At 38.7% G+C, this 66,528-nt stretch overlaps 1 protein-coding gene across 1 annotated transcript; it reads left to right on the forward strand.

Moving 5' to 3' along the window:
* The first annotated feature begins 9,583 nt into the window (after positions 1-9,583).
* On the forward strand, positions 9,584-58,958 carry TAF1B (TATA-box binding protein associated factor, RNA polymerase I subunit B). The gene is made up of 15 exons (XM_059835346.1): positions 9,584-9,601; positions 10,541-10,639; positions 11,135-11,222; positions 13,001-13,098; positions 13,392-13,487; positions 14,100-14,229; positions 17,512-17,668; positions 24,191-24,290; positions 46,072-46,219; positions 48,304-48,481; positions 48,780-48,826; positions 51,631-51,721; positions 52,167-52,237; positions 54,343-54,568; positions 58,418-58,958. The coding sequence occupies exons 1-15, from the start codon at positions 9,584-9,586 to the stop codon at positions 58,638-58,640; spliced, it is 1,770 nt and encodes a 589-aa protein (XP_059691329.1). The 3' UTR covers positions 58,641-58,958.
* The last annotated feature ends 7,570 nt before the right edge of the window (positions 58,959-66,528 follow it).

Genomic DNA, 66,528 nt, shown 5'->3' on the forward strand with positions numbered 1-66,528 from the left:
CCCCAGTTTCTTTGGAGGAGAACTTATGGATTTTGACCCGTCTTTTGATATTTCCAAGACTTTCTTGTGCTTGGGTGTAGATAGGAGAGAACTGTGGTATCCCCCACATTTCTGGAATGTAGTCCCTGATGCAGAATTTCTCATCCTACATCTGTTTCCCCTTTCCATTCCCAGCACATACACCAGCCCTCCTCTGCACACCCATCCATCCCCAGGTGTGCTCCTCTGCCTACTCAGGGAGTCCATGAAACTTCAGACAGAGGGGAAAACACTGCAGACTCCTTTATTCCACCTTCCTGGGCTTGATGTTGCATGGAAAGACAAGAAGGAAGACAGATGAAGGCAACCCAGAATGGGTGGGCCCTTCCTACTGAATTCCTGTACCTGAGAGGTTAACTAAGTTCAGCAAGGACTGAGGGTAAGTGTGGCCTCCAGTATCCAGGCCAGCAGCATCCCAAGGGATGTGTATGTTTTCACAGGGAAGTGGAAAAGATTGAAATGTGTATGAGCTACAGAAAAACATTTTGACAACTTGAAGTGTATGCAATTTTCAACTTTTTAGCCTAGCAGTTATTCCATTGTGGATTTAAAAAAATATTTCACACGAAAGTTTTTCTTAAGGTTTTCCCCAACATTTCCATTTTTCAGCATCAGAAAAAGGGGAAAAACATTCCCCTGCCACCATCCCCCAATTTATTTTTTTCAAACCTTCACACATCTATGTCTGCCTTATCTCTCTTTTCCCCACTTCCCTGCCTCTTGAGACAGAAATGCTGATCAGATGGGTTTTCCCTTCCAGACTGAACTTTGTAGGGCTTCTCCCATCTAGGAGACCAGCTCCAGTCCCAGCAAAATGCTGTAAGTTACAGGGAAAAAAACAACCAACCAGCAAACTTTGGCAAGACCGCAAAATACAGAGTGTGTCTGTAGGAGGAATATATTCTCAGGCTGGGGAAATACTGAATTTTCACAACATTGAAGCAGATAATCTGGAGGAGGATGAAATTTTTTCCCTAGCACTCCCTAGTACAAATAAACACCACTGAGAAAACAAACTTGTTTAGGTGAGAGAGGGTTGAATTAAACAGCGGTATCCATTTGTGGTCACCTAAAGCTGCTTCTATGCAGATCGCTTATCTTTGTTTACTGCTCTAAATTGCCTAAATGGTGTGAGCAATTCTGGGGATGGGTGTATGCTGTTTATGTCTTTGTTTGGGTTTGTTTGCCCTTGTCATATGGACAGGGATAAGATGAAAACAAGATTCCTGGTCTGACTTTCAGATCTCCTTTTTCTTCCTTTCCGATGATTGTGAAGGATATTTAGAGTGCATTAGAATTTTTAAATCAGTAAATTATCCCTTCCCAGTCTTGGGTATACTCTTGAATTAGCGCGTAGTGTCTTATATGCGTGGCTAAAAGGAAGAAATGGAATAAAGATTGTGAAGGCACCAGTAATTTGGGCACGTGGCCTTTTCACCACACATTATATTCATGTGAGAAAGCAAGCATCTATCTGGCTACCATCGAAAAAAATCCCTGCGTAAAACAAAGCCCCAAATCCCTACTGTGTGAGGCCACATGATTTCACACACTACCTTCAGAGTGTGATCAGACCACTAAGCGAAGGTGACTGTATTACACAGGTATGCGGTGGATTTTCCTTGGGGCGAGGGTGGGATTCCCAGAGCGCTCCATCCTTCTATCAGGGATTTGCATCCCACCTTCCCAGTTTCGAAGTCTCTTCTGAGGAGAGCTCATTTGAAGAGGTGCTCTAGGTAGGTGGCACAGGTAGGGAAAGAGAATTACTGTTTTTTTAAACCTCTATAGCCAATGTGAAACATTTTCTGTGTGCAGACTGACCCAAGAAGTGGGGGCTGTAAGAAATTTAATTACTTGTAAGTTCTTCATGCGCCAGGAATAGAAAAGAAGGTATAAATAAATAAATAACAAAGACACAGCAGGGAAAGAAATCCCTGATGCAATAGCAAGCTATCGCTCCGGAATTACGTGCTGCAGGATTATGCGCTGATCTGACTAAGTGAACTCGTGGTGTGCAAATCTGCAGATCCATCTGCAAGTGGTGACAGCGATACTTCTGTTTTCCAAGGGTGAGCTAAGGCTAAATACATTCTTCTGGGATAATTGCTACAGTATGCATACATACACCTAGCCCAAGTCAGTGTTCAAGAGGGCATGATCAAAAACCCACTGAAATGAGTGAAAAATTTTCCACTGTCTTTAATGGGCTTTGGATGGAATCTTGAAGCTTATACTTTAATGAACAACCAAATAACTTTTTGTTTAAAACCAGGAAAACAACTAGTGCAGGAACACAATTAAGTACTTTTAACAGCATTAAAAGGCCACCAGATGGACAATTTTCAATCATAATTAAATCACTATTCTCAAGTACAGACTACGTTGTTTGAAAACTAAAAAGTCTTAAGACAAAACATATCAATAAGCTGAAAAAAGCATGACTCATCCCTAGCTTTCCTCTTCTCATCCTTGTTGCACAAAAAAAGCTCTTAAAAATTGGTTTCAGCGTTTTTCTCCTGATTATAATGCTTGATCCATTTGTCACTGCTAAATGCATCCTCTTGAGCCAAAAATTTGCTACAACTGTACTGATAAAACAGGGCTGCAATTCAATTTGCTATACTCAAACAGGTCCTCATGGAGTCTCAGGTACATCTCAGTTCTGGCCAGAGCCTTTCTACACTTTCGATGTCCCCATTGTATAATTGATACCTGAACCAAAGACGTGTGCGGTCTTCAGCATTGCAGGAGCAAAGGTTTCCTCTGCGACCTTTCTGTGTACCTACAGAAATCAGTTGTTTTAAGGATATTATGTAGGGGTGAGGCAAAAAGGAACCACCATGGCTCTGCCTCCTTGTCATTATGATCTATTTAGTAACACCACCACCACAAATGCCCCAGTGCACAGGTGAGCTCAAAACAGCACTGAACCTTGCTGAGGCACAATATATTCACGCTGGTGTGAAGTTACCTGGGTCCCATAGCGTGCTGTAACTTACAGGCTTAATCAAGCTTTGAATAGGGATGGTGACCTTTTCTTTCTTCAGAAAGAAAGGACAGAAAAATAGATGATGAGAAAAGGAGGGCAAAAGCCATTGGGGAAATGGTTGTAAGTCAAAGCAAACCTATGCCTCTATTTTACTGTATTTTCATTTTTATTATTATAATAGCAATCACAACTACTTTTTATAGCCCCCCGTTTAAAAAATAGTTTGTGAACTGCAGGCGGTCCTAGAACTTTAATTGCAATTTTTTTTAATGTTGTAGTTAGATCAGAAAATATATGTTTCTAAACTCTCCTTTTAAACTCTACAATCCTGCATAAGTATTTACAATAAAAACTATCATAAAAGATGTGTCTTGGGGGTGGGGAATAGAAACTGAGAAAGGGAAATTCTCTCTTTATTTTGAAGGTATATTAAATATTATTCTCAGTTTAATTTTCTTTGCAGAACATTCACTTTGCCAGGACCATGTCTAGTTTAGAACGGCATTTATCAAACATCCTTTGTAACCCTGAACAAGCACATCGGTTTTGAAGAGTACAGCATCCTGGCCAGGGTGATCCTACTGGTTCTTCTGGATTCTCCTGAATGCTGCTGTGTTCTCCTTTTGACAGAGACAACTTGGGAAGTGCAGACTTGAGTCCAAAGCTTGGGAACGTTCTGAAAATAGGGGTCTGCTCATTTCTATTTCTTTTACATTTGGCTCTCCCTCACCTCTATGTATTCTAACGTGGAATCATCTATCATGGTTTTTTTGGAACAATCATTGGAAACCTGCTCCCAGTGCTCTATAGATCCATGCACGCTGGCCTCTTGGAAGCATGATGGAATGAAGTATGATAGGAAAAGGTGCAGGCTTTTTTGAGATTTCCATTTTTCGAAACCAGAATAGAAGTTGTTGGTTCCTTGCCATAGCCTTCTTGTGATTTTTTCTGAATTTTCTCCTACTACCACATGTCATCTTATGTGTGGTTACGTTTAAATTACTGTGGGAAAAATTAAACCAGTCTGAAGCGACCATTAAGGATACCAACAGATATCTCCTCTTTACCAAAACAATGTTTGAACAAAAGGGGAAACTAAACTCTATTAAGCATAAAGGATATGTTGGGCTTGTTTGTTAAGACTTGACCTAAAAAGAATGAGTTGCTTTTTGCTTTGTAGCATATTTTGGGACATTAATGACTATTTGGCTAAAAAGGATTTTGAAAGTGGCATCTTTTTTGAAATTTAATTTAACTGAGATCTCTGCTAGTGTGTTACTAATTAAAAAAGCTTCTGGAGCTGAAACTTGGCTCACTAGAAGATGGGTAAAAGCATGTAGGACTGTTCAGTGTTCAAGTCCTGCTCTGGACTTGGTTATGTCATGATTCAATAACCAGACTGATTACCAGTGGATTACCAGCCATTTACCTCAGCAATGGCTTCTCTAGCACCTAGAGAATGATGCCAGCATCACAGTCCCTTCTTTTTTGTATGAGCTTCTTTAGATATTTAAGGTTTACCACTTAGAGAGACTTTTAAAATTTGTGCTTATATTAAATTACTTTTTTAAGACATCATGTAATGACAATATGTGCTGAAGATAAAGTTGCCGCTGCATTAAGGTACTGAAAAAATCAAACACCTTTCCTCTTGTTTTGCTGAGACCATGTGCTGGTATCCACGTATTGGTACTGACAAGCAGCTCAGAGTTCATAATGAGAAATGATGGGAGAGAAATGGTAACAGAACCATTTTATAGCCCCTATTGCAACCTCAGAACCACGACTGCTCTTTACTTCTATGCAGGAACAATGACTGGTGAATACTTCTGATTATGGATTATGTCCATCAGTGATCCCATCTTTGCTATTTCTCTGGGTATGCAGCATGAGCCAGTATTCGGGCTCTGGCAATCCTAATTCTCGATGTTAATGAATGACTGCAGGAGAAAATAAGCCTGTGACAGGAACCTACACATAATGATTCCAAAACTTAACAGCACTTTTGAGGACTTAAGTTAATTATACAGTGAAAAATGCCCCGTGAACAACACCCCACCCACTCCCCCACCAAGGCCGTGTAGGACATAATGAGTACATTACTTTCCTTCCTTGATTCTGCTGCTTTCTGCATTTTTCCATGAGTCTTACATTCCCGTCTGCCACTGCCCACAAGTATATTTCTTTGCTGCCCGGTTTTGATCAGCAGAGGAGCTGTGTACTGTGCACTCACTGAATATGCGCAGACATGTGCATGTTTACTAGATTAACAACGTCCAGGATCCCGTTGGATCTGAATTCCTAGCAGTAAGTAGCTGTTCCCAGCAGTATTATTTGGAGCCCCTTCATGAATCCCAGCTCCACAAGGTGGCTCTCGATTCCTTTAAAAATACCACTGTGTTTGTGGATTAAGCACATCCGAGAATGATCTTGAGAATGCTCTTCAGGGCTCTACGGACACACAAGGCTATAGTGGAACCCAAGATCCCCTTCAGTATGCTGTGTATTTTTCTTTCAGTAAAGCTGGAAACTAGTCAAAGTCTGACACTATTAAAGTATTACAATTTGAAGGAACGTTTCATGTTAGCTGATCAATAAAATCTGAAAAAGGAGAAAATAAAGGCATTATACAGCCTGGAATGTGAAATGGGACACTCAAACACCCACTGCCTGCTCCGTTCCTTTGTGGCTGCTAAGATCACCTTCTCTCCTAGAAGTGTCCTTCCCCTACTCTGTATCTCCCCTTAGGATCAGGTTAACATAGTCACCAGGTACTGAGGGGTGCAACCTCTATGAGTATGGACAGAGAGCTAGCAGCTTGGTGCCCCTCAGGAAAGTGATCCTGCCTTTGAAGGTGAGGACCCCCAATGAGGCCTTTACTTGTCTCCAGCCAGGACTTCAGCATCCCCAGGCAGATGTCCCAAATCACTTCCTTGCTGACCACACGTTACCATGGCTTCAGATCACATGAGGAGGTTGAACCCAAAGAGTTTTACCTCCTAGAGCAGCTCATCTGAATGTGAGGTCCTCCCCTGTGGTCTGTGTCTCCAAACACCCCTGATTAAATGATTGCAGATGATCACCAGCTCTCTGTGACATGGAGAGTCACATGTGAAACTGGAGTGAGACTGTGGCACCGCGATGTACCTCTGTGAGATGGGCTGGGCTGCAGCATACGTGCAAAGCAGAAGCTGATGGTGCGAACCTCATACTCAGGGCATAAGGCTGGATAAGTCTGCCCTCCCTCCTGGGTGCAGTATTGCTGCTTTTGGTAGTCAAAAATTCAACTTCATGCTGCTCACATCCTAAGAACGGCTTAAGAAAACCTGAGTAAACTTTGGGAAAAAACGTTATCTGCTTTCTGTTGTTTTGGATGTTTGAGGTTTTCCACAGCAGGGCTAGAAATGTATTTGAAAAATAAAATTTGAGAGCTGAAGCTGCATAATAAACACTAACTATCGTAAGGCAATGCTGGGTGTGCCCAAGCTGTAACGTTAAATTCATTCTTCTTGTCGCTTCCTTCAAAGCTCCGCTGATCTCAGCCCCTCCCTAGTTATCCTCCCTGCAGAGCTTGCTACAACCCCTACGCTTCACTGCTGTTCCCACCTTTGTCCCTTCTCCTGCCGACGTCTTGCACAACTGTCTCTCCGCGCCTTTGCCTCCACCACACTCCTCCTTGGCACAGCTTTTCCCCTTGACCCTTTCTATAGTGTGGTCTCTTTTAAAGATCAGTTAGAGTGAAGCCATCTGCTTCTTGTTTCCCTAATTTCTCTTTTGTTTTCTGTCTGTCTTTAAACACGAGTTCTTCCATGGAGAGATGGTGCAAAAATCAAATTGTGGGCACTAATAACTATGTATATTTTCTATAAAGTTGAATCTGGTAGATCTGCCCCGTGTTGATCTGCACAATCTTTAGAGCAGTTGAGGTTCCCTTTCTGCTCTGACTCTTTGTAGTAGGTGTTTGACAACGGGAGAATGTCTGCTACAGAAGTTTGTATCCTGGAGCCAGCACAATTTCATGAGCAATATCCCGAAGGATAGGCCAAGGGACACGTCTTTCAGTCCAATATGTAGTTTTTACGTTTTCACATGTAGAAAGTCTGCAGTCAAGAGCCAGAAATGTCGTATCAGCACTGGAACCCAGTTCATTAAAATTTCAAATCAATGGAAACAACAGGACGTATTATTTATCTAAGCCTTGAATCAATCTGACTACTATGCATAATGATCTTAATTAGAAAAGTGAGCCGAAGCAGGAAGACAGTCTGTCTCCTGGCTTTGAAATTATCATACCCCTATCAGTATGCTTGGGTAACTTGTAATTAGGGACAAAGGTTACCCTTAATTTTATATGCTGAAAAACCGGTTTTATACATGTCATTTCAAAAAATATTTAAGAAATAGATATAAGACTTGCTACCCCTATTATGCTTTGATTTTTTGCTACTAGATTACTAGTCTGCACTAATTAGTTGATGGTCTTAAGAAATACCAATAGAAGCTTTGCATTTATATAGAGTCTGGATACTAGTAAGTAAATACTAATATCACTAGTAGTCTTTGTACAACTTCCCTTCCAAAGTCAGGTAGCTTTTCATATCTCTGTTTCACCTGCGTGGAAAATGCAGCTCAGAAAAGCAGCGTGGCTTGCCTAAAAGCAGAGAGTAAGTGCTTGCTGTTCAAAAACTTTACTGGCACGTTACGCCAGTATGCCCAGAATTACACCAATATAGTTCCCCATGCAGTCACTCATCCTTTTCTTCTTGTCGTGCTTATCTTCAACTGCTGCCATTGAATAGGAAGTGTTCTGGTTTTGACAAACTGGCAGAGTCCTGTGATTACACTTTGTTTAACTTTTTTTTTTTGACCAGCTGTAATTAGAAAACAGAAGTCCTAACTCTGCGGTCCTGCCTCATCAAAGCAGTCACTTCCATGCTTAATTTAAACAAGTTCTTCAATTTCATTAAATCCACTGAGCAGGCCCACTGCCTGCTCACAGCGTCAAGTCACAAACACCACTCTCAAGTAGGAACAATGCCTTATCTTCTGAACTGGAACACAACTCTTCCTGGCTTATCACAGATACAGCTACCCTGATGTTTTTTCAAGGTAGTATTTCATCTTAGAAATTCATTACAAAAAGATCAAACTCTTTCCGTCTCATGAAATGGCCTTACTTTCCCAGAACAGTATTTCCACAAACAAAAAATATGGAAATTAAAATCACGAGTAGGATCTGTTTCATCAAAGTATTAGCTACATTTCTGTGAGGTTGACAATCACCTTTTTAACATGTCAGGAATTATATGTGTAATTCTCTTTAATGGGTGTTACAAATGTTCATCCCACACTGAAAAAAGATCACAGCTGGTATGAGTAATAACTTTTTTTCTTGAACATCAACAGTTCCCCTCTAGCTCTGTACATATCCTCCAACATCAATGTAACCACAGCTGTCAAGGCAGCCTCACCTCTTTCTATGTATATTTTAGCTTTAATTTTTTCCCATGCTTTCACTTAGTGAACTTTTTTTTTTTTTAAGGGGCCTAAACCTGTTCTCCAATTTTGTGGGCAAATTCATTGCAGTAACAGATCTCAGTGTTTAGACGTCTTTAAACATTATTATTAGTGCGCAAGAAATTAGAGACCTACATCAAGATCTGGAGGTTTGGGGTTTTTTTTTAATTGAAAGCGAATTTCAAATCATAGTTCCCCTCATTCAAGGATCTCCAAACACTTTACATAGTTAAATGAGTTCTTGTGGCCTCCTTTTGTACAGGCGGTAGCAGTCCCCCTTCCAACAGCTTCAGCACAGCCTCAGCAGTCACCCACCACGTGTAGCCGGCCAGGGCGAAGGGAAGGTGAGGACGCAGGAGCTCAGCGCAGAGACATGGCGGTGGGCTGGGCCTGCAGGGGCATGTATCCCCTCCAGTCCCCGGGACACCGCTGTGGAGAAGCACCCACGTCCCCTCAGTAAAGCGCTCCATGTCCCCTGAGAGGTGAAGCACCCCTATCCCCTCAGTGAAGTTCACAACGTCCCCTCTGAAGTGAAGCACCCATGCCCCCTCAACAGGTGAAGCACCCACGTTCCCCCAGTTAAGCATCCCACATCCCCTCAGAGGTGAAGCACCCCGTGCCGCCTCAGCGGGGACGCACCCATGTCCCCTCTGAGAGGAAGGGCCCCGTGCCCCCCCGGTGCCTTGCTCTCCCCCCGGGCCCGGCGGGCCCTGTGGCCACCGCGGTGGGCCTGTCGCCACCCCAAGCAGCGCCGGAGCGCAGAGGTCCCTCAGCGCCTTCCAGCCGCACCGCCGAGGGCTCGCCGGCGAGGGGAGATGGGGGGACGGGGCGGGACCCAGGGGCGCCCGGAGCAGCCGGTAGGGCGGGAGATGGCGGTCTCCCAGCCGCGGACAGGCCTGACAAAGGCAGCCAGGCCAGAGGCGCCCGGCGCCGCGGCGGGCGCGGAACGCAAGTGCCAGGGCTGCCGTTTCCAGGCCGGCCCGCAGTGCCGGCGCTCGGCGCGGTTGCCATGGTGTGGGCCCCGGGGCGGCTGCCGGCATGGACGAGGAGGCCACGGTGGGGGCCGGGCGGCTCCGCGGCGCAGGGAACGGTGGGGGCGGCTGGTTTCGCTGGGCCGGAGGGAGCTGGCGGAGCGCGGCGGCTGCGGCCGCGTGGGTGGCGCTTCCCTGCCGGGCGTTCAGCGGCTGCGGGCTGGGGGGTGGGGGGGTCCGGCGGCGCTCGGCGGTCGCCGGCGGGAGAGCGAAGGCGCCGCTGGGCGCTGACTGCCCCGGCCCGGCCCGGGCCTGCCCCGCCCCGCCCGCCGGGCACGGCCGGGGCCTGGATGCGGCGGGCGAAGGCCCTGCCCGGCCCCTGGGCGCGGTGGCCGCGGGGTCGGTGCTTGGCAGCTGGCGGCGGCGGGTGCTTTGTCCCGGCCGGTGCGGGGCCGCGGGTGTGCCGCCAGCCGTCCCCCCCGGCCCGAAGGGAGCTGCCCGCCCTCCGCACGCTCGTGTGGGGCGCTTCTGAAAAACGCTTTATTTTAACCTGAGGGTTTCCCTCTTTTCTCCTTCCTCCTCCGGTTTCTCCGGGAAGTCTCCCTTTCTCCCGGCACGTCTCTTCGCCGGCTTGTGCAGGCTTTCTTCCACTGCACGTGTTTCTTCACTGTCCTAGAAATTTATTTTTACTTTCGTCTCCCACTCTCTACGTTCCGTCTCTGCTTCCGTTTCTGATGGGTGGTTTCTTTCAAGCCATCTCACGTGTGCTAGGTGCGCATTATTATTCCCCTTGTACTAATGTTCTCATACACAAAAGCTGATGCTTGCCAACTAAAATTATTTGTTCACAGTTATCTACGACTGATAGCAAATGCTGTGATTACTTGTTATCAACCAGAGCTAACATAAAGGGCATAAATATTCTCCTCTACGAATAATCTCAAAAGCTGTGCGGTAGCCTAGTAATAGTACCATTTGTTTTACCTGAACACATGTGAAACTTTTTTTTTTTTTCCCCTTTTAGAGAGATTTTAATGAACGCTGTGCCCAATGTTCAGAAGTGAACTGGGGTCTCACTGATGGAGGCAGATTTTATTGCAGATCTTGCCACAATGTTACTGAGGTAAAAAGCTAAGCTGCTGGCCTTGGAAAAGGTTTATTTTTATTGTTTCTTGGTTTTATATTAAGAAAATGTTAGATTTCCTACTTGGCATTAGGAGTTGAAGGCAGTATTGTGATTCTTCCTTTTTCATGCTTTACTTGACACTGTTTAAAACTAATGTTCCTTCAAATCACAAAATTTAAAACTAGTCATTTTAAGACGCTGTGTTGCTGTGGCTGTAGTGTCAGCATGCTGTCTAGATACCTTAGAGGTATTACCTGGGTATTGCTGCACTTTAGTACAGTACCAATGTAGGCAAACTCTGATGCACGTCACCTCTATGCCCAGGATAGTAATCCTCTATTTTTGCAATTTCTGATAGAAAAGTTCAGAATGTTCTGTCTCCCTTTAGTTTAGGAAATTTGAACAAGTTCCTCCATTATGTTTTATGATGGGACAATTTATACAAGTTAGGCCTGGCTTTTTTTCTTGCTAAGATATATTTCTGTTTTGCAGAGAACTAGAGAAGTTGTAAGGACTGATTGTCTTTCTAATACAAGAATCCAGACAATCTCCAAAGGTTTAAGAAAGCAGGAAAAAATTGGTATGTATGAGTTTCCCTCTGTATTTTGCATAGGAGTGGCTGTAAGAACAGGACTGTAAGAACAGGAACAAAATACACCCCCCAAATGCTGTCAGTACCTTAAGCGGTCACCTTTGGTGACTTCCTGAGCCACAGGTGACCTCTGTGAGCCTGGTGGTGGGGTTTTTTTGCATTGAACAGAACTACATATTACTTAACTGCCACTTTGATTTGTGGAAGCTAATACTCACTGAAGATACTGGTGGCATGCATTCAGATGTGGTGATGCCTTTGTTCCTGCCTTGTGATGACTATCACAAAACCAGAAAAGTTGTCTGTCTTCATAAAAGAGATGTGACAGTGGTCCAGCTCTTAGAACGTCAGTCTGGCTTGCATTACAGTTACTACCTATAACCTACACTCAAACCTACATGGAGGAGATTTCATGCAGTTATAATAGCTAAACCAATATTACATATTTCATCCAGAGTCACTGCTATACTTTTAATTTCATGATTCAGAAGAATAGTAGTCATTATGTATGATGATATGTGCCGTAAGGATGTTATGTTGAGGCTGCTGCTGGAGCTGTGTATGTATACTGTGATGGATAGATGTTCTACTGTTGTGGCCACTTTCAAAAAGCAAAAATGTGTTACAATGCTAAATGAAGTGTGGGGTTATATTTGTCTCTGATACACTGACCTATCTTCGCTCTACTGCGGTGGCAGTGGATTACTACATTCCTTTGAAAAGAACAATTGTGGGAAGTGAAGGGAGGAGTGAAAAGGGGAACAACCTTTACACCTCTGCTTGTCTTTATCCTGTATTGCTCCTAGAGTCTGCGCTGTGTATCACTTCATGCTTTTTATTTCTCCTGTTAGGAAGGTCATTAGCAATCCCTCAAGCTTCTTAAGAAAGAAATCCTTGGCTTCATACAATCCCTTCTGTGAGCGCAGTTACGTTACTCTATGGCGACTTATTTTCCTGCATTCATAGGAGTAAGCTGTATCTGTGGTTAACAGTTAAAGCCAACATCATTAAAGCAGGGCAGATGGTGAGATGCAAGATGTGATTGGAAGGAAAAATAATGAAGAACAGGTGTGGAGCAAATGAAAAGGAAGTTGAGAAATGGAGAGAAAATTTCTAAGACCAAAAGGCTGTAGAAAAGGAGTTGTAAATACAGAGTGGTAAGGGCGAAAAGTAAATGTAATGAAATCTGAGGGAATAATGAACAGATTGTAGAAGGCCCATTCTTTATGAAATTCATGTTGTGCTGAGATTTGCTAGAAGCTCTGAATATCTGAGAAAGTTTCTTTCATTTAAATGTGTATGATTCTGTGGGAGAGAATGGTGAAGAACATGGTGACATTGCTTGTTTTTTGCCTGACTCACCACTGTAATGGGTTCCAGTTTTCTGTGCTGGGGATGGGAAAGAAAGGATCGTATTTCATTTTTTAATGACAGGTTCTCAGTTATTTTAAAACTGATCACTTAACAACTCTCCACTAGATTGCCACACTAGAAATTACAGTGAAATGTGTTATTCTTGGGAAATGTGTGGAGAACAGCTCTTGTTCAGTAGCTTGTCTTCTTGATTAAGACTGTGAATAAATGGAAGTTAATGGAGTATTCAGCGTAGGTTGTCTATGCTCTAGGATCTGAAATTATTTAATATAGAGACATGTGTCTGTCCTGATACCAAGATAACAGAACGTGACATGGAAATAAGTGTGCATAAGGTTAAAAAAAACCCAAAACAACACAAACAAAAAAACCACACTTTTTTTTTTACTTAGATGGAGGCTGTGAATGGTATGTTTGTGAAGGCTTTCAGCTTGTGCTCAAGAAACAAGCTGAAGCTTTGGAAGCACTAGGAGTATGTCCACAAATGAAGGTATGTAGATGTCAGTGTGAGTTCTACACGCTGTCAGTGTGTAACAGGGGGTGTTACGTAAAAGGACTGTAATTTTTAAAGTGAATTGAACAACTCCCTGTTTAAAAACATTGAGCATATGAAAATAAACCTTTTTTCTCTGGTAATTTTAAAACATAGTTAACAAATCACAGTTAGTAAAATTAGAGCTGGAACATTAGTCAGACTCCTGAGTTGGAAATCATGCTCTATTCTCTTAGCAATTAATGATCTTGTGAACTTTGCACTAATCAGTGTCCATTTGTATTCATCAGGATGAAATTCTGTGCAATTTTTGGAGGCGTTATCTTCAGAAGAGCAAACAGGCATATTGCAACAGACCAGCTGGGGAAACTGTCAAAGCATTATCAGTAAGTGAAAAGCTCAAATCCCATGAGATGTTGGGTATCTTTTTAAAAAGCAATAACGGAAAACTTTGTTGAAGCTACATATCTAGCTTGTATTAATGTCACTTCAGTATGAAGGATGTCATCTAAACAGGGTTCCATGTGTCCATTTTGTTGTTTGGGTTTTTTCCCATTTTGAGAGACAAATAATTCTCTGAGTATGGAAAACTGCTTGTTTAAAAATATTGCTTTGTCTTGGCATAGATAGTCAGTAGACAGAGCAGAAATTACAATACAAAATGCATCATCAACTACCATCCTTTCCTGCCTGCTCTCTTGAAGTTAATTATTTCATTAAGCTTTGATTCTATGTATTGCCAACTTTCTGGTCATTGTAGCAGATTGAAATGTAATGTAATCACTAAAAGACTTTTTATCTTGAAAAATCCTTTTAAAATACTTCTTTTGCAGGGTTTCTTTACATACTGGTGATTCACAGAGAAAGTAAAAACATGAACAATTTGGGTTTAAACTTCATTTACTGTTGATCTTGCATCTGTCATGCTTTATTTGGTTTCTTCAGATTGAAACAGTAACTAACAGTAGGTAATACAATGACTTATTTACATAAACCAGGTATGCGATAGCAGTACTGATGTGGACAGTGAACCAGAGAGACCTAGCCTTCTTCACTTGTCTCTCTCTGAAAGTGAGGGGGATCTACAAACTGATTGCAGCTTTGCCTCATCAACTAGCAGGGTCTCAGGTAGGAGCAATGAACTGAACTGTCTGGAAACCATTTTTGTATAGTTTTTTTAATATAAATATATATAAAGTGTATTCATGTACAATGAATTGGAGGAGCTGGTTGGAAAGTGTAAAGTTTTTAGTCCTGTTTGCCACTAGACTACTTCATATTCTACGAGAAACAGAAGACTTCCGCCCCCAAACCCCACCCAAAGAGATAAAAGTTGAACAGGACCTGGAAATACAATGGGAAATGCACGTGGAAGTTCTATTTTATAACAAGTTTGCTCCATGCCTCCTGTTTGGAGTGGGAAAAAATTGCTATTATATCTGCAAAGATAGATGCTCACAAACACAGCAGCTTTAAAGGATAAGCACTTGTTTACCTAATTGCAGAGCTGTCAGTTGTGACTTTGATGTTAAAAAACATGAGTTTGTTCTTTTGGGGGGGGAGAGTATTTTTTTTTTTTCCTATCCCATAGATATACTCAGCTTTCTAATTTTTTTCCTTACAGGTTTTTTGGTACTCCTGTATCTTTTGTCTCTGCATTCTTTTTACTACTTTCCCTATAACAACTTCTATCAAAAATCTTCTTTTAGCATTCCATCAGTTTCTTCTTTCTGTTCACAATATCAATTTGAAAATATTTACAGAATGCTAAAGATTTTAATTAAAAAATGTTATAAAAAATTGGAGTGCTTGGTGCTACTGGGCAAGTGTAATGCCAGACAATGCTGCAGTGTCTGATACTGAAAATACATTTTAAGGCACATTTGATAGCTTTTGCTTGCATTTTAAACTTCTTGTTCTTTCATGTTTTTATCTTTATTTTGTAAAGTCCAGAAATGGTAACAGAACGAGAAACTTGATCTGCAGCAATTAAAAAAATTAAGAAATTTTTTAAAATCCAAACAGAATTAGAGAGGGGGAAAAAAAGTGCAAAAATGGTGACACAAATTTTTGTGAATATAATGCAAGTACCTTTCATCCTTGTATACTAAAATGACAATATTTTCAGGTAGAGTCACTGTATGTTTGTACATGTAGCAGATTTTGGGTGTTACACAAATATATATTATATGAAGAGGAAAGAATTGAGTGAAAAATTTCTAGTGAAAATATTACATTCAATTTTCTTCCCCTTTCTGATGTCTAGAGGCACTCCTTTCTTCCTCGGTACTTGTGCCTTTTATAGTTATGTTTCTTAGGGTTTTAGAACAGCTACATAGTCTTAAGATAGGCCATAACTTAACGTGTTCTTGGTCTGTTGTTTCAGAAATTGAATTCAGCTTTAAGTAGCCATATGGATTTCACTAAAAGCACTTGAAATTAATTAAGAGTTCAGTGACACTGAAGGTATATTTTGGTGAAATGAAATCAAACAAACATAGAAATTGTTTTGTATATTGAAATTTAACTCAAGTAATACTAAATGTGTTCTAGTCAATAATAAATTCTTGTGAAGATTCATAGGTTTCCTTTTCTGTGCTGTTTTTACTGAGCTGTTACTGCTATAGACTGGAAACCTCAACACCCTTTTTTTCTTAAAAGGCTTGTCCAACCAGCAAGCATTTTATTTTTTGTTATTTTTGTGTAGGGTTAAGAGCAAATTCCACTGAGCATAGCACTGAGATATTGCTAAAGAAGCCTATTAAACTCTTACATTATTAGATGTGTGTAACTGTGTGTTGTCATGCCTTGCATAAGCTGGAAGAAATAAAAAATCGTGTGCCATTATTAAGGCCACAAATATAATGAGGATTATTTTAAATTGAGTTGAATGTGAAATTAATAATGAAGCTTCAGTCGTGAAGCTGCCTTTAAGCACCAGTATCCATGTAAAAGGTGAACTGTTGACTAAAAGGATTAACTGATGTTCCTGCTTTTGTTCTCTGACGCGCTTTTATGTGATAGACTTTGTGATAGACTTCGTAGGACGCTCTCATCTAGACCTTGCTTTAGTCTGTGCGAGGTGTGTATTTGAGATGGTTCTTTTAACCTGTTGCTGTGTCCGCAGTGCTACTGGCCGCCGTGTTAGGAGCCGGTAGGTGGCATCAAAGACCAGTTCTGGCTCAGGAACACAGTATTTGCAGTGTCTGTCTTCGTATTGTGTGTCAGTGGGCACTGGACCTCTACCGCTGACCGCTGTCACCTTACAGGCTTGGCTATCACCTACCAGCATAAACATGGAGCTGCCAAGCTCTCTGAAGTTTTAAACTGTTTTTTGCAGGCTGCTTGCCGTGGCCCTGCAGCTCCCAGCTGGGGAGCTGTGGATCCAGCCCTCGCTGTTCCTGTCTGAACAGGTGAACAGTCTGTGGGGAAACACAGTGAGAAAATCTCTACAGAATTGATGCTGGTATTTTGTGCAGTGTGTGCTTTAAACACAAAACATGTTCATCCATCCTAGCTGGGTCATGATGTAGGGAAGAGAGGCTTTTCTTTTTCTCTTCCTCCTTCCCTGAACTCCCAGGTTTCACTGCTGAAAAGGTTCTTAACTCATAAATCACTCTGCTAAATTAAATTTCTCATTGCTGCTTCTCTTAGTTTTCAGTGATTCATCTCAGTAAGGAGGTTTGGTTGTATGTTACTGGTTGTTTCCTTCCCCCCACCTTCTTTACCATTTGCTACATTTTTGTTCTAAACATGGGGTTTTTTTCACTGAATGGAGACACGTTTTTTTAAAAGAATACTTGTGTTTCCACAGTTAAAGATTGTATGGCAGATGGATACATACCTTAACCTCAGTAAAATTTCTGCCATATAAATTATGTTCTTGTCGAAGTCCTGACCGTGCTGAAGTTTAAAACTCTGTGTTGTAATCCCCAACTCTGAGGCATTGATTTAAGCACGTGGAATTTTCCCTTGTTTCCCCACTGTTACCTTATTTCTCAAATGGAAAATAGTATTTCCAGCTCATAAGTACTGTTAATTATACATTGTATAGGAGTTAATGTCTTTCTAGAACTCCAGGTTTAAGTGTAGTTCCCAACAAAAGGTCTGTTTTGATGGGTACCAGCTTGAGTTTTGTCTCTTCATATGATTCAGCGTCTTAAAGTGAAGTAGCAGTCTATGAAACAGGTTGTCATCTCATATTGTGGTAGACGAGTAAATTAGAGTTAAGCTGTTTAGCAGAAAAGTACACAAACTACCAAACTACTCAAAGTAATAATTTCAAAATGTTACTAGTTGCTGAACAAGGGTCCTTGTACGTTCCTTTATCTTGTTTTCTGTATACCATGGATCGTGTGTCTGTCATATAAATTACTTTTTTTTCTTTTCTGTTTTTAACATAAACCCAAGAAAGCACCTCTGTGTGCTCTGGATCGGTAGATGGTAGCTTGTATTTAATGAAGAACCAAAAGGAGAAACTGAGGATGACGATGCCAATGACCCTTTCATTTTGTTACATGGCATTACTCTGGTTGAGAGAACCAATGACACTATCTGATCTATTAAGGTATGAATAGTATCTAGTGAAATATTTGTTGCTTTTATAAAGAATACATTTTTTTAAAATTAGATCTGTACTATTGCCCTCTTACTAATTTGCTCAGTAATAGTGAGAATTTCTCTAGAAGTTCTTTATATTTAGTTGTATCTTTGACAACAATTTGTGCTGCTGCTTTTGAAGAACATTCTCCTCTGTTGCTTGCAATGAATCTCAAAGACCTGAAAGGGAGAAGATTTTGGAGCTAATGAAGTTTTTTATCCTTCTCCTTCAAAATTTCTTAAGACTCATTGGAGGTGTGTATGGTCACACTTTTGCTATTATTGCTGTTGTCAGCATGCCAGAATTAAATGAGTAAACATTCTCCAGGACTTACATCAGTGTCATCATACAAACAATACCAGCAGTATATTGTGATCTGAAAGGTAGCTAATGGAGTTGGGCACAGAAATTAATATAGGAAGTCCTTTTTTGTCATCTTACCTTTGTATCTGTAATTTTCAGAGTTCACAATAATACAGCTTTTAATATAGTAGAAATAAAATGTTCCAATAATAGGGTTTGATGCAAAATGGAGACTGTCAAGACTATTGCTGACAATGCAGTTCCAGCTGTGAACACATTTCTTATTTACTTACGGAATGAAAAATAATTCAACTTCTTCTTGTTAGCAATAAATATTTTAAATCAGGCCCAATAGTTTAAATTCAGAAATTCTTAGATTTTCCTTAGAAGACCTTTTGTATACCGATACTCCTTTTTAACAAGTGTTGAAATACTGGGTATTTCTAAAAAGATGAGGAAAAAAATGTTACTTTGCCAAAATTTAAGGAATCGAAAGACTAATGTAACTGTACGTTGGCAATTCAAATTGCAAACTTGGACAAAATAAAGGAAGAACTGATTAAAAATTCAGTTGATACAGTAGATTTCAGTTCTTTAATTTTTATTTCTCAAATATATAACCTGTGAGGTAAAAGACAAGGCCATGAGTACATCATCCCCCACCTGTGGTGCATATAACTTATTGTTGCTGCTGAAAGTGTGATGAATGCAAGGGAAGCTTAATCCAGAGCCTGATCTTCCATCATGGCCTCTCCCCCCCTGGAGTGCCAATCTTCCACCTGCAGTTTTCTAGCTTTGTACAAGCTTTCCCAGAAGGATGGGTATTGAAGAACGCTCTTTTGCAAGTACTTTTTAAAAAGGGGAGGTTTGTATGTCTAGAAGTACAGTAATTAATACTAGCTGATTTATTTCTATGCAAAACAATGTTTAACCCTTTGATTTAACTTTAGGGGGCACCTGTTGCCTTCATTGATCAGAATTGTGCAAAGCATTGCATATTTGTGTAACTGTGTGTATGCTGTTGTTGCATAAAAGATGCTTGTAAAATGTTCAGCAAAATGCCACAGTATTCAGAATTCAATACAGAAATATTTATTGAGTGGATACAAAATTCTGTAGGAATCAGAACTACTGTAGTGTACTCTGTATTTTTGTCGATGATTAGAAAATAAATCTATAAATTCTGTCTGATAATGTTTGTATATGGCAAAAATCCAAGTAATAAATTACAATTACTGGGATGGAGCAAATGGTTCACAGTGAAGAATTCTTGCTTAGCCCATCCTGTTTGGAGAGAAAAATTAATAATTAAATATCTATTCTTGGGTTACTGTATCTTGGAAACTGTTTCTGGAAAGCATGTGGGGTCATACGAGGCAAACACATCCTCACAAGTTCCTGTCTTAGTATGATGGTGTGGTTTATAAAAACCCAAACTGTCAAAGTCAACCATTAAGAGGAAAGGTAGATTGTGTTGTTTGCATATTAATGGTATATTGTTGTATTGGGTACTTTAAAAATTGGTGACTACAGAAAAGATCCATGAAAATGATTCAGAACTTGGAGAATATCCTTTGTACCGAGATCCTTAAGAGCTGAGCATATTTGCTTGAAAGGATTTAGAGGAAACATGAAAACAGCAAAAAAAGCTGGGAAAGGAGAGGAAAAAAAAATCAAGTACCAAATATAGCATAGAAAGGCATAATCAGAAACTAATAATTGGAAATTGAAATAAGGTGGTTTGAATGAGAAGATATCATTTAATTAGATACAATTTATGGATTTAATACTTTTAACAGTGGGTAAGTCAAAATGATTCCATGACTGAACATATGAACTGAATTAAATGCAGAAAGTGATGTTTAAAAGAATGTAATTTGTGTTGCAAAGTTTTACAATGATACGATAGTTATGTAAGACCATAATTACATTATCATGCTTCCCTCCCTACCCTTAAGGTCTTTGCCTTTCACAAGGTTGATGAAGAAGGGGAAAGAATTTTAAATTGCATGGACTATCATAAAACTCTTGTTTTCTAACTTCTGAATATTTAAGTTTAAAAAAAATCAGACAATGTTAATATTTTTGCATGCGTTAAGATACACACAGATCAAAATAGTGACAGACCAGAGATGAAAACTATGCAGAGGAAACATTAAATATCCAGTATTACCCTTTAAATCTTCATAGGCAAATTGTTTTATTTAAACCACCTGAATTTCAGTTGTGCTTAAAGTTCTGCCTTGTTTTTTCCTCAGTTTGGTTTTCTCCCTGCTCTGAAGTCAGCTGACTATCGCTCCTCCCTTGTGATACATGCTTAGGCACCATGGTAGGGCAATCTGCCAGCTTTTAAAGGATTTGCAACACCAAAAATACACTCCTCCTTTCTACTTGACACACTTAGCAGAAAAACACAATTACCTCCTCTCAGAGGGACATTTTGGTTTAAAAATAACATTTTTATGAACCTTCTACTCAAGTCTATGCAGCACATTAAATCCTTTTTCATTGTGAATAGTCTCACAATACTCCATATGCTGTATATTATTTATCTAAATAATAAAATTATTGGCTTGTGGAAAAAGCATCTTGTTTCAAGATGCTAGACTTGAAGATTCGGAGAACTAATGCCTTTCAAATTAGGTTATACCTAGTTGTGCTGGCAAGACTAAACTTGTCATCAGTTTGTGGCATTACTGTGTGGCTTTAACAGATGCATCATTTCCTTGTAGCCTGCAGAGTACCTAGGATTTTTTTCATATTTAGACCTTACTAATGTATGCTGCTGCTGTAATTAAAAGAATGTGGACTGTGTACGGTATCTGCCAGTCAAGTTTTCAAGCACTTCACTGATACAACATAGTCTTACAAGTGTTTTGATCATCTGCCTGTTAAACTAAAGGTTTGGAAAAGCAGTGGAAGAAACTGTTCTGACGTGCTATTCCAAATTTGGGCTTTTGGAGTAAGTGTTAAAACCCTGAATCATCAGCACATTGTATTCATAACAGGGTATTTATGCTGTTTCATGTATTTTTAGAACTTAAAAACAACTCTTAACCTGAGAGAGGAGAGCATTCTTTTGTATGGAGACAGTAATTTCCAGATAGGGAAGATGTCATTATTTTTTAAACAGTTGCAGTGCTTTGACTTGGTACAGCCAAGTTAGTGAAAACTTCTTTTTTTAAAAAAAAAAAAACTATTTTGATAGACATTGCTGTCTCTTGCAGCATGAGGATGTGGTTCTAGCATAAGTTTAAGCTGATCTGAGTTTCTGTTGCTGTGGTCCTGCGTAAATATTCCTGCTCTTTCTCTTGCCCTGCGTACTAGCATTCATTCAGTTTATGATATATATTAGTTGAAAGAAGTAGATCTGCAGAAAACTAATTTTGCAAAAGAAAGTTTCACTGGACTTTTTAGTGCAGGTTAATTTGCTTCACTGTAGTCCCTTTCTGCCTTGGTCTGGCAGTAATGTTCCTGCAGTCAGCTGAGTCTGGAAATCTGTCTGGTTGAAATCAAACCCTGGAAAACAGAACACTACTTCTCAATGTAATCCTCTGTCTGAGAAGTCACCCAAGTGCTTTTGTCAGCAGGGAGGAGTGTGTGGCAGAGGTCTGAAGGGAGGGTGGGATTTCCCATTTCAGAGGCAGCAAGCTGTTAGGGTGGTTTGGCTGCAATCACCACTACACCACACCCCAAGGAAGGTCTTGATTGTTTGTCCTCTTCCAGCTGTTGTTGTGCTGGCTCAGGAGGTTGCTGCTCTTGCTGTCTTGGTACCAGCTCTTCAGATCTGACAGCTAATGGTGTGATTGCACCTTAACGTGTGTCAGCCAAAGCTTATCATCAGCTGAGACAGTAATGGGTCGCTGTTGCTGAAAGAGGAAGGTCTTGCTTCCCTTTTCTTCTCTCCTCCTGCCTGTGTGATGCATCCCCTTCCCTCTGCCAACTCTTGCACTTGCTGGAGCCATCTGTGAGCCTCCTCAGTTTGTTAGATGATGGGAAAGAAACCTTTCTTTCTGGCAACAGGGTAATGGGTAGTCTTTTGCTGCTGTTTTGAGTTACATTTGTGGACGAGGATGATAAGCAACAGGAGCACACAGCCAGACTAGGAGGAGGGAATTATGACTAGTTATGTTGAGCTTTTACGTTGGCTCAATGCATTTTGTGAAACCATCCCTCAAGTTTAAGTTCTTCAATCTGGTGCAGCTGACCTTGACTAAAATGAACTAAGGAGCTGTTGTACAAGCTGCTCAGCAGATCAGGCGGGATGGCAAGGACAAGCAGCTGGTGCTGGTTTTGGATGATAACCTCACTGAGTATGTGGACCAGTGCGCATCTCCACTCGGGCTGGGGAAATGCTATTTACACGGGTTGAGGAAAGCTACTGAAATTTTGTTAGCAAAATGTACATCACAATTTGATTAGAAAGGATTGTGCACTGACTTTTACCTCTTTGTTTAAGAGACTAATACGCAGAGCTTCAGAATAAAAAGTATTGGGCAATGTGATTTTTCAGATTGCTGTTATTTTTCAGAAATCATTATAAATGATGGGTTAATTCTAACTGAGAGAGAGTTTTGATTAAGAAATGCACTTTTCATTCTAATCCTGGTTTGAATTCAGTTTTTAATTAAACTGAAAATTCAGTTAATGTTTTTTAAAAAATTAGGATGTAACTGTAAACTTTTCAGTAACTAGCCTTTAAACAGAATTTTAGTCAACTACAATAGGTATACACTACATAACATGCAACAAGTGGTGATTAGAGCATTGGACTCGGAGAGGGAAGGTGAGTTTGTGAATTGCCGTAGGCTCGGGAGGGAGGCAAATCCTCCCCAACAGTGGCTGCTGTGTCTGTGAAGATGTTGTTCTGCCTTATTTTTTTTGTTCTTTTTCTTTTTTTTCCCCCTCCAGATGCATTTTGAATTCAAGTGGCAGATTGCTGTGCTTTATCAGGAACTCGGTGTTTCAGCTTGGGGGATTGGATCCAGCTAGCGATTGAAGTGTTTAGATACTGCCCCATATTGGGAGCAGATGCAGAGCCCAGCCTTACAACCACTGTAGGAACCCCGGAGGGACCTGCAGAGTTCGTAGACCAAGAAGTTACTAATCTACGTAGCAAGATCAGAGAGATACGGTGGAAATGACACAGCTGGCAGGAGAGAAAATTGTTTTCAAATCTCTAACATTAAAAGAACAGGGTCTTCTCTGTTTGAAATGTTAACTTATTCCAGTTTAATGTACTCTTTTAACAAAGTTGTTTTGGAGAAGAAGAGATGGGAAGGCAGTTCTAGCTTAGTGCTGTGGGAGACCACTAATATGCTTTAATCTGGAATGAGAGTAATGTCGGTTCCCTTATGAGGATCCATGTTTGTTCAGTGCTTGCTTTGCCTGGTGTGAATGTCAGCTAAGATGTTAGATAAGAGCAGGCGTTTGGTGTGGTGATGGCTTTTTATTGGTAGCTGTTTCTAAGTCCCATCTTTTTTTTATATATATATATATATGTGTGAATGAAAAAGTCAAGAAAAATCCCAAATTAATACTGCCAACACTTACCAAAGCCAGTTTTTAACAAAAAATGCATTATTTGGGTGCAAATAAAAAAATAAATTATTTTGTGTTTATTAGTATACAAAATCATTTCTATTCATACCCAAATAACACTTTTTTAAAAAAAAATCAGAATACAGATGTAATTAATGGAGTTTCAGTTCTGTGTATCTGCTCATCATTCTGTGACTTTCCTCCCTACCTCATTACCTGACTCAAACTCCTCCAGCAGAAAGTGTGTGTTTCAAAAGTAAAATTTACCTAAAGCTTTAGAATTTTTGAAAAAAAAAAAAAAAAACCATACCATTCAAAGAAGTCTTAAAGCAGTTTCAGAAATGCAGCAGCTGAAGAATGCAGAACAAACTCTATATCAGCGTTTTGATTGTAAGCTTACTGCCATAACATTATCATTTGTTAATCGTATCTGAGCTCGAACTTAAAGGCCTGTTAAATGATTGAACTAGTTGTTGTCCTATGGAGCATTTAGGGGTGTGTAACTTCAGACAGAATTGCTTAGGCAGTATAATATTGATGTTATTTCAAATCAGAAGTTGATTCGTATATTGATTTTAGAATAAACTTATGCCATTTGTCATACAAAATACTATTTTGATTTGGTCTTCATTTTTTTTTATGCAGGTTTGTTGTTGAAGGTCATATTCCGTATTTGAATGTTTTTCAGCATTTTCCGGAGAAGATGAAGTTATGTGGCCTTGATCTTAAGATCTTTTGTGTAGAGGTAATTTTTTTCTTAAAGGGAAAGATTAAAAAAAAGACCAAAACCTAGTTATCTTGTAGCATTTTAATTTTTTTGGTCACTGTACCAATAAATTGATTAAATCTGTTCTTACATTGTAGAGTTCATGTTTCGCATTATTGGAGCCTGTGCAGAAACCAGTGCACTCTGTGACTCGGAGTGCTTTAATCTTTAACCAGTCTTATTAAGCTGATTACTTAAGTTAAAAGAAAATCAGTAAGTACTTGTGGAGAAAAAGGTATTCAGAACTGCTTTTGGAACACTCAGAAATAGGATTTGGCTTCACGTCTAAGGGCAATATATTATCCTTTTTGGTGCTTATTTAAAATATCTCTTATTTGTAGTACTGTATTATTTTCATAAAATATGGTTTAGATGCTATCTCTTGTTCTGTTTCTTGCTGTACTGGTTGAAATACATCAAACCTAAAATCTACATAAGGGGTTACAGCCCTTCTAGTAGCTGAATAGTGGTGGACAGTCTTGAGTAAAATATAAATGTCCCTTATTTAAGGTTATTATGTATTGTGGTAATGTTGCCCACAGGTGTTTGTGTTGCAAAAAAAAAAATTTATTACGGATTTTCGAAGTGTGCAAATAAAATCTTAGCTTTCAAGAGCAGAAAGCAGCAATTCTGCTAACAGGAAAATGTAGGTTTTGGTCTGCTGTAAGGTGTTTGTGGCCCAAGCCCTCAGTGATGATGTTGCGAGTAATGTTACCATTCTGCAATATGTAGCTTGTATTCAGCAGGTCGTGAGTTGTTCAGAAGCTAATCTGCAGCATTTTTTTTTTCTTTTTTAATACCACTGCTACCCTGTCTGGATAAATAATAATTATGACCTCAACTTTTAAAAATCAGGAGATAAATTTAATATGAAACCTCTTGATTTCTTTTTCTGTCTTAGATCTTTCCTTAATAGAAAAGATACACCGACATTTCAACCTGATGTAAACTTTTTAAAAAAAAAAAAAACCCAAACCTCTTTTAATTCTCAGTCTCTCTGTCGTTCTTTGCCTCCATCCTTTGGAGACGTTTTTGTCTCTCAAAAGTGGTTACATAGAACTTGTATGCTGGCCTGATGCAGTAAAATACACTACACCACACACACACACCCCCCATCCTACAAATCACACAGATAAAATTTTCGTATGAATTGCAGCTGTAAAACTTATACTATGCCTCAAAGTGGGAGATCTGGTTTGCAGAGAGATGACAATTGTCCTTGGAGGATCCTACTGCTTTCTTTTGGGACAGAGCTGTTTATGGCATGCAGGATGATCTGATGCCAATCACTATTAGCTTGCTTTCTCCCAGAGCTGTTGGTTTGGATTATTCTACTGTCCCTCCATAAGCACACTTCCACTATGGATTTTAGTATGTCCTGATGTGGGAGCGGGACTTCACAACTTGAGAGCCACAAGCTGGTTAATTTAATCTTATTCTACCTTTTATATAAAAGAGGAAGTCTAGCCACTTCACCCTCTGTCTTAAACACTTACATAGCATATATATATTTTACAAACTGGGAAAAAAAACCCCAAATCTGATTTTTTTTTTTTTTTTTTTTTTTTCTGTCTTAATATTGCTTATGATGAGTCTGTATCTGCTGTGGTCTGCTATTTAGCTTACAGGAAAAAGCTGAATTTGTGTAACTTTTTACTTCCATCTTGTTTGTCTATGACACTGACACCTGCACCCCTCACTTCCAAAGTGTAAGTAGGTATACATACTAATCGAGTCATCTCTTAACTTTTTCATTGAGATACATAGGTAAAGTTCTGTAAACTTACTGTACAGCTTGTTTTCCAGCCACTCCAGTATAATTGAAGCTTTCTCTTTCTAGGAATATCTGCTCCCTACTTCACCTACAGTGTTCCTTTAGTAATGCATCTTCAGGTTTTTTTAATTTTAACATTTTTGACTATGTCATTGGGCTGATAATTGCAAAAACCTTACTAGCTGTTTCCTACATGTTATGTTTCAGAACTGATCCTGCTGCTCGTTGCAGCACTGAGATTACCAATAGCTTACTGTATCTAGTTTTGACATCTGAGTTTTGAGAAATTCAAGATGAGGTTATTGTCCTGGAGCAGGAAGTCAGATTGTGTAATACTCCATCCTGAAAATACAGCCTGCATTCTTTTCTCCTTGGTGTTCTGTATATAATATTCTATAGACAATTATCTTCAAAACCTTTATGGGATTATGACTGTTAATAACTAGGCAGGTAAGATGCTCTAATGCCATTATTTGTTGTGCTTTGGTGAATGTAAGCTGCAAACATGTTCAAAAATCTTGATAACTGACAGGACTATTCAATATGTCTCCTTTTTATTTTGAACAGATTTTTAGTGCATTTAATTGTGTCCTGTGCTAATTCCTTGCAGCCCAAATTTGAATCAAGTAGTAGTTATGTCGTAGTAGCTTGAAGGATTTGAAGTCATACTAAGTAACATTTTATCAGTTAAGTACAGATGAAACCTAACTTGTTAAGGCTCATCTTGTATAAAAACATGCTCAGTGGCTTAAAGTTTTTTTCAGTAACAGTTTTCCAGATACCCAAAATATACTGAATTTGTACAAGGCTGAAGGTGTTATAGCTTTAAAAAAATAAATGCAACAATTATTATAAGGTGAGTCACATTTGCTTTCTATCTTTCTAGGTAGTGAAGTGTGTATGTGTACATGCACGTTTTTTTTTTTATGCCGTGTCATTTAGTAGTAGTATTTCATATGCGAGGAGTGTGATTAGTCTCAGGCTTTCCAGCTGATGAACTTCTGTGCTGTGTAATACAGGAATTAAGTCCATATCACTGACTATTTTTCCCTGGCCTGCATACAATTTAGCAATTAGAGGTGATTGCAGCATCTGTCATACAAGGAGAGGCTGAAAGAGCTGGGATTTTTATCTGTGAGAAGAGAAGTCTGGGGGGGAGCATTTCAGTAATGTGTATAAACACCTGACAGGAAGGAGTGGGGATGGAATCAGACTCTCTTCTTGGTGGTGCAGAGTGGAAGGACAGGAGGCAATTGGCACAAACTGAAATACAGTAAATTCCATTTAAACATAAAACTCTTTTACTATAAGCACGATTGAACGCTGGAGCAGGCTACCCTGAACCACTGTGGAGTCTGCATCTTTGGAGATGCACAAAACTTGACTGGACACAATCCTGAGCAGCTTGCTGTAGTTGACCCTGCTTTGAGCAGAGGTGTTGGACTCGACTATCTCCAGAGGTCCCTTCCAAACTCAAGTATGTTATGATTCAAATGGTATAGTATGCCTTGTATTCTATTTCACATTTTCAGTGTAGGTGGCAGATAAGCCCTTCATATTTTAGTAATGGAACAGCTAATAAGAAGAGCATAATTTTTTCATTCTGCCCAAACTGAACTTTAAATACCTGCCCCAAAGGTTATTGTATCTGGACACCTCTGTCTAAAAGTCTGGGAGCTCTGGGCGTAACTGCCTCATGAATAAAGAGAAGAGGAGCCTCCACCTCTTCGTATCATCTTTATCATGATGCATAACTGTAAGACACGTGTCAGGTCCTAGCTGGAGATAACTACTACCTCACAAGTATTTTATGAAGGATAAAAGTACTTTATAAAGAAGATATTTGTGTGAAATGAGTTGTTTATCTTCCATATGTGTTTATCTTTCCATTGCTTGAAGTCTCTTTTCTAAGCGTTCACTTGACTAGTCATCCTATTTATCCCTTCCTCTAATTAAAATCATGTGTATGTTGAAGTTAGCCTTTGGTAAATAGGTTTCACCTAAATGCACAATCAGAGGGTTCATAGGGCAAATGGCAGCAGTAGCAGGATGCTCCTGCTTAGTTCTTACTGCAGAAGTTCTAAGTTCCCAATACGACAGAAGAAAAGCCGGTTCTCATGTTCCTCTGCAAAATTTCATTTTCTAAAACAAGTATTCTTACTCCATTTGATTAAAACCTTTTTTTATGCATCAATAAAGAATATGATACTTAAGTTTTGGGTTTTGTTCTATGGAGGAGATCAAGGTTTTTTTCTTGCTATTTGCAATTTGTTTAACTACAGTAAATCCCTGCTGATATTGAGGCTTGTGCCAGTAGCCAACACATCTTTGAGCGCGGTCATCTTTTTTAGGTGGAAGTCATCTTTGTTTCCTTTTTAATGCAGAGGATATCTGTTTCTTTAAAAGCCTGCTAGTGTAGGAGTTAAAACGAATTTGTAAATTAGTAGTACTATGTATAAAGTTCCATGGATAATTTGCTTTCAGCTTATTTCTATTGACAGTATCTGTCCTCCAGTGGAGCTACACACAACTCCCCTCTTCCGTTTCTGCTTGAAGTAGGGATACATCCTTAAGATACACATCCTCTATTTTGCTTTTAAGGATTTATCTTTATCCACATTCAAAACCGATTAAAGCATCCCTTTACTCTTGATCTAGCAACAACTTTTCCTTGCCATAGATCTGTTTTTCCTTACATTTTTGACTCAGGACTGTATACCTGATTATCTTTTATTTAATTATTTTGTTTGTGCTTTAAAGTTGGTTCTGCTTTGCTGTCTCAAGTTTACCTTTAGCTTTCATTACTTTTTATAAAACTCATCACTTTTTGGCGTATGTTACCATTAATGCATTGTAGATTGATTTTTTTTTTTTAATGTCCAAAAAAAATTTTGGTGTTTGATTGTCACGTTCTTAACGCACACGCGCGCGCGCGTCCGCAGACTTAAACGTACATGTATATATATAGGTAAGCAGGTCACTCCCATGGCTGTTGGGCAACATGATTTGCTAAAGTACTGAAGGTAACAAACACGTCACTTTGGATATGTGCTGTGTGGAACAGGATAGGTGCAGTCTCATAAATACCTTTTGGATCCTGTTGTTCTGAAGCGCTTCGGGGATGGTCGTCTTTTTAGATGCACAAGTAGCTGGCTTTGGCAAGGAGCCCAATGTGTGACCTCAGTGAAGTTCCCTTCTTTCAGTCTCTCCTCCAACTTTAAAATCACTCCTTTTTTCGTAAACTTACTAAGAATCAGGTTTTTTTCTAAGGGCTGGGGAGGCTAGGAGAAGGTTGAGCTTGGTGAGTGTGAGATGAATTCTGTTTAGAAATTGTCCACCAACCTGCCCTTGAAGACAAAAGGAACGGGTATTTACCTGATTATCCTTGCTACTACTTCTGCCCTGGAGTGGGGTCATGGAATGGCTTGAGCCTTTCTCTTTTTTCTTTTTTAATCTTAGATGGAAATAGCTGCACAATTCTAAGTCTGCCTGAAACCTTCTGTCTTCTTAGAGGGCCACTGAATGCTTCAGTGTTGACAGAGTGTTGTTGATATACCTTGCTGTCTAGGAACCTGTATCTTAAAAATGCTTTCTTTTTTGTTTTAATCCCATTCCTCTTTTTCTTCCTCTGTGTGTTTTTTGGTGTGGTGGGTTGTTTTTTTTTTTGATAACCCATTGAGTATTGCTGCCTATAACAAGAAATGTACTTATTTAGACAGCTTTGACCTTGCAACATGAGAAAATGAATACCCAGATTGCTTTTTGGTTGTCTTAGTATACATTATTATTATTTTTTTGTTTATGTATCCTACTTCCAACTTACCCAAATTAACAGAAGCACTGGTTAGTTTGAATTCTGCTCTGTATAATTCACCTATTTTCATCCCCAGATGTCTTGATTCTTAAATAACTCCTAGTGTTACTCTTCAGGTTTTTCCGTGATACAGAAATGCTTTCTAAACTTCCAGCTGAGAGGGATGTTAGCATCTTCCTTACCTTTGCCTGTGGAAAATTCTTGAATGTGTCTTGGTAAAGTGGCAACAATATAGTGAGCTTGTCAGAAATTAGTGTTGTGAACAAGAGGAGAAGAATTGTGAAACTCAGAAGGACATGTCAGGATTTTCTCCCCTTTCTCCCACCTAACTGAAAGACTTCTTATTTCTTTTTTCTCCCTGATATATTTTTTTCTTTCAGGCTTATCTTTCTGCATAAAATTGATACCTGCTTTTGTCTGTCAGATTAGGCCAGTAGTTATGGGCAGCTCTCCATTGTGTTCAGTTTAATAAGAATTTTAATTCATGCTCCATTATGAACTGATGTTGGTTTTGATGGAAGAGGAAGAGTTTGGAAACAAATATTCACTGCCCTGCCCTAATAAAAGGTCTAATTCATCCACGGTCTTTCTTTTCTTTAAAGTAACCCATCATAGGTGTTGAAGTAGATACCATAATGTATTTATAAAGTAGACTGGAAAACTTTAGCTCTTTTGAGAATGTGCCACTTCAGTGCAGAGTGTTTTATTCTGTATGATGCTTTGGATTTATTTTATTTGAGTTGGAGGAGTATATGCCTTGTACGCATGCGTGCACACACAAACCCTCCCAGCTTGGATTATTAAATTTCTTTACTCTTTTATTTGAGAATGAAAGGCTTGCTTTAAACATTGAGAGATAATCGTTCTTCTCTACGCTGTCTGGAAACATTCCAATTCTTTGGTTTCTTCTCTTACAGTATCCTATAGCTTATATTTTCTTTTTGTTCTTCTTTTCTGTTTCTTTCTTTACTTTTTTTTTTTTAATTTTGCCTGATTTTATTCTTGGCAGGACTTTTGTATCTGTATTGCTCTGCTACTAATCCTTCTGCCACACAACTTTCTGTGTCAGCTTCAATCAAATCTCACTTCTGCTGAGGATTTGTGAGATCCGATTTCTGAGACGAATTTGCCAAGATTTTCCTCTGGTATCAAGGATGCTTCTGTTTTGCTCCTTTGTTCTGCACACTTTGCTTTCCGGCAGAGCAGCTCTTGAGTTTTGAGTACAGTTATGAGTTACAGTCTTCCAGTGAGATTTTTTTTTTAATTTGGGTCCCCTTTAGCTATGCCATAAAGAAGGAAAAAGGTTTTTCAGAGCAGCAATGCCAGTAGATTTTGCTGTCTTCTTTGTGGGAGCTGGAGCTTCAGTTGTCTCTCTCCTCTCCTGACCTTATGAAGGTTGCTTGACTGACAGGATATTTTTAGCTTCCATTTTTCCCATTGCCTTTGTATTATTTTGTTCAGGATCCGTGCCAGGCTAATCATTCTGGAGTTCCTGAATCTCCCCTTTTACTTTTTTTTTTAAATACTGCATATTAATGTGGAGAGTCCTTTGATGTTTAGAATTTCTTAAGTTTATTTAAAAACCAACATTTGTGTTTCAGAGAGCTCCTCAGTTATTTCCTTGAAGCTTCTTGTGTGTAAATTTTCTGGGCCTCTCCTTTGTAACATACTCAGTTTTATCAGATACTGGTTTGCTTTTTTGCAGACATAATTTTTCTCTTCCTTACATATGATTTTAATGAGATGGAGTCATATTCTTTTTCCAGTTACAGAACAGTCTTGCTTTTTCTTCATGTTTGTTTCATGACTTACCCATTTACCTGCGGCATTGAAATTCAAGGTTTTGGGGTGGTTTTTTTCTTTTTTTAGTTTCCCTGCTGCTTATGGCTTTGTCGCCTTTACTTCTTGTTTCATTGCAGAATATCTACAGTGCTGTTTCTTGCCTTTTTTTATTAAGGAGATTGTCCCTGAGCACTATGCAGTCAAATTCCCCCTCTGCTTCAAAATTTATTATTTGTGGTTTTCCCTTTATCCTACTATCCCACAATAAAAAGAGGGATATGACAGACCTGTCTGGGAGTGTAGTGACCTTCCAGGACTGTATTTGGAGAGGTCTAAAGCATGTGCTTTCATATATAGGAGCTACACATTTTTGTATCATTTACTATGTTACTTGAGAACAAGGTTTAAATTTGGGACTTGTATCCTTGTGCGGTACTACCCAGTGCGGGACTTGTCTTCTAGGTTCAAAATGATGATGTAATGTTAATCATTTATGTTACAATATGGTTTAATGTTGCTGAGTGTTACTATGGCAAGAAGGTTAAAGATACCAAACCTCAGATTTAGCCCTTCTTTCTGATTCTCTTCGTTCCATGCAACATTACAATTTGAATACAGTTATTAATACTTGCGCTGTATAAACATTTTGTGCCTTGTGACCATCTAACAAGTCAGTTGCTCGCTGAAAACTGGTTTGAATTAAATGGGGATGTGCCACAAAAATGTATTTGAATCAATTCAGCATTGTTCAAGCATAGCAAAAGCCGTTTTGTTTTGTAAATTTAGCTGACAAGTTTAAGTAGTTTAAGACGCCTCCTGATTTTGATTTCCCTGTGAATGTTGGGGGCAGAAGAACTGTCAGGTAGCCTGGAGGAAAACATAAAATTGGAGGGTTTCTCATGGATTAAGAAAAGAAGATTGCTCAGTATTTTGTCAATTACCTGCTGTATACAACCAAAACTAGGACTTGGTTGTAGTCTTCAGCTTTTGAGGCTAATGGGTCGATTTTAGAAATAATTTGGCATTGATTCCTCATTAATTTCTAATCACCTCTGCCAGCTTGTTATAAAGTGTGAGGGGGTTCATGTAATTTATGCTGCTAGGATTGGTTGAATAATTTGGCTTTGTTCTGACCGGAAATAGCATCAGTATTACAGGTTTCTTGAAAACTAGTTCTTTGAATATACAGTACTGAATAACATGTGAAAACTGGCTAGCACTTCTCTAAGTGTATTGCTTGGCTTATTCACAATTGGAAACACCTGTTTGCATTTTCTTGTTAGATACTTCGAGCTGCTTCTGTTTTGTTTTGTTTCCTGCAGTCAGAAGCATATCACAAATTGATAAAATATTTTACTGTGTTTGAAGTGCCTAAACTTAGACAGATAGGATCTTCTTGGGAGGCTTTGAAAAGTAGCTACCTCTCTCACTTACTGAGAGCATTTTCATTAGATAACTTAAATGTAAATACAGAAGAAGGATAGATATTAGCAGAGGGACTGTTGTTAGAGTATTGATGCTTCTCTCTTCTTGCCTACACTGAGCTCTTTTCCTGGAGGGCTGGGGAAGCTCATAGAGTTTGCATGCTGCTTTCACTTATGGTGGTAATTCTTCCCACCTTGCACCAAGAACAAAGTCCAAGTACTGTTTCTTCATTCTTTTGAATACAGAAAAAATTAGTACCTTCTCACATAATAAAATAGATGAGTGGTGAGCTTTACACACACACTCCTGTGCTCATCACACAGTATAATGAGGTCTGTACTCAAACCATGAGGTGCTCAGGGAAGAGCATGATGTCTGTGAGGACACTGTTACTTGGGGATGGCTGTAGAGCGCACTGCTCATATTTGCCCTTCTGCGTACGTAGAGCCAGGGGCTAGATATTCTGGGTAAACTCTAGCGGTGGCATAAGCTTATATGAAATTGTAATACTGACCACTGAAGAGCCTTAGAAATCTCATGATGACAGGTATTTGCCCTGCTCTTCAGGCTAATGTCGTCTTCAGGTTTGCTGGTATCGTTCCTTGGTTTGTACCCTAAATTGGATGCAGTGTGGCTGAGTGCTTTTACACAGCAAATGGTATTTCATTCTTTGTGATTGTTTTATATCAAAGATGCTATTTATGGTACTATAATTTCATCAACTTTAAAAGCAGAAGGATTAGCATTTGCTTCATTACAGTGTTTGGGTATGTGAATAGAAGTTTATAAACTTGACAGTATTTCTTAAGTGCTCATGTTCCTTTAGTTGTGGGTGTGGGTTTAGTCTCCTAATTATAGTACTCTTCTAGGAGGGGCAGATGAAGTGAATCACTGTTCTAGGGCTTTACGGTTTTTGTCCCACTGTCTAAGGAGGGGTGAAATTCCTCTGTATACTTTTGTATTCTGAACATTGCGTGAGGTCACTGTACTGAAATTCTTACTGTGGAAATGATTTATACCATTTGGTGACTGCTTTGGTGTTACTAATTTGATAAGTGACAACAGTGCATTCTCTAAACTGGCATTACTGTTTTGAATACTGATATGTTAAATAATTTTCTAGTCTGAAGCTGTTTTTTAAAAATAAAATGGTCTGCTCACCATTTTTGATGAGTAAATCTCATAGGAAAAAGTACAATGCGTATCACTGATGCAAGTAAAGACTATCTACATTTGCAGAAGTAATTTTTAAAGAAGAATAATAATTTTAAACAAAAAATCCCGGTGTAAACAAAAATATAACTACAAGTTGCTTAGTCTTCATCATTCTATTCAGTCTTGTTTTTTCACTTTTGTTCTCTTCTTTCATGGTAAAACTCTTAGTCCTATGTTATGAGCAGCTTGCAACAAGTCTTGAAAAAATGCTACCCTCTTGATCAGATTTATTGGGGAAAAAAAAAGGAACAAAAAAAAGGCAAACCTGCCCATTCTGCATCTACTGAAATATGTGATCTCTGAGCTTCACAGATGCTTCTTATAAGAATACAGATGGAGCAAATATAGTTTGAAATTTCTCAAATTTTCTTCCTGTCCAACAGTTGACTTAAAATAAATCCTGAGTCTGTTTGGAGAAAATAGCAGTAAGTAACAAAAAATTGAGTGGGAAGGAGACCTTAAAAGGCAGATACAATGCAAGTCTTGGGTTTTTTTGTATGGCATCATTACAGCGGGTAAGCATTACATGTTAGGTTTTGTTTTTCTTTAAAAAAGATTGTAATTCATTGACCCACAAGCTGCTATTAAAACACACAGATATACTTTTTTTCCACCAATGTCTGTTTTGTGTCCAAGCACACCCATGAAGTACATGTCGATCAACAGATTTGTCCGTGCTATTATGTTTGTTAAATAGGAAGAGATTTTATTTTTTTAAAGAATAACATTTGTAGCGTTCTCTGAAAGCTGGTGTTATCAATGCTAATGTTAATGTACCAACATTAATTTAAATTATCTGTGTGATATTAGTGATACATGTTTCTGTAATCCCTTCATGATGCTGTTTTTAAAAATGCCTTTGTTGTAGCCCAGCTACACTGGAATTATTTTCTAATAACTCCTGACTTCTAGTAAAGAAATGGAGATCAACTTTATGTTAATGTATAAATCTGTCATGCATCCGTATTTTAAATACTCAGTGGAATTCTGGTTGGGTTTTTTTGCTTTTCTTACCCTCCCTCTTCTCAAAGTTATAGAACTAAGAGGTCACAACAAGGATCATCAAATGTAGGGACAATTTTCCTACAAGAAGCAATTAACTTTATCTGTTTACCTCTCAACCTAAAGAAGAGGTGACTAAGAGGAAGATGGGGCGATAGTTTGTAGAACGTGTTTAGGAGGCAACTGTTCAATGTCTCTTCCAATACAAGGACTGGGATGTGTCAGAAAAGGTTGCTGCTCTGCAGGTTCAGAATCAAACAGCAGGAAATGCTACTTCATACATTTTGTGGGTAACTGGTAAAACTCCTCGTGGTAGGATGTTCTGGATGTTAAAAGGGCCTGATAATGACTGGACAAATGCCACGAAAGAAAAGGTGTCTGGAACTAAAAAAATGCAGAGATCTCACTGCTGACTCAGCCACAAATAGTGTGAAGCTGGACAGATACTTGGTAAAGTGTCATTGTGGCTTGCTTAGTTCCTGAATTCCTTGCTATTCATCTCTCTTGCTCACTGCTGGATGCAAGGCTAAATAGATCTTTTTGGATTGATGTGGTACAGCCAGGTTTTTTTTGTTGTTGTTCTGGGATTTCAGTTAAGGTTTCACTCACTTTGTGGTTTTTATGTTCTGGGGAGACTTTTTTAAGATCGTAAAACTTCATTTTTCATTAACTAGTTATCTCACAACAACTCTTTTTTTAAGTCATAGTTCAAGCCTTTAAGTTAGGTGAACTAAATGCCATCCTTTTAAAGTTTCAGATTTAGAGATCTGAGGATGTTTCTTATTCAACTTGAAAAACGTTGAGGAATGATTAAATGGTAAAAATATGCAAAATCATTGCTTAAAAGGGGTATCTCTAGCCTATGGCAAAGAATCCTAAGAAATGAAAGCTACAGTTTTCTTAAGCAAAAACTTCGCTCTTTGAGAAAAGATTTTGCGTGCTTGTATTTTTCTAGTGATCATCTGGTTTGTTTTGGTGGAGGAACTAAAGGAATTGCTTGTTTAAAAATTCACAGTGTAAAGAGTAGTAGTGATGATCCCAACACCAGGAGGAAGAAAGAACGCTTGCAAGTCTGGCCTAGAAATGTGGCAAGAGGAGAAACGTGAAAAGCCATGTAAGAGTAAATAAATTCTAAATCATGTGGGAGCCACCCTGGAATGGCAGAGATGGCAGCTTAAGGATTTTGTACTTTACCCGTAATATTTCTAAACAGCCTTCAGTTCTGTGCAATTTTTTCTTGGCCCTAAAAGTAAGCACAGGTCTTGGATTTGTGAATAGATTAAGCTAATACTATCTTCTTTTCACGTCTTTGAATAGCGATTAAGGTTTTAAAGTTAAGCATACGGAATTTAGGAATTACTGGAATGAATTTGCTTTTAGCTGAGACTGATGTATAAGTGTGCTAGGGTGTAGTCGTTAATCATTTCATCTCGTATTGTTTCTAAACCAAGATAGTGTCTTAGTTTAGCATGCGGAAAATAATGAGCTGCTCCGTATATCTTTTCCTTTTCTTCGTTTAATGTGAGAGTTTAAGCCTGCTTTAGTGCACGCTGTGTGAAGCCAGTACAGTTGCAGAATATTTGGTTCTTTCTCTTCTTTTAATGCTGGTCATTCCCCCTCATCACGCGACGGTGCCTTCAGCTGCCCCGTGGCTGTTCCTCCAGGGCTGGGCTCTCAGGGGTGGTGGTGTGCTGCTCTATCACAAGGTGGAAAACTGGGACAAAGAGACCTGCCTGAGGCAACAGGGTGGGTTTGTGGCACCATGGTGAGGAAATCTGAAGATTTCCTAAATCCTGTAAAGTTGTCTCCGTATTTAATTTTTTTTTCCACACTTTTTCAAAAGGATTTCATGTCACTTAATAATCTGCTACTGGCTAACACCCATGTCTTCAAGTCATCATGTAGCTCATAGGAAACTGCTGCCATTTGGATTGTCTCACACTCCAGGTTTTGGTGGATTGCATATTTATATTTTAGTTTGGATCTGATTCAAACTAAGTAATTCCTGACTAAATCTATTAATAAACTTATGAATGCAGGTCAAAATGTTTGCTCTGTTTTCTCCGAGTGTTCAGACTGGAATGACAATGGCTTTCTGCTTCCCTGGAAAGTGAATCCATCAAACCAGCTTTTAGACATGTTCCTTGGTTTGCTGTTTCTAAAAACATTCAAGATCTGATGTGTAAGAGCCTCTTCTCCTGACTAAAATTTGGATGAGCTTAATTGCCATATGATTATTTTTTTTCTTTTAGTGGTAACTATTTAAAGAATTCAAATTAAGACAGAAGCCAGTCATTCTTGTTTATTTTAAAAAAATCTTCTAAGAGGTATAAAATGCTAGCCATACAAATTCTGCTAATCAGCTATGCTGCTTTTACTTTACAAAGCAAGCAGTGATTCCTGCTTTGGTCTGCTGGTATTTTGAGATGCCTTGTAATCTTAGTTTTGTTGGGGGTGGGCATCTTTCTGTCCACAGGATTTTTTTTTTTCTGTCTAGCTTTGTATTTTTTTGTTCATTTTAACAGGTGCATACAGTACTTGCTCAGGATAGAAAGTAGTGCAGAATGAATAGAAGCAAGGGTGAGGCTTTTATTTGAAAGAAAAAAAAAAAAGCTGAGGAGGAAGTTCATTGCTGAAAGGGTTATTGTAATCAAGTTTATCATGGGAGCTTGCTGTTGTGTAACAGAAACTCTAGCTTGTCCATACCTGTCTTAAAGCATTACTTAATGAAGAAAGAAAACAAACCTACAAAAATATTTATGAAATTCAATAAAATTTATTCCCAAACTCTTAAATTTCAACACATTATGACAGTTCAGCTCCTTATTGGATTACTCTCTCCATTTGTAGAAAGACCACATTTTTCAGAAAAGTGATATATGTCAGAGTTAGCTTGTGAGCATGATAAGGCTAACGCTCAAGCACGTGTCTCTGTTGGTTTAATAATATTGAAACTCATTTATTCAAAAACCACTTTAGCCAGGAATCATGTAATGAACAAGATGTCTTCCTCTGAAAGTAACATATTAAGAGGTCTGCTATGCATCCAATGAAACTCTCTTCTCTTTTTTTTTTTTTTTCCTAGTAAAAAGGTGCGTGTTTGTATGGGAGGTAGCCAGATTGGTAGTACTGTGAGAGTACACACAAAACAAAGATGCTTCTCGCTTCCTGTGCAACAATGATCAGGAGTAATTTGGGATTTTAAGATGTAGATGTTTCAGCTGAGACAGTTATCAAAGGAGACAGCAAGAGAGGCTGCCAGTGTAACTTCTATGACTTTTTTTTTCCCTCTGCCCATTTGTTGCCAGGCAGATAATTTGGGCAACGTGTTTGCCTGGGTTCAAGGTGGACAAATTGTTTTCATTATTTTGAGTTAACCTTTCAGTTATCCTTTCTGCTTGATGAGAGGCTTGTAAAGCAGCAACTTCATGTTTTTTTCTAGTGGAAGAAGTCTCATAAGATGCATATTTCTTAGCAGTTATCTAAATGGAATTGTAGCAGTTTCACCCATCTTTGTTCGTCTTGTCATTTGGTTCCCTTTTAATAATTCGTGGCACACCCTCTCGCTGTTACATGAGTATCTGTATGTGATTCATGGATATCAGGGTTTGAAGAAATGCGTCCGCTCATTTAGTCCACATAAAAATGGCTGCACCGAGTCAGACTCAAGGCTCATTGAATTTGGTCTCCTGTTTCTGATAGTGACCTAGGAAAGGATGTAGGAGCAGAGTGCAGTGGCTCTCCCCAGTATACTTTCACACTCGCCAGCAATTCACAAAGTCTGGAACATTTCTACACAGCAGTGGTAACACTGCTTACAGTGCCCAGCCTTTACATCACGTGTATCTTTTCTGTATACCTTGTGCTCTGGCAAAGAAGGCATTCGTGAAAAATTTAGCTTGAGACTACAGAGAATCTAACTGTACAATAGAGTTGACTACATTAATTTTGCTATATAACCCAGCTGGGAAAAAAGTATTTTTGAGTGCTGCTTTTTTTTTTTTAAAGTTTCTATTCATAATAAAACACAGTGTTAAAGCACATTTAATTTGTGTGGGATGGCTGTTTTGCTGCTGTTCCAGGTGGGATGGTGATGGTCCCTGAGAGGTGGGCAGAGGTTAGGCAAGGGGGGAAAACATGTCATTTAAAAAATTCGTTGATGCGTGTTTGTATGGGAGGTAGCCAGATTGGTAGTACTGTGAGAGTACACACAAAACATGAAAAAAAAATCTTCAGTAATCTAGGAGTTTGAGCTGGCCAACGACATTAAGGATGTAGTACATAACGATTGGTTCACAAGGTCATTTCATTCAGTTTTAAATACTAATTTGGGTGTAAATTTCACAGCTGATACAGTTATTGTCTATTCTTTTATGTAACCTGCCTGTACTGTGGCTGGTGTCATCCCACATGAGGCTTATGCTGCAGATGACCAGATGTATCTGAACCAGTTGAGCAGCAGAAGCAAAATAAGGTGAATCAGGCTCCATAGAGCACTTGGCTGCTGTGCTTGTCATTGGTACCTAATTTTACCTTGTGTAATTTTAAAGCTAGTTTGGGTTCTTGGCAATGTGTGTTTCAATGCAGGCTATATTCAAAGATGTTTACACATTAGGGTATCCACTTGATTTATTACTTTTACAATAACTTTTTGTTTTATGAACACGTCTTGCTTTATGCAAGGATTGAACCAAAATTCTGGATTGTGTTGTAAAAACCCCTTCACTGAACCTCCTAACTTGATGTTTTCCAAATCTTCAAGTTAAATTGCTTTCTTAGTCCATTTCCTGAGAAGCTTGGTACACTCCTTTTCAAACTTGGTCTAGGTTGACTTGGTCATCTTAATAATGATGAAGCCTTGCTGTTTTTTAGATAATTCCAAGCATATCCAAACTCTAAATGTCAAAGATTCCCAGAGACCTACAAAAAGCCAATAATGAAAAAGTGAGGTTGGACTTCATTAAAAGAACCACTTAGGAAAGATGTCCACCACTGAACTTGAGCAGTATAGGTGAAGGTAGGGCCTTGGAGAATGTGCAGGCATGGGAAGAAAGGGTTCTTGGCATGGAAGTTCACAGGTAGAAGGATGATGAGGAAGGGAACTGTGCTGCGGAAAAAGTACTGAACAGGAGAGGAGGATGGAAGGGGAAAAATATAAAAGGGAGAATTTAAAACAGCTCTATAATTAATTCTTTTCAGAAAGGATAGAACATTATCACAGTAAAATAAACTGCACTGTGAATATGTAAGTAATGGCTGCTGGGATATTGTCCTGATACAGGAGCAGGAAACAGCCTATACAGTCATCTAAGAAGAGAGTCAGTCAGACCACATTTAAAACAAGAAGCTATGGAGCCTGCAAATGAATCTAGAAAGCCAGCCAATGTATACTGTTTCCTCCTTCTTGATCAGCAACATTCTGATATTGTCCAAACAAGCAGGAGAAGCTGCAATCTTGGCTTACCCAAAACAATTACCTGTTACTGTGATCTGATTATCATGCTAATAGTTTGGCTCATCCACTTCTGAAAACCAGCTTGTTCTTTTCTAATACAGGTGAAAAATTCCATGTAACTTTGAAAGATAAAGGCAACGGATTTAAGTAGGCTAATGAATTTTTATCATCATGAAAAATCTTGTTCTAGACACTTCTTCACCAACTCAATAGTGTATATTTTGTCCTCCTATGCTCAGTTGAAGATGGGGGGGGGGGAGAAAAGAAAAAAATATTCTCAAGTAGTACTTCTCTTTCCTGCTGCTTTCTGGAGAGGACCTGAAGTTACTGTATTTGTCACATGTGGGAATAAGATACAAAGACTTTAAAGATAAAACAGTTAAGAAAAGTTCTCGCTAACCTCTGTACCCAATCTAGACAAGTTATAGACTGTCAGCATTGTTGATCAGTCTTGAAGAAATCCCAGCTTGCGAAACACCTGAAAAGGCTAGCAGGTGGCATAACTTTAGAAGAGTTTTCTGACAGTCTTCCTGAAATTATTAAGTGCCCTCAAGGGTTTGTAACTGAGTTCTATATGTGGAGTGTTTCCCAGGGTCTCAAAACAAGGTGAGAGCTCAGTAACTCCACGTGCTGATGGACAGGGGAGTTATCCTAATATTTAGCACAGACATACAACTTGAAAATACATAACACAAATTTTTTTAATTTATGTTTGGATAAGTGAAAGTTATACTTGGAGAGCGTGTGGTGTATGATCTAATGCTGTCCCCTCTTATCCAAGTACTCCTCCCTTGGGGTTTAATCACAGGTGCTGGAGGCAGAGTTTTTTCACCTGAAGGAGGGAGGCCCCTGCTCTAGATCTTGCTTTCTTAGTTGATTTGCTGGTTGACTTTCAGTGCAACTTGTTTTATCAGGTTCTTTTCTTCTGGCAGAGATACATAGCTAGGTAGAAGGTGATAACTTTTATTAATTTTGAGGCTGCTTGTTTGCTGTATCTTGCTTTTTCTTAATATTGTCCTAACATTTGCTATGTTGGTTGCGTGGAATTTGGGTGTTCTGTCTGTTTTAACCCTCCCAGTATGTATGAAATTTTGCAGAATAAGAGATTTGCTGTATGAACTTAAGGCTTTTTCAGAATTAAACTGAGTATGAACAGGGTATGTAGTGACTGGTGAAAATTATCAGTGCTTGGTTACTGAAACACTCTACAGTCTCTGCAGTCCTCAACCTTTTAGCCTTCAGCCCTTTGCTATGATGTGTCCTACTGAGATGTGATCTTGTGTTGGATTCAGCTTACGCTTGCAGTTTACAGCTCAAGAGATTACTGCGTACTCCTGGAAGCGTGGTGTTTGGTTCAACTTGCATCGTCATGACTCAGCGCTGTGTTGTAGAAACATGAGTACTACAGTGAATGTTTTTGAGCTTAGGGGGTCAAGCCCTGGAAAGTAGCAATTGATTTGGTTGATCTTTATGGTGGATTAGTAGGCCTTTCCTAGATCTGCATGTCCAGTTGTGAATACATGTCTTTATGAATGCACATAAACTAAAAACAGTTTTTGTGTGTTAACATCTTTTCTAAAATAAGCCAAATGATAGCTCTTGGTATTAATTTTTATTTGTAGTCTTTATACCATTTGTTTGCTCTTCAAGAAAAAAAAAAGCATCAGTTGTCGTGGCAAAGCAAAAAGTGTTTTCTAACCATTTTGAAAAAGAACCAGTTGGCTTCTCTAAATTGCAAACAAAAGCTTTGAAACAAAAGTTGGTGTTGGGCTTGAGGAGGAAGGGATGATTCACTAGTACCTAGGGTGGGAAAGCTGTCTCCTTAGCCTGATGCAGTGAGAGAAGCTCAGATATAAGGTGATATAGGTGCCTACCTAGAGCCCTCCAATTAAGAGCTATATTCCTTAAAGTACCTCTGTGATAAATTTAGACTGTTCAGATAACTTCACAGGTGATTGTTTGAGAATGAAAATGCTTCAAATGATTGAATTCCTATGTCTTAATTTATTATTCTCTGTGATATATTATTAAGAAGCTACTACTTTAACTGCTTTTCATTAAAGGGAAAATGTGTTTTCTTTATATCTAATTAAGAATAGTATTTAAGTGATGCTTTTATTTGAATTATGTGGGACTTTAATTTTTCTCCAAATACACTCAAGAGAAGTTACATACGATTCAGGTTTTGTTCCATATTGTTTTAGTATTCAATTTAGCATTGCTTTTTAAGAGGAATGGAAAGTGCTGTGAGCCTGGTCTTCTGTAGAAGTCTGGTAATGCGTGTTTTTCTCGCTTCTCAGGATAGTGCTTTAATGGTCTAAGCCAATTTTTAACACTGTTTAGAAAACATAATGAACATGATATGACTTCCTAACTGTTACAAAAAGTTGCATGTGTAATAGTAAGTGACAGCAGAATTATTCATTTGCTTGAGCATGTGTTCACGCAGTTAAGCAAGTCTGAACTGCAGTCTGAGGGAAGATCATTTAAAAAAAGAAAAGGAGATGTTGGCAATCATTCAAAACAGTAAAATTTGAGCATTGGCTACACAGCTTATATTAAAATAGATGAAACCAAATGATAGAATAAAAATGCATTATTTCGTTCTTACTGGTGGTGTAAACATGATTGCTCTGTTTTTAATCTGGTTTAGAAAAAACAGAAGCCTGAATTCACTCTTGTTCAGGGAAGTTTTGAATCTGTCCACAAAGTGTAAACCCCTGCTAAATTCCTATTAAAAGAAAGTATCTTATGCACAAATTGACTTGATAAATATCAATACATGACAAAGTGCTCTGCTGAATTAGAACCGCCAACACAAGCAGAAAAAGCATTGCTTTTTATATGTTTAAAATGGTAAAGTAGCCTGAACAACTGAAAATTATCACTTTAAGAGGTAAATGCAAGCAATCATTTAAAATGTAAAGAATGAGGAGTATTTAATCCAACAGTTAAAGTATTAAGAAATGAGGGTCAAGTCTTACAGTCCGTACTTACGCAAACTTCAGGTCCTGCTGAGTTCATTGTGAATAAGCATGTCAAAATCTGTCCGTAAGTTACATTTTTCTCTAGCAGGAAAACCTTAGCAGAAATTGGAAGAACTTTCCTCATGCAGTCAAGAGTTTTGAAAAGAGAGTTTCAGATTTATTTTCATGAATAAATATGCCAATATGGAATTAGATATTTTTTTTTAATGAAATTATATTAAAGATTCTGTGAAAAGGTTCTAGAGAATGTAGGCCTGCTGCTGAATGGGAATGGGGACGTGGTCACAAAGACCAAGGAGAAGACTAAGATGATGAATGCTTTTTTTGCCTCAGTGTTTGCTGATAAGACTGGCCTTCAGCAGTCCCAGGTCCTTGAAACCAGTGGGAAAGTCTAGTGGAAGGTAGACTTACCCTTGGTGGAGTATGAGCAGATTACGGAATATTTAAACAAACTGGACGTACGAAGGTTCATGGGCCATGATGGGATGCAGACGCAAGTGCTGAGGTAGCTGGCTGGTGTCATTGCAAGGACATTGTCAATGATTTTTGAAAAGTCATGGTGGCTGGGGGAGTTTCTTGAGGATTGGAAGAAAGCAAACATCACCCCTGTCTTCAAGAAGGGCAGGAAGGAGGATCTGGGGAACTAAAGGCCTGTCAGCCTCATCTTGATCATATTCATATTGATAAATATTATAAATAAATACATAAATATGATAAATATGCAAGGTGATGGAGCAAATAAATGTGGAAACCATTTCCAAATATAGAAGGCAAAGACGGTAACGACGAGTACTCAGCACGGATTTATGAAGGGGAAATCATCTGACCAACCTGATAACCTTCTATGATGAGTAGAAGGCTTGGTGGGTGTTGTTTGTCTTGACTTAAGTAGGGCTTTTGACACTGTCTTCCACAACATCCTCATTAACAAACTGATGAAGTTAAGAACTAGTTAAGTGGACTGCAAGATGGATTGAAAACTAAGAAAGTTCACAATGTGAAACTGGGAGGAGAGGCTGATAGACCAGATGGATATACTGCCATTTAGAAGGACCTTGACAGGCTGGAGAAATAAGCCAACAGGAACCTCATGAGGTTCAACAAAGGGAAATGTCAAGTCCTCCACCTGGGGAGGAATAAATGCAGACACCTGCACATGCTGAGGGCTGACTGGCTAGAAAGCAGCTTTTCAGAGAAGGTCCTGGGAGTCTTGGTGGACAAGATGCTGTGAAGATGAATGTGAGCCAGCAATGTGCCTGTGTGACAAAGACGAACATCATCCTGGGCTGCATTAGGCAGTGCGTTGTCAGCAAGTCAAGGGAGGTGACCCTTCCTCTCTACTCAGCACTGGTGAGACGCATCTGGACTGCTGGGTCCAGTTCTGGGCTCCCCAGTACAAGAAGACATGGACATACTGGAGTGAGTCCAGTGAGGCCATGAAGATGATGAAGGGAGTGGAGCATCTGACAAACGAGTTGATGCTGAGAGAGCTGGGACTCTTCAGTCTGGAGATGGAGAAGAGAAGATGTGGGGGGGTATGATGTGTGTATGAATACCTGAGAGGAGGGTGTAAAGAAGAAGAACCAGATCCTCCTTAGTGGTATCCAGTGACAGGATGAGCGGAAATGGACACAAACTGAAATACAAGAAATTCCATTTAAGCATAAGGGAAAAAAAAAACCAACCCAAACCTTTTTTCTTTTGTACAGTGAGGGTGGTGAAACACTGGAGCAGATTTCCCACAGAGCTTGTGGAGTTGCCATCTATGGACATACTCAAAATCTGACTGGACATGGTCCTGGGCAACCTGCTCTAGCTGACCTGAGGAAGGGGTTTGGACCTGATGATCTCAAGCAGTGCCTGCCAACCTCCACCCATCTGTGGTTCTGTGATCTCTTAGCTCTTTCGAGAGTTCACCCTCAATTGCACCCGTTTGGGTTTTTTTGTTTGGTTTGTTGTTTTGGTTGTTTTTTTCAATGCTCTTTCAATTTTGGAGTGTCTGGAGACATACTGATCACTTCACAAAAAAGGTAGTCGGTTGATTGCACGTCTGAAGCAACTTTTGTGGTTTTTTCATATATTTCATGGGCTTTAAAACTAGCACATTTCACTTTTTTTCTGCAGTCTGGTTCCATTCTTGCATGTGCGTTTAGTCATACAGAGTGCTAAAAGAGTCTGTATAAATAGTTCTGTATTAAATAATACAGAATTTAAAATGGATAACTAATTTAAAATCCATAACAAATATGGTAATAGAGCAGATGTATAATACCCTCTAACCCTCACCCTCTAAACCTGTCTTTCAGTCATGGCCTGTATATGAAGAAGTATACAGCAAAATGCTTGAGCTCGCAGCATTTTTAGACCTACCTCGTTTTCCAGATATAACAGACAGCTGCTTTCTTCACCCAGACATTCTGTGCATGAAGTACTTGATGGAAGCTAATTTACCTGGTAAATATTTTCCCAAACCCGAACTGATAAAATTTTTCTTTGGTTTATTAAACTCTAGCAAAAAAACTTGAATTACTACTTTAAAAGTGCCTACTCTTTTCTTTCTAATTTATACCCATGTAAGCTTGAACTGAAAGATAACTTCTATAGAAAGTACCCTCATCAAACATTTAGAGGATGTATTATAGGCCCAGATTGCAAGGGCACTCTGGTGTTGGCTCTCTAAGGCTGTGGAGTGGATACTTCATTTCAAATCTTTCAGTATCCATGTGAACTAAGAGGCACTAGTTGAATTCACGTGATTTATTAACTTCAGCTAAACAATTCGCGAAGTTGGGACCTGATTGCTTAGCACTGGATTGTCATATATAATAATGAAAATATATTCTATAATATTGCATATTAGCATTAATTTTATTATTATTATTATTAACAAGCAATGCTGTGTGACAAATCAGCTGCTGTCTCACTTGATTTCTGATTTAGTTTTGATATCATATATTGCATAAATATTGAATATTTTTGTTTATCTAAAATTAAGTCTTGAATACTGAATTGCCAAAGAAGGACCAGTAACTCCTGGTATGTGAACTGTCTGTTGGGCTACCATGCTTCCTATCAAATACCACTGTCACTGAAGATGAGTTATACAGACAAATAGCCTGTAAATTAATATTTTTTTTTCCTCAAAGCATTCCAACAATTAATAGTTTGTGGGGTTTTATTGTCTTATTTTGCAATTAGTTACGTTGAATAAAGCTACTTGGCTTTTCTGTGTACTCACAGTTGAACGAAGAGAAGACAAACAACAGATTTAGGGCTAAAATTCCAGAACAGAAATTCTGATTTTGTAGTTTTAAACCAGTGTTGTGCCAGAGCCTATAGAGGAACACATTATATTTCAGATTTTGAAGTATCAATTGAATCAGAGAAGCAGCTAGAAATTTGGCATTTTCAGGTTTATTATGGAGAAATACAAAGCTAAGTACTCTTTGAAAATTACTATAAAAGAAGACTATATTGTCCTTTACTTTTTCTTTGCAACTAAACTTTTTATTACGTAGAATAATTTTTTTACAATTTGAAAAAGGACTACTGTTGTTTAACAACTCCTAAAAAAAATTAAGCAATGAATCGGCAGTGCCTCTTAAGACGTTAAATAATAATGAAAAGGCCATTTTAAGTATCTGAAATAAAAGAACATATACTGACAGTATTTATAAGAAAATTTGGTTTCCAGATTTTGTTTAACTATTGTTAAACAAAGTCTTTGTAAGCAGCAAGAGAGTATAAAGTATAGCTGGATTAAGGTTGTACTTAGTCATACATTGCTAACCTTTGTGGAATCTGATGGTGATGTAATCAACTCCTGTATTTCTGGCTGAACAGGAAAGGTGAGAAATTTGGGGGATTTGTATCTGTGAAAAATAAGCATAGAGTAATAAGACACTGTATAGATGTCATACTGCTGCTTTTGGAGCTGTAGCTGTATCTTTTTGACATAACCCAGCTTTACAGTGTAATGCCTGTTTTCACCTAGGCTGGGATTGTCTGTAGCTCAGCCAGGTTTTGTCAGGGTAGCAGCAAGCATTGCCCTGCCATGCTGGGCTGCAGTTCATACCCAACTAACTTCTTTAAAACTAGCCCCTGTTCCTCTTTGCAGTACTGAATCCATCCTTGCATGGGTGTTTAGGCAACATGCAAGAAAAAAGTTTGTGACAAGTTTTTGGCTTTTTGGGGTTTTTTGAAACTATATTTGTGTAGATAGGCTTTCCCACAACAATGTTCAGGATGATCTTACAACATCATTCGAATAACATCAAAACACTATTAAAAAAAACGTGATTTTTTCCCCCATGTGAATATACAGTAAGTCACAACTGTTTTCCATGTAAGCACAGTGAAGGTTGCCTAGTATTTTTAAAAATACCCCAAAATACTTTTCAGCCTGAAAAAAATTGTTATGTAATGGTCCTAAAAGACATAAGCACTGTTTTCCTCAAATGACCAACATATTTGCACTGTAAAAGTACTTCTAGCTTGTCTCAACATACTCATTTTATATTTTTATTTGCATTAATCAGATGAATTGCATAATTGGACTTGTCGAGTGGTGAAAAAGATCTGTATTGGAGAAGCGGATTTCCTGACTCTTGTGCCTGGAAATATGTCAACAAGAAACGTGAAATACGATATTATTGCTGCAGCAGTTATTGTAGTTGTGCTCAAATTATTGTTTCTATTAGATGATCACTATGAATGGTAAGTGTACAGGCAAATCTCTAGCAAAGCCCAAATTTCAAATAGTGCAAATGACTGCCTTGGATCATTCTTTCTTTGGTAATATTAGATTTATAGTATTGGAATTTTGATTAAGTTCAGTAGCATAAAACATACGCTGAAGGCATTTTAGACATTAAATATTACTTCTTTTTAAAAATCATCAGTTTGAATCTGAAACTTGGAATAAAATTAGGGTGTAATTTTTGTCAGTTGTATTTGAACTTCACGTGAAAAGCGCAGTATTTGGATCTACAAAATAGCCTATTTTTTTTTTCAGGTTACTTTCAGATTTTGCTGCAGAAAGAAATAAAAATAACAAAGAAGGTACATAAATATTCTAGTAAAAGCAGTCTTACGATTTTGTAAATGAAATAACTTTGTATTCAGGCTTAAAAAGACTTGTCTTGTTGATCATTAAAATGTGTTTTTTGTCATTTGTTCTTTTAGGGCAAACCTTTATTCAAAGAAAACAGTAGATCTTGTTCACGTAAAATTGTTTCAGTTTACCTGCGTAATTCTTATTATACTGGATAGGGGAATTTGGTGCACATTTTGCTAGGTATCTTTCTGCTTCTCCTTGTGCATGTTTGCCTCTTGTTTTAGAATTTTATGCATGATAGGTGAAGATGAATGGATACACAGTAAAGAGGGAATGCACTTTGATCGTAAATAGCAGATACTTATTAGGGGCATCAAACCACGTTTATGATAAAATCCAAACTTGTTTAGTCTTGTTAAATAAAAAGTCTTAGTGTGTAACATATTTCAGATGTAATCTGTTTTCTTAGTCCAAATAATCCTGAGAGAGTGTGGAAAAAGCTAACAGCAATTAAGATAGAGAAGATAAAGGTGTGAACATGGTTCTTTGAGGGCAGAAAGACCAAATCAAAGATTAGAAATCTTCAGGAAGATGTTCCATGGCCTGATCCAGATCACAGTTGAAGATAAGATGAAAGATGTGTTACAGTGGTTTATCTTTTAAGCCTTCCATCCGGTTTTGGGTCCATTATGACCCTTCTGTTACTTTTTTTAAAATTTAAGTCAATCATGAAATTGGTGTTAACCATGTGTGAGCGCAATTACTGCTGTATCTAGAGATAGTCATCACTGTTAACTAAAACCGGTAATTCTCATTTTCAAGTGGATACACAAACTTATTTTGGATCTTATTTTTTTTCCTTTTAATTTCCCTTGAAAAGTTGAAGTACATAATAGTGACAAGAGTAGAAGTTGTGCAACTGCTTACAAGCTGAGGCTCAAAGCCATTAATGTCTTAATGGGGTTTCTCCCTTATTAACAAGTCTCATTGCCCTTGGGAATTAACAGCTCATTCTTTGCCCACTTTTTTACTTTAAAATCTGCTGGTGCAAAATGATGTATGTGGTGTTATGTTGTCCCTGTCCTTAAAATGTTGGGGTGACAGTGAGCAGCTGCGCAGAGGAGTTGCTGTGAGAATTTCTGTTAGAGCACTGATTAGTGCCAAAGCTCAAAACTGCCTCTGGCATTTTCCCAAAGTTACTGTGCTGAAATGAATAATGGTTAATACTGAGTTTTAAAGATCCAATTTATGTTGACTCCATTTTCAATTTAACTATCCTTTCTCCAGTCCTTTTTTTTTTTTTTAATTAAAAAACATAGTATTTCAGCTTCCACAGTTTTTCAAGACAGACTGGAAACTGTACAGTAGATAGTTGTAGTTACCTAGTGTGTTTGTGTGTGTATGTTCTATGAACTGCACACATACACAATACTGTTTGTGTTCAAATAAAACATGATTGAGATGTATATATGTATATGTGTATCACAGACCTGTGTATTTTCCAGTCAGCTCAGCTATATGAACATCAGACTAGGGGTACTGCCCAGCTAAATGGTTATTATAATGTAGCATTGTGTCTCTGACAGTGATTTTGCTTGTGACAGATGCTTAATAATTCATAGGAAGTTTAATAAAAATTTCTGTCCCCTGCCCCGACTGTCCTCACAGCACTTTAAGAGTATTTACTTAAACCTCTGGGTTTAAGGAGTTCATTAAAGAAGTCATATCCACACCTTTGAATTTTAAGAACTACTGAAGGGTCTTTCTTCCCTTCATTTGTCTGTTGCTTTTTGAGTCCATCCATATTTCTAGCATCTGAGGCATCCTGTGGCAGGATAACTTGAATAGCAAAAATGCAGATAGTACAAAATTTATATAAGCTTGATTATAAGAACAGTATATTAACCTCCAAAACAGTTTAAACAGCTAGCTGGCAAAGCTAAGCATGATGCAAGATTGCATGCAGTGCAGCTGGCGTGATGGGGAAATGCAAAGCCTGGTTAATTCACAATGCAGATAATCTGCCCTTGGGTATTAAGAGTTGATCATATTTTAAATATATAAATCTAAACCAAAGTTCTGTTTGGAATTCTTATACTTACTGTATGTACCCAGTTGTTCTACTTCAGTCCTGTGCCTCTTTGGAGCATTGATAATAAATGTGCTGCTAGAATGCCACATGCCTTAATGTTTTTGCACATGCTGATAAATTTCTGTTCACCTATCAGCGAGTGAAGTTCTTGTGCCTAAAAACATGGGAGGCTGATACATAGTGAATACAATTGTCTAGTTTATCTTTCCAGCCCTGTCAGGTTTAATGGGTAGTAGGCTAGACAGTGGGGAGTTGATGAAACTATTTGAAATTTTACATCTGAGCTTGTGTAGATTTTATGTGTTTAAGCCTAAGCTGGATGTATAGTTTCATTAATCCCTTGAAGTCAACTTTCAAACAGGTGAAGGCCGCTTTGCCCTGTGGAGATCTAGTTCATTTGGTAGAGAGAAGGGAAACTTTCAGACTTAACTTTCAGAAAGGAGGGGAAAGGTTTGAATTGTGCTAAATCTATGAAATCTGTTCTAAGCTAAGGGGCTTCTTCACACTTCTTACAACATGCTGTTCTTTCACTGCATTTCTGCATTCCTCTTTCTTACAGAATTGTTAGATCAAGTATGTTTTCTTTAAGCACACAGAATTCAGGATAGGTTTGGATACAGGTGGAAGACGCAGGGTCTAACTGCGTGGAGACCACCTTCTGTGTACTATATGTTTCTTTCACTTCTTCTCAACCTAAAATGTGTATGTTTTATTCAGGTGGTCCGTATTTTGAGTTCAAAAAGTGGTACAAGGTTATAAAATGTTGCTTGGATGTGGAGCAAAAGAAATTGGATGAAGAAAGAGCCAAGTAAGGGTTTTTTAAGTATTTTTCTTTTTTAAGGTAAACAGTTTTATGTGAAATCCTGACCCCCACAGAAATTAAAAAGTTGAGGAATTTGATCCACATTTCCATCCAGCAAGCTTGGGTGAATAGAGCGATTAAATCCCTATCTTAATTTTCTATTTACACTCATAATGTTTATCCAGCATATCAATTAATGCTCACTTTCTGTGACAAGTAGCTTATACAGCTGAACAATTAACTGATTACAGTAAATCTAGGCTTACATGCCTCAGTTTGTCTACTCTGAAAAAAGACTTCCTAGATTTGTTGGGGGGGCAGTGGCTTTTAACAGCACTAATCATTACATTATTTTAATACCTCTAGCAGTATTTGTAAGAAATTACTATTCTTTTACTTGTTTGCTCCAGCTTTTTTTTTCCCTAACAATTCTTATGTCTCTCACTGGTAGGTATCTGTGGAGATGTGAAAAGCCACTGTTTTATTCAGCCGAGAAGAAATCTAAAGTTCTTAAGAGAAGACGTGAGTAAACTTTGCCTCTTCCCAGCAAGGCAGAAATCTGCTTCAACTTTTCCCATCATAGAAAATCTGTAGCCCTGACTGTGATAACATTTACATCTTAAAATACTTTCTCTTCTCTCTTTCATCTTTGGGTACAATTAATGTAGTACTATTTTACAACCTGTGGCTGGAATTCTTCAAACAGGCATTCTCCTCATGCTTAACTGAAACTGCCTTTGCCAGTCTTCCTAATGACCTACTGAACCTCATCTCAGAATGAGTACTCTGTTCTCCTCTTCACTGGTTTGTCAGCTGCCTTTACATAACTGTGATCTTTATGAATTGTTGGTGGTCTTCCATAGCTTTCCTGTCCCTTTTCTCCTTTACTTCCTTATATCCTTTGGTATGGATATCCCAGTATGTCCTTTGGTAGACCTTGCATGTCCCTCTTCTCTCCCACTCCTTCTTGCAGTCTTCTATAGAAAGTGAGGAAGGCTTGTCTGAACGTGACTTTACTTGAATAGCTAGCTGTATGTGGTCAGAATGCAGGTACATCTACTTTATTTTAGTAGCTCTAGAAGTACTTACAAGAAATTACTGGGTTTTACGTTGACATAAAAGCAAACAAACAAAACAACAAAACACCCACTTATATGTGGAAATACAAAAAACCAGAATTTTATTCAACCAAATTATATCTGAAGGTCTTCATTCTACATTTAATAGTATCTAGTAAGCAGCAGATATTTGAAGAGACAAGTGTGGCAAGTGATATTTTTCCCTTTATATATTCTTCCAGTTTCTGGGACTTCTAAACAAGTTGTATAATCCTATTTAGTTTGTATAGCTCATGTTGGATTTATCTTTCAAGAATGCAGTTGGGGTTTTTTGCATTTTCTTACTTTTCAAGATTTGTTAGGGGTGATCCTGCAGTCAAGTCACGTTCTGTGGAAAAACATATTTAGGTTTATTTATTTCAAGCTGATGATTTGCTCAGATGCCCTTTACTTCCTGTGTTTATAAGAAAAAGTGAATAATGATTCATTGTTCATCATTTCTGTGGCACTCTAGATTCCACTTCTGGCTCTGCTTCTCTTCAAGCTAGAAGAAGACCGCTCGATTATGGAGCTTTACCCCTGGCTGTTGCAAGCAGGAATATCACATAATGCCATTGTAACTGGGCAAGATTAATCTTAAAACAAATTTAAAATAGTAGAGACAAATAGTGATCTAGAACACTTACGTGCCAGATACAGGTTTTGAGAAACTTTCCTCAGCCTTTATTTTTGATGGTAGATTTTAGTGTCCACTTGAATGATAAGCTTCTCAGTCCTTGGACTACTTTAGGATGTCTCTTCTGCTTTTTTTCCTGTTTATGAATGAGTTTATTCAGATACGGGTCATATAAAGAAGTTGAAGCTCCAACAACAGTATTTTTTAACCTGCTTTTTATCCTAGGGAAACAAGGCTTAGGCGGTCATAGTGTGTGTGCTGATCTATCATCATACCTTCTTTCCCTTCTCAGCCTCAGCAACTTAGGAAAGTTTGTCATTCTTTCACTAGCAGTGGGGAAAGTTGGAGTGGAGTTTGTTTTGTTTTGTCTTCCAAGCTGAAATTTGCACTATGAAAAGCCCAACCTTAAATCCATAGGTGTATGAAACCAGGCTTCCTTAATTGATACACAGGAAACTACTCAAAAAATCTTAGCCAGTCTGAGTGGTAGCATATGACCAGGTAAATACAGCAAAAGGCATCCTGGCATGTGTTTTCTATCAGAACAAAAATACCCGCATTATCAAATGGATTTCACAAGTTTTACTTGGGGAATGATTTTGGAGTACCCCGGTATTAGTATCATTAGGTGTGAAAGACATGGAATTTCAAATTGTCTTTCAAAGTCTTTCCCTAAAACATGTCACAGAGTTTAATTTTAAATGGAATGGGGGAGAGAACATACAGGCTTTCAAGGTTTCTCAGTATTCCACACAGAGGTTTAAAGAAAAAAGAAATAAAAAGAAAAAAACAAAGGCACAAATACCCTATTTTTTTCCTGTATTAATCACATCTACACAGTATTCTAATACTTAATACTTTTGCCTTGGTTTTTTTTGTTTCTATTTGTACAGAAATGGTTGTGAACTTACAAAATCAGTTTGGCAAGCTGTCTGGATCAGTGCGACCTGCTGAAAAGCCAAATCCTTCAAGTTTTCAGTTAAGTTGGTCTGAAGAAAACACAGATGGGAGTTGTTTTCACGGGCATAGCCTGAAGGGAATTTTGCAAGAAAAATGTGGTTTACTTACAGCCCTGAACCCTGACTATTGGCTGTGCACAGTTAAACTATGTAATGAGAAGTAAGTATTCAAATTTTTGTTAAATACATTTTGGAAAGTTCTCCTGAAAGTAAAGTGCCATATATATATTTTTACAAACGACAACTATGGGGTGTGTACACAGCTATGTATTCGCATATAGTTAAAATCACTTGTAGAAAGGGGTGTGTGCGGAATGCTTACTCTTGGATTGGGAGTAGACAAATTGTAATACGAAGAGTGATCAAAGTGAGCTTTTGAGAAGAGAGGAGATGAGACAAAATCAACAGCTAGAGTCACATGGCAAGAATAGCAGCTAGATACAAATACTCACTTCACTTCCTTCTTCATAGTATTTTAGAAAAAACTTGCTCCGCAGCTCTCCAGAGAATGGGAAAACGGTTCCATTCCTCTCTCCCCTGGACCCCAAAAAAGCAGAGGAAATTAATTTTTTTAATTACTGTCCTTTTTTTGGTGGCCTTGATCAAAATTAAAGTTAAAATTAGCCGTTGGAGTTCAAATAAGCAGGCAATTAATGTGTCCAGAACATATTTTTAAAAGAATAATTACAAGTGAGAAGGACTTTATCACTATTTCACCTAAGTATATAGGCAATCAACATCTGTAATTTTTGCAAGCAGAAAAGTAAAAGAATAAATTGCTTTACTAGAAAAGTAAAAGAAGAAACATGGGAAAAGAAAACATTTTGTGCTATTAAGGAAGTTTAGTGTCTGACTTTACTAGAGAACTGTTCCCAAATCCTGACTTCGCAAGTGAAAGGGAATTTTTTTTTCAATTCAGGGTATATCAAAACAGTCATGCTATTTGTTAGTAAAATTATTTTCTTTAAAGGACCTAAGTAGCAAGGAGAATGATAGCCCAGCTAATCCAGCGTTGTACAAAGTTCTAGAGATATTTCAGTATCTGCCTGGTTTGTGTCAAACTTCTCACTCTTCCTTTAATATCTTCTCCTCTTGCGTCAAATTCTGCAAAAATTGGTGAGTTTTCTATTTGGTGGGTGCTGGCAGAGAACCATGGCCAGAGACAGAAGGCAAAACCCTTGCTGAGGGAATGTAGGAGTTCAGCAGCATTTACTCTAAGGAATTGAAAATACCTAAAAGACCATTTCTTTCAAACTCCCTTGGATCATACACCAGATTTTGGTTCTGCCATTGGTTGTACCATGAAATCCTAATCCAGAAAATTAATGTAATGGTGGGTATCAGTGAAAAGATGAACTTTGCAGATGGATTGGATTTTCCTGAATTTCTCATGTGTGCAATTGGAGGGTGGTTTTTGGAAAAGAGGTCAGGGTATGTTAATGTGAAATGAGATTTCATTAGTGCATTGAATAACATCTTAAATCTTTATCTGGTATATACTTCTAAATGTCATGCTTAAGAGAGCAACAGCCCCTACAAAATCTTAGTGATACATTCCTGATTTTTAAAACATTAAATATTCCCCTTGAAAATAACTGGCTTTTACATGTATGCAGTCTTTTCTGTCTTTCAATGATTTATTTGCTTATCTTTATTTTCCTTTTCACATTACCTTTCACATATCCACCATGACAGAAATGGGTTGGAATAATGTAAACACAGTGTTATATTACAAGAGCTTTGGTTGTATGGATTCATTCTTTTGTATGAATACAAAGCTTTTTTTTTTTTTTGAAGGGAGGGAGGTAATAATCCTTTTACCACAAATTTGCGTAAATCTTATGTACACACTGAATGAGTGGATATTTCGGTGTATGTTTGTGTAAATAATCTTTCATGCAAAGTCTGTTTTTAAGCCTACATTTTCATATGTAATATATTAAAATGTTAATGGCAAACTGTCATAGCCTTCATGAAACAAGATTTGAATTTAAATTCTTACCGGTTAAATTTCCCATTATATCATTTGCAATGCAAGTAGTTAATTATACATCTGACACTTACTTAACTTTGGAAAACATCATCTACTCCCTCAGATACGAGGTTTTATCCTATGCAAGTGTGTGTAAGTATAATAGAACTAAAAACAAACTTACAAATTCTCATTCTCTAAAAATCAGCACGTTCTAACTGGGACTACTGAAATGCTTCAATCCTAGGACTAAGGTATGATTTCAGTGTGGGCAAAGCTGAGATTGGTCAGATGGTTGGTAAAATGCTTTTACATTTTATTTTAAAACTTTCAATTTAAACTGAATTTAGAAAATGCATTTGGTATAGAAGTCTTTAGGTGATATATGATGAGGTATTAGAACATGTGAAAAATGTTGAGAAAAATGGATTTATCTTACTACATCTAAATTTAAAATCACTTGGGAATTTTTTTAGCTCTTCAGAGATGCTCTCAGGGTAAATAGCACAAAATGAAGCAGAAATGTCTGTGTGTTTAGATACTCTTGTGAAAAGTGTAACTCCAATTAATCGAAGAGGTGCTTTACAGTATTGATGTAATACGCATTTGCCTCAGAATATACAATATCACTCCCCTGCCCCACCAATGAAAACTGAGATTTGACACCTAAGTTGCCATAAGAGCTGTAATTGCTGCATCTCAGGGTTAAGACTAGGATGTAACAAAATGTCCTAATTCATATTATCCCAAAAATGCAGATTTGGTTCAACCAACACTTCTCAATGAAGCTCGAATTTAGCAAACGCGTTGGGTTGTGGGGTCAGCTAATTTGTTATGATGCTACTGAAATGTCTGGCAAGTTTTGGGGAATGTGAGGTAGGGCAGAGGATGGGACCTGCAGTGCAAGAGACCTCATTTCAGATTTCCAACCTGCCAGACTGTGGGAGGCTTTAAACAAAGATTGCTCCCCAAAGTGCGCCTTGCGTGGCACTCCGGGACGGGTCCGTCTGTTCCTCCAGTTCGAGGTAAAATGTAAATGTTTGTTGGGCCAGAGGGAGCGAGCAAATGACTCTATAGTCTAGTAATTAGCACACTTGCCCGTAAATTGGGACAGACAGGTTCCTGTCCTTGTTCTGGTGAATATTTAAGACCGCTGCTCTGAATCAGACAGAGGGGAAATTTTAAACTTTGCTACTCTACATCCCAGGGCAATACCTAGTAAGCTAGAAGATGCATAGGGCTTATATGGTGAAGAGCACCTAAATCCCTATATGAAAGCAAAAGATATTTTTAAAAATTGAGACAGATGGATTTTATACTATTTTAAACTTAGCACTTTTCATAAAAACAAATTTGGGGCTAAGCCAGAACAGGGTATTTTTCCAAACTAAATTGCTGAGCTTACTGTTTACAGAGCTATTTCTGCAGTCTGTTTCCTATCTTACTCCACTGGCTTGAACTTAGCTTTTCTGTCTTGTTTCTAGACAGGTAGTTTATATTTAGCCCACAAAGGCAATGGACAAGAAATGGATGGGTTATAATCACATGGCCTAGGGTCAGGAAGCAGAGAGAGGACCCTACGGAGAGTGTGGGCAAAGAATAGAGAAAAGAGCCTGGGGTGTCCGCATTGGATAGACTTAGAAATTTTAAAAATAGGGTAAGGTAGCCATTTTCATGCTTTGCTTCATTTGCTGAAAGCTGACAAAATGAACACTGCTTCAGTTTAGTCCTGAAAGGCAAAGAATGTATTCTTTGCCTGGCTGAGTATGATCCTGATTCATAGTGCAAGAAGCTATACAGGCTTTTCCTTCTTACCATGTCTGCACCATCTCTGAATGTGTCTTGGTTCAGTCCTCTACTTCAAGGTTTTGCAGGAGTGCATGCCTTCACAGAATCGACATTGTAGACCAGAACTGTGATTTATGCTGTTGGTAAAATGTAGAGTTTTCCTCTAATTACAATTAAATATATAAATGCTAGCTAAATACTAAGTAAATACACTGATAATTTAGGGATTTTTTTTCCCTTTCTTTTCAGATTGTGTGGTCGTCTGGCTCATTACAGAGAAGTGGACTTTCCCCAGAGTTACCATTTTGTACTAAGGTTATTCTCCTTTCTTCTGAGGATACAGCCCTCTTATATCCATGAAGAGGTGTGTGTGATAGAACACAAACTGTTTAATAAAAAACTCTGTAAAAAGTCAAGATACAGGCCTAAGGAAGTAAAAAGGCCTAAAAATAACAGTTTTAAAACTGTGTAAATTAGTTGGTTGGATCCCAAACCATGGTATTACATCTAAACTTAGACTGATCTTTTGCCTGCATGGAAATTTTCTGTTAAGATAGTAGTGCTGAGATCTACTACTGTACTTCAGTTGTAGTGTCATTTTCTCTATAATTTAAGTCATTGGTTTCCAGCTGGGAAAGTTACCAGGGAAACTGTTTATCCCAATTTATTTCCTCACTTTGCATCACAGCCAACAGGAAGCTATGAAATTACCATCTTTTTGGCATAATTGTACCATACTTTGAGTGTACTGGTCTAATTACATTGGGCGATTTTTCAATTAAAAATATTATCTATTTTTTACCTACTGTTGTATGACAGCAAATATATTTCTAGAAAGTAATGTTTACTTTGTTTTGAAATAGTGTGTTAACAAATAAAAGGAGCAGCTGGTTGATGTTTTCACTGGAGTGAGTTTTTTAGTCATTGTTTCTAACCAGGCTGTTCTGAGCAACGCTGGCACTGTTTTCTACATTTCCTTGCATCCTGTGTATCTCCCAGTCTCCTGTTATGCCTGAGCCTCATTCAAGTTAACATCTTTCAGGTCCACGTTCCACTCCAGATTTTGCAGCTATTTTCATACCTGGAACTGCCCATCCTATTTCTTGTGCAATGGTAACTGCCAGGTCCTCCTGTCATTCTTCTTTTGCAAGGCTACTGTCGTTTGAATTCTTCTGACTGTTTTATAATCCAGCATCTTCAGCAGCTTGCGCCTCAGCCATTCTACCAGTTTCTCATGCTCAATCTTATTTATGCACTGTGTTTTTAAACTGTCCCAGACAACGTGTAAATGAAGTTGGGTGCTGCCACTACATTAAAGACACCATAACATATACATATGTTGAACAGAGATTTGAGTAGATACCCAGATGAATAATGCTGCTTTCAGTTGAATGAAATAAAATTCAGCAATTTGACCGTCAGTAGAGAGTACAGAAGTTGCCAAATCTATTTGACCAAAACCAAAATCAGCAGCTGTTTCTAAGCATTATTATAGTCAAGAAAAATGGTGTCTGCAGACTTTAAAAAGAGTATAGCTTCCTTCCTGAGCAAGGGCTTCAGTGAGATGTAATCTGGGAAGGTAATCAGTTCAGCGAGTAGACTCTTGAGTATTATGGAAGGGTTTAAAATCTGTTGCAGTTCAATCTGTGAAGCCGTTGTCTAAAAATTGAGAACAGGCGAATGATAGGAGAGGAAATGTGCTGCCCTACCTGTCTGGAGCAAAGCGATAAAGCAGTATTTCAAGCACAGGTAGAGCAGACAGGACTATTAAAGGTAAGTTGCAATAGTTACGTGGAAATAGTGGCAAACCAGGAGGCTTCACTGGCTCAGTAGAAGCAGGAGGTAATTAAGCATGGTGTCCTGATTTAAGGTGACAGAAAAGACACAGTTTGGGTGAAAGTTTTTACTTTTTCAGATATTTTAAGTAGTTACTGTAGAACAGGGATTTAGAGCAATGGTCCTATCAAGTGATTGTAACATGCAGATAAGAAGGCATAGTTTTAGGCATACAGAGCTAAATTGTGCTTGATGGAGGAAGAGGAAAGAGCAAACTGAGTTGTTACTTGTTGAATGTGTTAGAGATTTCCTAAGTGGGTACAGTTTAGTATGTCTAAATCTATGGCCACGTTGTGCAAGATACCTCAGACTTCTGACAAAACTGATGTTTACATTAATGGACTCAGAATATACCAATTTGAATCTCATCTTGTGGATGGAATTTGTGTTTTAAAATTAGCCAGTATCCATTATGTTTGACTCCTCCTGAGTGAATTACTAAAGTTTGTAAATATTTGGTAAAATTACTCATTGTTCTTATTCTAGATGAGTATTTGTATCAGTTAAAAATCTACAGAAGTGTAATAGACATTGTCACTGTTTAAGCTGCTTGAGAAAGCACTGCTGAAAGTGTGTCATTCTTTTTACTATAATATCTGTTCAAGTTTTGAATTAACTATCTAAAAGACTTTATTATACATGAAGGATTCATTTAATTCAGAAGTCTATTTGAAAGACTTACGCATTTAATTATAGGTACACCTTTCTTTTAAAACTACTGTAGTAGTAAAATCTGAGCTTCATAAATTAAAAATACTCTGCTCATTGTTACATTGTTACAAATGTAACAAAGCTCCCTTACATGTTAGAATAAATTAAAACTGTACTTTAATAAACTGGAATGAAGCTTGCAGTTAATCATCAAGAGCCATGTGCCTTCTGGACACATAGGTTAAGAGTCAGATTTAAAAGTAAAGGGTGTGCCCCTAAAATACTTAATGTTAGTTCTAGCCAGTTTAATCAATCAACACTTATGTTGGAGTAATGATGTTTAAGAAGCTGATGAGCCACAAGAGTGCCTTATCTTCAGTGAAGTATAGTTGAGCTCTCTTGGGACAACTACTTTGAGTCCAGTTAGTATGACCCTGAGGTGAAGTCGTGCTGGTTGAACAGAGAGCTACCAGGGGATAGCTGAAGGGTAGGGTGTCTGCCACAACCTAGCAGTTCCAACCACCTCTTCTATCTACTTTAAAGTTACAGCTCCTTTCTGTAACTATTTGCTGAAAATGTCTGGGGAAAGCTCAACTTTCTGATAGCTACTTTTTTGTACTTCTTCCCGTGGAAATTTTAAGTAAAGAGACTCGGTTTGTTTTGTTTCTTACTCTAGAAGTTGAATGAGAGTTCTTAAGTATATAGATAAAGGCAAGTGGTTTTTTTAGATTAAACTTTAAAAAGATAATATATTGAGAAGACTTAGAATAGTTAAATAATTATTAACTTAGACAATAGCAAATCAGTTATTCTGAGACCTTGATGTGCCTTCTAAAGTGAATTTAGGCTTTCTTGTAGTTTGTGTGTTATCTTTTAACACACTGGGGTTTTCTATCTTTAAAAGTGCAAAAGCAAGCTTGCTTTATGAATTCTCTTAAATAACACCACCTTTCTGTTGTTTCAGTGGGGAAATATGACAGATGTCTCATTTTCTTTTGAAAGGTACATCCTTCAGCAGAATTGGAATTTTACCTTACTAGTTTTTCACTACTTCAGTGTGTCTGCATTCTCAATATCAACTTAGTCTCAGTCAAATACATTTTTCTTTTCAAAGTTTTTTCCGTTTTCCAGACATGAAGGAGAGGTGTTTGACTTTCTCCTTAACCTCTTATGCAGAGTGAGGGCCCTAAACATGATTTAATCAGAGAACGAGAATTAGCAAAGCCCAATGCCTGCAAGCAATGCTAGTCTAATTTTTTGGCCATAGTGTGTTGTATGGGCTTCACTGTAATTACATCTTTCCTAACCCATTTTTAGCATGTACCCTGAAACAATCGCGTTTGGAAGATTTGAGAAAGCTTCGTGCAATGTTGCAGGCAACGCAATGAATAACTTGCTTTCTCATAACTTCTTGGAAAGCTCAAAAGTCCTTTCCTCAAAATTACTTTCCTCCCTTTATGGACAAACAAGACTTTTGCTGATGGTCCTGAAAAATTACTTCAGGGTATTTATGATAAGTTGTCAAGAGGATGCTTTTGCAGGGCTGGGAGCAAAAGAGCCAGGACCCACAAGGCTTTTGGGAGAGGTAAAGTCTGAAATTGTAAGTTCCTGAATAAGGTGTCTGCTCCCTGGTCTTCGTCTGTCCTTTCCCCATGTCAGGTTGAGTAAGCTTTATGCTGCTTCATGGGCAGAGAAGAGTCAGGATAACGCTGTTTAATGAATCTCCTATTTTGATCCAAAATAAAATGAGCTTCCCAGCATGTACGGTCATATGTGTTTCCTGGCTGAGCATGTTAGTATGTGGTTTGGTTAAAGCAGTGTCTCTCGTTGCATTTGCCCTTTGCACTAAATGCAGAATTCTTGCTTTTCAATATCTCCCCTGCAGTTAATGGTCTTGTTGCTCCTCACATGTGAAGCTCCTTTGTTCCTGGCCAGATTAGATGAGGGAGAGCACAAAGGGGATGCTAAGATGTGGAAACAGGTGTATGTGAAAGAGCTGTCCTCACCGCTGCTTGTGCTAGGATGCTGCTGAAATGGTGAACAAGAGTGAGTAAGGATTGGCAGAACAGGAGATGATGAATGCTTGTGTCCTCATGTGAGGTTATAGCTGCCCTTGTACAACTGCTAATGGCAGCGTTTTGAGAGCGAGAACACTCCTCCCTGATCCTCAGCATCTACACGCTGCCTCTGGCAGTACATCAGGTAGTTTTAAAAGAAAATACCAGCACATTCCTCTAATAATCTTACATGGCTGCTCTGTACTGTAGAAGTATTCTGTGTCTGCTCATAGACTGTGTCCTAGCAGTGGCTTTGCTCATCGGCTGCAGACCCTGCCATTGCCTCGTGAGAACGCCACCAAGGGTGTTTAACGTCTGTGTTGCAATATGATAGCTTGGTCTGGATCCTGGGGTGCTTCTGTGCTGCCTCTTCATGGGGGGTGCCTGCAGTGGCTGGCTGAATGAGCATTGCCTGCCTCTGACAGGGCTGCCTGAGGGGTGCGGAGCAGAGGCTACTGCGAGAGAGAGGGGTGAAGACACCACTTCTTTACAGGCCCAGGGAAGAGAAGGGTGTCCTAAAACTATATCCAAGTGCCACACCTGTCAAGGCCAGGATATTGGACTACAGAGCTAGTGAGCTCCTGGTGAGCCGTCAGCTCCTTGCAAGCTCGGCAGGCTTCACGTCTGCAGGCAGGCTGGATTCCTGTGCTTCTGAGCAGGACTTTGACCGTGGTCCCGTGACACGGTGCAGCAGGGCTCCCTGTGACCGCCGCCTGCAACTTGCTCTGATGCTAGGATGTGAAGGAATCCACCTGGCCCTGGATCTCATCCGCACAGTAAGTCATGCTATGTCGATATAAGATCGTGACAAAGCATTTTTCTTAACTGCACTGTAACTCCTAACTGGGCAGCTGGGTGGTTTCCACGCTGCGGAGCAAAGCGGATTAGGCAGAGAACAGTATGCAGCAAAAGAGCTGCACATGCTGTTCTCTTGCTATATCACTATCAGCCTGTGCGGCAGGACCTATTTACACAGCAGTCAAACCTGGAGGAAGCACAATGTTGAGCAGAGATGAGAAATGTTCAGTGAGACTGGATAGCATGCTGAAGACTTTATTGTCAATAAGATTCTAGGCTTCAGGCTGAGGTTTTTTTTAATATATAGACTACTGCAAAATTGATTCATTTACATTGTAGTAATTTCAGAGTGTCCCCAGTCAGGCTGATGGAGCTGCATCTCCTGTCCCTGAATAGTCTGTACGCTCTCAACAGCGTCTACATTATCTTTAGGGCTGAATTCAGAGTTAGAAGGGGAATCTTTAAGGAATGCCTGCAAGATTGCATAGAGGGATATGACTGAAGTGAAAATCAAACCGTTTCTTTTCCTGTTCTGTATTTCACACATTGTGCTTTCATTTATTTCTTTACCCTTTTTTCCCCCCAGCTTTTTCCATGTTCCCTTTCCTACAAGGCATTTGCAGGTTCCTTTTCCACTGTCCCTTGTCTTTCTATTTCTTTCCACTGTGCCTGCTTTCACCTCACTTCCTAGTGAATTCATGAACCTCTGCCTGGGCTTTTCTCTTTTTTTTCAGCCCTTTGATGCCCTCAGGCTAACTCTTCAAGCGTCAGTGATCAGCTTTGGCCTTTCTTTTCGGGCTCTATCTTGGTGACCACAGGCCTGCTGCAGAAAAGCAAAGCTTGCCTGGTGTGCTGTGTAATGGAGAGAAGTATAGAAGACTCACTGCTCTTTACAGCCAGCTCTGCAGCTCGGCCCTAACATCTTAGGGGTTCAGATTAAGTATAAAGTATCTTGTTTTGACTCCCTGCTGCATTTTGTGAAATCAAAAGTACTGTTACAAACTTGATGCAACTTGTTTGTGTATTACACAGGTGTGAATGACCAGTGAGTGTAGATGATAATTATCAGGTATGAGATTTTAAAACCTTATTTGTTAGGTAAGTCATAACAGTAGCTAATCCTTATCCAGAATAATTCCCAGTTTCTCTAGATAGCGATGTCAAAAGGCAGACTAGAAGAGGTGCAAGCATGTCGAGACAGTGCTTACTTAGCCAAATGGTTGCAAGTGGTGCGTGAGTTCGGTGGGGTTCCTTGCGTGTTTTGAGTGGGATTCATTTAACAGGAAACTAATACGTGAAGAAGGGAAGGAGAACGCTGAAGGCAGGACCGAGGCAGAGGGAAAGGTAAAGGGAAGGGCATGAGAGGTGGAGGACAGCAGTGAGATCAAGGTGAAAGGGCTGAGCAAGGGAAGAAGCTGGAGTGAATGCCAGTCAGCGCAGGGCAAGGGAAGTCCTGCCAGAGCACTGCCACATCAGGCTGGCATGCCTTTATGCCCGAGCCAAGGCTCTGCTAAATCCCTTTGTGCTTCTTGCCTGATTTTATTCAGTGATGATGCAACCCAGTTAGTGACATCACAGAAATACACCTACAAGTGGTGTTACTGAGTGTAGATTGTGACCGGCAGATTAGTCAGTGGTGTCACAATCCGGTGTTTATATCATTGTCTCCTGAATGTGGAAGTGATTGCTATGTCGATAACTAAGTTTTCGTCGGTGGATCAGGCTGTTAAGAAGAGCCATCTCTTTTGCAGAGGCAATAGCTTTGATTTATTGGGAATAAAATCATGGTAAATTCTAGTTAAGTAGAAATAGCAAGCGTGGCACATTACTAAGATTTTAGCAGTTCAGGTCCAATGTAAGTATGTGACTGAATTTCAGCACGTACTGCATCTGGGTCACAGCTACAGGGTAGTATTATATTTTATTGTTAATGAAAAGTATGCATGTGTGCCAAAAAGCAGTGATTGGGTCTGCACATCCCAGAATTCTATGAACAGAAGCGGGGAGCGTGAGGAGTGAATAATACCTGAGAAAGTTAGCAGTCCTTTCCAATACTTGCAATTTTGAACTGGTTTTGTAATTTGTATCAGAAACGAAGTGAGTTATACTCGTTTGGAAAAATGTAATTTTCTGACATCTTAATTGGATGACAGTATTTTTTTTCATAAGCGGGAGCAGATAAGAAACTTTCTTCTATGTAATCTCAAATTAGATTTTAAAATGGGTTAAAAATATAGAATACCTTTTATTGCATGTCATAAAGAACAATTTACATCAGTTCATTTCACTTTGTAGAACAAGATCCTACTTCAGTAATTACATTTATCTTTTGCCATCGTAATGGCAATGTTTGCAGATCCAAACAAAGTGTTTTGTTTCTAGAACGCTAGTTGTAATCCAGTCAGAGGATATTAAGCAACTTCCAGGATTAGACCCTTAGTGAAAGTTTGCTCCCTTTAGTTTCATATTTCCTTCGGTTGGCTGCTTGAATTGTCCTTCTATAATTTTGCATTTGAGTATATCCTGTACAAATAGGGAAGAGATTTTGACCTAGAAGGAGAGACCTCTTATTAGTCTGCAAACTTTTAAATTACAGTAACTATCTGAAGCATCTTGACATATGATAGATCTCATTGTTGCTATGTGGGTTTGATTCAACTTGTTACTTAAACAAGCAACCTCCCACCCTTATTTCTCAAGGAGAAACTTAAGATCTTTCTGATTTAAATTCATGCGTGCCACTTTGGATATATCCAATGTATTTGTAATGTTGCTGCTGCTGTTAAACCAGAAGATTTAGATGCATTTCCAGCAGTAGCTCCATCGTAAACCTCCCTTTCTCTCCAAACCTGGGTTCATCTGTGAGGCACATGACGATGCTAGGATCCATTGTACTTTGGCAGTCGGCGCAGTGCTCGTGCAAATTAATGTGCCTTGTGCCATTTTTAGACTTTCCTAAAAAGAAAAAGAAGTAAGGTTATATGGGATGGGAGAGGGAGAAGGGAAACCTATTTTTAG

Source organism: Gavia stellata, chromosome 2 (assembly GCF_030936135.1).
Source record: "Gavia stellata isolate bGavSte3 chromosome 2, bGavSte3.hap2, whole genome shotgun sequence".
NCBI classification, from domain to species: Eukaryota; Metazoa; Chordata; class Aves; order Gaviiformes; family Gaviidae; genus Gavia; species Gavia stellata.

Excerpts from the sequence above, each read along its gene's own strand:
- TAF1B (XM_059835346.1), top strand. Across the intron at positions 10,640-11,134 it reads CTTGCCACAATGTTACTGAG|AGAACTAGAGAAGTTGTAAG; the intron begins GTAAAAAGCTAA and ends TCTGTTTTGCAG. Across the intron at positions 24,291-46,071 it reads TTAAGATCTTTTGTGTAGAG|TCATGGCCTGTATATGAAGA; the intron begins GTAATTTTTTTC and ends CCTGTCTTTCAG.